Source organism: Bos grunniens, chromosome 5 (assembly GCF_055505025.1).
Source record: "Bos grunniens cultivar Pamir isolate PY7600 chromosome 5, Bosgru_T2T1.0, whole genome shotgun sequence".
Taxonomy (NCBI): Eukaryota; Metazoa; Chordata; class Mammalia; order Artiodactyla; family Bovidae; genus Bos; species Bos grunniens.
In genome coordinates, this window is record NC_141169.1 from 14344163 (window position 1) to 14416251 (window position 72089).

Genomic DNA, 72089 nt, shown 5'->3' on the forward strand with positions numbered 1-72089 from the left:
AACTCAGTGTAGAAGAGAATAAAGAGACTTGTGCCAAGTACCTTTTTCTGCACAAAGAGAATGATTTTTAACATTTAAGCCTTTTTCTCGGGTTTGAGGGTTTACAAAGCAAGATGACTGCACACATGGGGTGATCCCTGGTATCGTAAAGGGGACCTCTGTATCTTCTTGGTATGGTCCTTCTGGGGTGAGGAGAAGTTGAGGAGTCTCAGAGGTCAACAGCTGTACAGATAACTACTTTAAACGTGAATAGTATGAAAACACAAATGAAAGACAGAGACTAGCAGAGAAGATAAAACAACAAAATCCAAATATAAGTTGATGATAAGTAGCCCACTTTAAATGCATAAGGACACAGGCATGTTACCAATAAAGGAGAAAGTATATACCATGCTAACACTCATCAGGAGACAGCTAGTATCATTATATTAATTTCAGAGAAAGCCAACAAAGCCAACATCGAACAAAGAAATTTATCAAGCTAAATAGGCTAAACAGGGTCATTTTCTAAAGTTTTATCTCTGTCCTACATCAGTAACAACTGTCATAAATCATTTTGATAAATATGGACCCTTGATATGATGTTATGAACATCACACTACAACCTTGTTATCCTCCTCCCCAAAACATATAACCTCACGCTAATTGTGAGATAAATACTGGACACATTTCAATAGAGGGGCTCTATGATATACATGATTAGTACCCCCTCTCCTAAAGCTATCAAGGTCATCAAAAACAAGGAAAAATTGAGAATCTGTCACAGTTAAAAGGAGCCTAAGGACACAAGAATGTTAAATACAGTGTGGTATCTTTATCGTAGGGCTTCCCTGGTGGCTCAGCAGTAAAGAATCTGCTTGTAATGCAGAAATTGCCAGTCTGCAAGCTCAATCCCTGTGCCAGTAAGATGCCCTGGAAAAAGAAATGGCAACCCACTCCATTTTACTGCCTGGGAAATCCCATGAACAGAGGCGCCTGGCTAGTTGGTTGTAATCCTGGAACAGAAAAGGGAAATTTGGAAAAGCTAAAGCAATTTGAATAAAATATGGACCTTAGTTTAATAATAATGGTTCATTAGTGTAACATGTTCTGTACTAATGTAAGATGTTAGTAACAGAGGAAATTGGGTACAGGTGGTATATAGGTACCTCTCTGTAGTATCTGCTTAATTCTTTTGTAAATCTAAAATTATCCTAAAATATAAAGTCTGTTAATAAAAATATTAAATGTCAATAATAAAACAATATGTCCCTGAAATGTGTTCATTTAGTTACCATGTTAGTCAGGAATCACGTATGGATTGCTCATGGTTCAGTTCTCAGGAATAAACTCAAGACTTTTATAATAATTGGGGCCAAATCTTTTAAACACACATAGAGGAAGAGAAAGTGGGCTCCCTTTTGAACACGTGGCATCTGAAGAAAATCTAAGGAAAACAATTAAAGAATAAGATTAAATATTTAACTTGTTGTCAAGAGAAGCTGTGGAGTCTCTACATTTGCAGGTGTTTATAAATAGAATTATTTTAGATGTAATCTAATCAGAAGACAGATTGATGGATGAGATGACTTCTTAGATTTGCCTTTTCTAATAAATTTAATATTACAGTAGCAAGTTGCCATCCCAAAGAAAATAACTGAACACTGGAAAATGATGAATAGTAGGAAGGGATGATATAGATAAAATGGAGGCTTACACTGTCCTTGAAGTGATTAACACGATCAAAAGCCTGCATTGTGGTTCTGGACAGATACTTGTGTCCATTTCACAGTCAAAATCCCATTCATTCAATGATCCATTTTCTGCTCAACAAATATTAAGTGGCTATAAGTAATATACTTTGATGGGTGATGGATGTTAGTTAAATTTTACATAAAAAGATTTTCATGTGAGAGAATGGAATTAAACAAACAAAAAACCAATTAGGATTTCTTAATTTTCTTTTATAAAACCCAGTAACAGTTTATTCAAAAATTTTTGTCTTCATTAGGTAAAATATATGAACAAAGGAAGGAAAATTTTGTATTGTGAATACTTTACTTACGTATTACTACTCTCTCAGTTTTAACTGATTCTGCAACATGGCTAAACAACCCTGTGTCTTTCAGATCAGGTTTTTCTTATGCTTTATCATTTTTTGTTCTTAATCTCCTATCATTTCTTTTTTTGTGTAAGATGTAACCCGTTTCCTCAAGACTGCCATCCAAGATTAAGCTTCTTACTTTTAAGAGATGACTAAGATTTTCATTGAAATCCAAGAAATTGAGGCTTCTAGGTATGGACAGTCTTAACTCCCTGGCTACACCCCTCATCCTTACATATTTACTGGAACTTGATCTAAAATATTAATACTTCATATTCTGTAGTTTCAAGGGCTGACAGCTTGTTCCATTTAGTTAAGAAGGGATTAATAAGCACTGTCTCTGTGCCACACTTTGTGAGACACACAGTTTAAAGATTGATTGCTTTTCCCCCAGCCTTCATCAGAATTATTTCTCTCCTTTTTTGCTAGTTTATTCACATCCATCTGTAAGTAAGCCTATTTATTGTCTGTGATTTAAAATAATGAAGATGTGAACTTTGCCTACGATAGTCTCAAAATATTGGACTGTTTGTCTGTTAACATTTAATTTTCATAAAATCAAAATCATTTTCTCAAAGTAAAGCAATCCCCACTACACACACACACACACACACACACACACACACACGTATGTACAACTGAGAAACTGTATACCAGGAACACCAAAAAGTATCTTGTTGCCAGAATGAACAAGCATATTTTTTAAGCTTCCTACTGGGCTTCTAAGCTACTTTCATAACTATAACAGGTATTGCTATGTGGACTCTCTCTACACCCATAAGTAAGTGATGTTATTCACTCACAGTTCTCTGTCCTAGCCTATCTTCTCATTCTAAGATTCCTGGTTTGTGTTCCCTTTAAAATGTATGTTTCACTATAATCACTTTTTTAGGGCAACACTGATTTATAAATTTCATGTGTACAACACTGTGTTTCTACTTCTGTATACCCTACTATGTTTTATTTTTATAATTTTTTAAATTGAAGCCTTCAAAATCTTGTCCTCCCCTCTGAACGTCACATTTAACATCACACTTTCTTACAGCAAGGGATGGGGAATAATAAATAATCAATACAGATAATCTTACTTATGGAATATTTCTATTTTCTCTTAATTACTGATTCATACTTCCATTTCTATATTTAATACTATTATTATATATATTCAGAGATATTGGAATGATTTCCTACTTGTTCAGCTTATCTTTAATATCATCCCCTTTTTATTAATATATATTCCTTATCTAACTTGTAGGTAGTTCTGTCTAAAAAAGTTTGGCCTATCCTAAATTTTTATAAAACAATTCAATGATTCAACTATGCTTTCGGGAAAACATATATATGATCTTTATGACATAATTCAAAGACTTCCAAGACTTAATCTCCACCTATTTCTTCAGACTCATATTCTGAAAGAACTTTTTTACAGATTCTGCAAAATTATCTTTTTCTCATGTAAACAAACTTTTTACTGGATTGTTTGTTTTCTACTTTATTAATCTGGTGAATTTTGCTTATATTTTAAGTCTCATCTCAGGCATCATATCTTATAAGAAGTAAACCCTGAGCTTCTGGTTTTAGTGGAGTAGCTTTCCTTCTCCTGAGTTCTAGACAAGCGTATATATTTGTTTCTTCTCATTTGTATCATTTAAGAAAAACATACAGAACTTTGTACTTTCTATAGTAGAAAATAATTTCCTTGAGGTCTAAACTTTCCTTGTATAGCACAATATAGGGCACATTTGTTACTGTTGTTTAACTGCTAATTCGTGTCCAACTCTGTGATCCCATGGGCTGTAGCCCACCAGGCTCCTCTGTCCATAGGATTTCCCAGCCAAGAATACTGGAGTGGGTGGCCATTTCCTTCTCCAGGGGACCTTCTGGGCTCAGGGATCAAACCCACATCTTTTGCATTGCAAGCATATTCTTCACCACTGTACCCCCTGGGAAGCCCTGAACTACCCGGGCAGCCCACAGGGCACCTACGAGATGTCAAATTATATATAAGCTTGTGACACTGGCTTCCAAGAAGATGGGATAGACGTACTCTTCCATTTGTATCCTCTGTGTACACTGAAAGCTTGAATCGTTATATATAAGATAACCATAAGAAGAAGCTGAAATGCAAAGCAGAGAAGACCTATAGGATAATGATCCAAGCAATGACACAGTGGTTAAGACTCATAGGTTTTCTTTGTGCCTCATATATCTCAGATTTGGGTCTGAATAAGGTAGCAACTCTAAAATGCCAATGAGCACAGACAAAAATTAAAAATCATGGTAACAAATACTTGTATATCTGTTTTCTATAGCCATGAGACCAGGAAGGGAGCTTAGCAAGACAGAAAACTTTTAAACAATAACTGCTTTATTCTATCCAAACACCACAGAAATAAAACGTGTCTCCCCACAGATTTGTTACCTCTGCTAGGTTGTAATAACATGGCCCAAACCTGCACTGGTGTCAGGGGAGGACTACTGGGGAGCAGGAACTTCCTCCTGACTAGACAGTAAGACCCTTCCCTTCTATGAGGTAGGGAGAGAACTTGAGGAGCTTGTACTTTCATGCTAATCAATTTCTTTCAAAATCTCAGCAAGATTTTTTTTTTTTAGTTATAGTAAAATGTTTCTAAAATTTGTACGTAAAGGCAAAGGAACAATTTTGAAACAATTTCAAAAAGAAGTAAAATGTGAGATGACTCACTCTATCTGAATTCAGGACACATGATATAGCTGTAGTAATTGAGACTCTCTGTTCTTGGTAGAGAGATATATACAGAGATCATGGACCAGAATTAAGAACTCAGAAGTAGCCCCAGCAATAGGGCCAAGTGATTTTTATCAAAGATGCAAATATAAATAATTCAATGGATTAAAGATAGCCTTTTAAATAAATGGTGTTGGAGCAACTGGAAATCTATAAGCAAGTAAGTGAACCTCACCCTGAACCTTGCCCCTTTTATAGAAATAAACTCAAAATGGATCACAAACTTAAACATAAAATGTAAAACTTTTCAAAGAAAGGAGTAAAATTCTTCAGAGAGCAAAGGTTGGACAAAGAGTTCTTAGACTTGATACAAAGAGCATGATCCACAAAAGAAAAAAAGAAGTATATATATATGTAATTTGAACTTCATCAAAATTAACATTTCTGTTCTGTGAAAAACCTTAATGAGAAAAATGGAAAGACAAGGTAGAAATTTGGGGAAAATATTTGCAAATTGCATCTCTGATAAAGGAACCATATCTGGAATATATAAAGAACTCTGTAAATTCACCAGTTAAAACCAAAAAATCCAATTGGAAATAGGCAAAGACAAAGGGATGTTTCACTGCAGATGACATAAAAATGGCAATAAGCACATGCACAGGTATTGACATAACTAGCCTGCTGCTGCTGCTGCTAAGTCGCTTCAGTCGTGTCGGACTCTGTGCGACCCCATAGACGGCAGCCCACCAGGCCCCGCCGTCCCAGGGATTCTCCAGGCAAGAACACTGGAGTGGGTTGCCATTTCTTCCTCCAATGCTTGAAAGTGAAAAGTGAAAGTGAAGGCGCTCAGTCATGTCCGACTCATGTCTGACTCTGGACTGCAGCTTACCAGGCTCCTCTGTCCATGGATTTTCCTAGTGAAATGCAAATCACAACTATGATAGATTATCTGTTAGAACAACTAAATTTTTTTTTAAGTGACAATACCAACTACTAGTGAAGATACAGAAAAGTTGGATCACTCATATACTGCTGCTGTGAATGTAAAGTATCACAGGAACTATGGAAAATAACTTGGCAGTTTCTTAAAAAAAGAACAAAAAACTAAACATGTATTTTTCTATGACACAGATATTGTACTTCTGAACCTAGAGAAATGAAAACTATATCCACACAAAAACCTGTGTGTGAATGTTCATAGCAGCAAATAAGCAAAACCAGAAAACAGCTAAAATTTTCCTTCATTGGTAAATGATTAAACTATAGTATAGTTGACCCATGGATAACATATACACTGGAGTACTGACACCTCCTAAGGCAGTCAAAAACCTGTGTATAAGTTTATAATCTACCCTACAAAGCCACAGTTCTGAATGCTCTCATTTAACCAACCATGGATTTGTGTAGTGCTTACTGAAAAAAAAAATCCACATGTAAGTGTACCAGCCCAGTTCAAATCTGTTGTTCAAAAGTCAGCTATACTACCATACCATGAAATACTACTTGGTAATAAAAAGCACAAACACAACAATTGATTGCGTCTCCAGGACACTATGTCAAGTAAACAAACAAACAAAACAACAACGTCTAAACTACTGCATCCTGTCTGGTTCAATTTACATAATATTCTTTTTGTTTGTTTTAATTGGAGGATAATGACTTTACAACATTGTTAGTTTCTGCTGTGCTGAAAACCTGGATCAGCTGTATGTATACATATACTCTCTCCTTCTTGAGCCACCCTCCCATCTCCCATCCCACGCATCTAGGTCCTGGCAGCACTGCGCTGGGCTCCCCGCCTTATACAGCAGCTTCCCACTAACTAGTTTACATACAATAGTGTGTATACGTCAATATACCTAATGCTTAAAATTACAAAATTATACAAAGGGAAAGCATTTTAGTGACTGCCGTTGGTTCGGGTTATTAGGGGAGCGATGAGTGTGACTGTAAAGGGTTATGAAGGAGTTCTTTGTGGTGATTAAATAGTTCTGTATCCTGACTGAATTGGTGATGATACAAACGCACACATGGGGCAGATGGCACAGAGCTAGACACCCACTTCCCACCAATGCCAGATGCCTGGTTTTGACTTTGGACCGGATTTCCGTCAGAGGTTATCTTTTGGGCAAACTCAGGGAAGGGTAAGAGTCCTTTCTGTGTTACCTTTGGAACTTCCTGCCAATCTAGGTAGAATGTGAGCACCTGACAGGGGATTTTTAATTGTGAGTGACGGACATTCAGTTTCTCAGAGAAAACGATTCAAAAAAACCCTTACCAGCCACACGGTGGGGATAAACGACCAGGTCGCCTCAGCCCTGAAGTTTCCTTCGGTTTAGCGGTCTCAAACTTAGCTAACTGACCGTTCTGCAGCTTGTCTTCTGCTGCCTGGGCTTTATTTCTGGCTTTTAGGTTTGAAGTTCACCAATAAAGAGGGACCCCTGAACCCACACAGGTCCATCCCTCTCACCCCGAATCGGAGCAGCACCCCAGGCCCGCCTGCACGATCTCCGTCTACCTGTGACCTCGCCCAGCTGGCCTGTGGAGTGAAATCCTTCAGGCTTGTGAGTAATACAGCTTGTTGTTGTTGTTTTTCCAAGTTCCCAGACCATTGTTGCTGAGGTGCGTTCTGTAATCCCAAGGAGACCCACAAGGGCTGCTCCAGCCAGAGGGTTGGCTCTGAGGGGATATGTCTGTGGGGGCCTCGCTCCTGGCGTGGGAGCGGGCCCCCAGGCTTTCCCTGGATAACCGATAGCCCTACAGGATAGTTGTGCCAGCGATAGGCTGAGACCTGTGCGGAAACACTAGGGCTGTTTCAAAATGAAAAGCTGAAACGTGTGCATGGCTTAACCCGAAATATGTCAGAAAACAAAAAACAATATTATGTGAACTCACTTACATGTGGACTGTAAAAAACTTAAAGAAACAGAAGATTGATGCTTGCCAGTGGAGGGATGGAGGAAGAGAGGAAAATGGGGGGAGGTTGTCAAAGGGGTACAGACTTCCAGTTATGAGTAATGTGCAGTGTGGTGACTATTGTTAATACTGTACCCTATGTTAGTAAGTTGTCAAGAGAGTAAGTGACTTAGTCTAAAAGAGAGTAAGTCTTAAAAGGTCTCACCCCCCACACACAAGTTGGTAATACATTCACATAAATATATGAAATGTTAAAGTTGTACACTTTAAATTGACAGTGTTTTATGTCAGTGGTGAGAAGGCAATGGCACCCCACTCTAGTACTCTTGCCTGGAAAATCCCATGGACGGGGGAGCCTGGTAGGCTGCAGCCCACGGGGTCGCTGAGGGTCGGACACGACTGAGCAACTTCACATTCACTTTTCACTTTCATGCATTGGAGAAGGAAATGGCAACCCACTCCAGTGTTCTTGCCTGGAGAATCCCAGGGATGGGGGAGCCTGGTGGGCTGCCGTCTATGGGGTCACACAGAGTTGGACACGACTGAAGCAACTTAGCACTTAGCAGTGTGTCAGTGGTGTCTCCATAACACTGGAGAAAAACCTTGTTGCACTGACAGTCCATTGTGGGTAAATGCGGCTATTAACCAGACGATGTGAAAGACATCAAAAGGCCTCAAGACTGTTTACTTCCTTGTTTGAAAACTATGCAGATCTTTATGCAGAATTTGGTGAAAATGAGATTATATATGCATAGAAACTAAAGTATAAGATGGGGAAATGCAAGGCAAAGATGGCTGTTGAGTTGTCCTACAAATGCTGAATTACAGTAAGGGCATCTTGGAGAGGATTGTGAGTGTGTGTGTGTGTGTGTGTGTGTGTGTGTGTGTCTACACAACAGTGGGGCTGGCTGCTCACTGCTAACTGCTGTTGAGGGTAGTTCTTCATTAAGTCCTCGACCAACTGGGCAGATGCCTGGTATGAATCTACAAGATGATAAGCGATCACTGGAATACATTTAAAATATGAAGAAAGTTAATAGAGTTTCTCATAGGCACATATTAACATATCTGGCAGAAAGTAAATTCTTTCTGCTCCAATTAAAGTAGCAATTTAAAACTTGGTGAGGACTAGTATTTTGAGGATCAGTCTTTTCAAGTTGCATATTATAACTAAGGACCACATTACTAACTCAGAAATAAGCCTGATTGTAGTATTATCTTGGCAGTTACAGCTAGCTGAATATCTGAAATTGAATTTAAAATGCATGGCATAATATTTTTTATGGTGAATGGGTGACTTATTTTATAAAAATCTAAATTTTATACATATTAATATTCCTCTAAAAATATTGCCAAATGCAGCAAGCTACAACTGAAAAACAGAAGGAACTACCTGAGTATTTTTTGAGTATATTTTGTCAAATTGAAAATCTGAAAAATATATTTTAAACATATTTAATCCCAAATGTATACCAGAGCTCAAGTAGTTATGCCTCTGAATGTTTTTCTATCATATTCTGCAAATAAAATAAAAAGCAGTTGAATGTTAATTGAAAATGTTATATTTTTACTAGTTTCACAGGGCATCAAAAAGGAAAAAATGCAGTTCATAAATTACTACACTTACATGTTTTTCACAGGGTGCCCTTCATTGTTAATGCCTTAGGAAATGTGTCCATTCTTTCACACTTTTACCAAATTCTCCATGTTTCCACAGTATGTATGTGTATATGTACAAAGATACATTTGGATTTTAACTTTTTGTTTTTCCATCAATATAATCATACTAAATGAATAAATCTAAAGCTTACTTGACAAAATAACAACAGCAACTTAATGTATAATGGATATGCCTACAAGTTAATGGATACAAATCTGATTTTACCCTTTCTTCTACCTACTTTCTCATTCACAAGACATGACACAACGCATTATATTGTATATATACACGCAGAGAGAAACATATATAATTATCCTCCTTGCTCTTGAAAAGCTATATTGCATTTTTAGACAGGAAATCTTATCCCCCTATTTTTCTGCTAAAAGCATGTTCACCAATTATTTTGTCACAAGAATTTCACATCAGAGAATATTAGGTGGTACGTGTTTTCTTTCAAATGCCTTCAACAAGTGGTGGAGATAAAAAAGGTATAGCATCTTCACAAACACTTCAGCCCCTGTGTAGTAGGCTCTTTGACTCTGAAACCCCTTCATATTTAGTTTTATGTTCCCATAAAGCTGTTTTTCTGAGCTGTAACTATTTTTAAATGCAATTAAAGTTCAAAATGGGTTTCCCTGGTGTCTCAGTGGTAAAGAATCCATTGCCAATGCAAGAGGCATAGGTTCTGATCTGGAAAGATCCCTTGGAGAAAGAAATGGCAACCCACTCCAGTATTCTTGGCTGAAAAAATCCCATGCACAGAGGGAGCCTGGGGGGTTACAGTCCATGGGATTGCAAAGGTTTGGACATGACTTAATGGCTGAACAATGACAAAAGTGTAAGATGATAATGGATTCACAAAATGTTCAAAATTGGTGGAAAAATCTTATTATATTTATGCTTAATAAATACTCTTGAAATTGAATAAACAACCAAAAGAGAAAATACAGTCACAGGTTGAAACTAAACAGATAATTCCATCACAACAAAACTCAGGATCTAGTATAGAATAGATTATGAGGGAGGGGATAATATGTTGCAAATATCCCATCTATTGGTGAAAAAAAGAGTTAGGAAATAAAAATCCTGTGTTTCTTGGAGTTTTTTGTTGTTAGTATTTGTTTTTTTGATGATGAAGGAAGGTATAGATCAGTTTGTGGAGACAATAATATGTGTCTTGTTTTTCCACAAAGTAGAGACACAGATGTGTAAGCAAGAGGATGATACCATTAACACAATGGGAATGTGGAGTTGTAAGTTTTATTGCCAAAGCATTGGAAATGCATACCACTTTAGCATTACAAAACCACCTGGAATCTTAGGTACCAGGAGGCTTCTCAGAAGAAAGTCAGGATGATTACTCAATTTTAGTAAAGTAGGTCTACCTGTGAGAGTATTGGAATAGGAAATGGCAGCCCACTCCAGTATTCTTGCCTGGAAAATTCCATGGACAGAGGAGCCTGGCGAGCTGTAGTCTATGGGTCACAAAGAGTTGGACACCGCTGAGCAACTGAACACAGCACAACACTTGGAAGTACTGGAAAATAAAACAAACAGACAAGCAAAACAGCTGTCTTCATCCACTAAAATATGAGGCACGTGAAGGCAGAGATTGTATGTGTGTGTTTTCACTTAGGAATCCCAGTGCCTAGAATTTGCTGTGCCTCGTAGGCCTGCAGATGTACTTAAATAATCAATAAAGTATTTTTATTCTTTTAATATTATTTATTGTCTGCTTTTATTTTTGTGTTGTTCTGTCAAAGCTGAGCCCTCATAGATTTTATATTTTTATTCTTTGGAGTGTCTTAAGTACGTCTCACAGAAGTTTTTATTTTGGTACTCAGAATAAATACAACATTTTCTGGGTTACTGGACTTCCCTGATAACTCAGTTGGTAAAGAATTCACCTACAATGCAGGAGACCCCAGTTCGATTCCTGGGTTGGGAAGATCCACTGGAGAAGGGATAGGCTACCCACTCCAGTATTCTTGGGCTTCCCTTGTGGCTCAGCTGGTGAAGAATCCACCTGCAATGCAGGAGACTTGGGTTCAATCCCTGGATTGGGAAGATCCCCTGGAGAAGGGAAAAGCTACCCTTTCCAGTATTCTGGCCTGGAGAATTCCATGGACTGTATACTCCATGGGGTCACAAAGAGGCAGACACAACTAAGTGACTTTCACTTTTCACTTGCAACTATAAATGAGAATGTGACTCAAGTTCTACCAGTAAGATGTAACTGGGTATGTATCAACCTAAGAAATCCTTTTATAAGGAGTTGGGGTTATTGGCCCCAAACTAGTGACATCTGACTTCATTTATATGACAGAGAAACTGTGTCTTGTTTGAGACATGTGAGATTTGATTTTCTGAGAATTGAGATAAATCTGGTGAGTCTAATCCTAACAAATGTACCACCCCTTCTCCAGGTTTTGTGTCTTAGTAATCATGCATGATAAATGCTACCCATCTATGAGTAATGGACACATGAAATTTGAAAGATAATTCCAAAATATTTAAATATGATATAATATTCATTTTTGGTAATATAGTATGTCTTTCAAATATCAGGAAGTTTACCATTTCTATCAATACAGAAAATAGTTTGTTACCATTCCTACTCAATGTATGTAAATCAAAAGTACTTTTCAAATAGATTAGAAGTATACCAAGAGATTGTCTTATAATGTGCTTATATGTTTTTGTCTGATATGTACATTCTTATATTGAGGTGAAGAAGTAGGTGACAATAAACTATCCCCATGATATTACTGTAATATAACTGCATTTTGAAGTGAGGAGGGATATGAAACATATATATATATGTTTAGGGTCTGAGCTGCTTCTGCTCAGAACATATATATGTATGTGTGTGTGACAGATATATATATATGTGTGTGTGTGTGTGTGTGTATATATATATACACACACACACATATGTGTGTGTTGAGGGGTGTATATATGTAATACACACATGTGGAGGGGTGTATATATATAATACAAAGACACATAAAGATTCTATAGGGGAGTGCAAAACCTGAATCAGCCCCTAAGGATTTATTTCCCCTTGTCTCCACTAAAAAAAGATGAAATCTCCTAAACCAGAGGACAAATTAGCAACAGTTGCGGAATTTAGGTTTTGCAGATATCAGATACTGATATGGATGGAAACAGATCCTTGATGCAGAACAGAGGCCCAACCTTCTGGAACCAGGATTAAAGTTTTCCATCATCTTAATTGGTCCTTGATATAGTCTACATTTGACATCCAGCTGCTAAGAGTTAGGGACACGGGGGAAAAGATGTATATTTTCAGTTTTGCCTGTATTTAAGACAAGTCTCCTATGTTCCACGACTGCTAATTTACAAGAAGACATCAAGTTGACATGTGACCTGAAAACTCGTCCATATTAACCAGTATAAGATTTTCCTAAACCTAGATTTATGAAACTGTAGCAGGCCAACAGATTTTTGTTTCCATGTGCAAGATAGTACATTTTAGTTTGCAACTTACTGTTATGATTGGCAGCCACATAAAAAACAACTGCTTTGTATGAGAGATCCCCACAGGTTGACACTAAAGAACTTAGGGTGGGGTAGAGATGTGGTGCCCACTGGTATAGTTCATAGATCGATCAGATATCACAAAAAGATTGATGTATCTTTATGTCTTGATTATTGTATTCCATAGTTGTGAATCTGCTACAATTATAAAAGTGTGTTATGGACCAAGTAATGCAAAATATTTCAGCAATTTGTGCCAAAGTATCTTCAATCAACTTATCCTAAATCAAATACCAAGACAAATTTCATAGAGTTCTGCCTTTATATATGTCATGGCCTGTTTATAAATATGTTACTTTGTGATATTTCATTGTTGAATAATAACAAAATAAATCTGGTGATGAAAGTTGGAATAACATTTTAGACATTTATTGGGTCAGGAATGTTAATATTGGAATTAGTGAAATCTGCTTGAAGATATATAAGTAATAAATAATAAACATAAATTGATTTTTTGCTATAGGGGGAATAAACTCCCTACTTCTATTAGAGAATCTGAAAGGACTAGTTGTATACTTAAATAGATATTTTATGGATATTAATTAGAGTTATTGTAGTAGTCATTTTGTAATATTTTACAAATGTCAGATCACTATATTCTATACTTGAGACTCATATGTTATATGTCACTTATAACTCAATGAAATATGTTGATTGTATTATTAACACTATTAATTGATTATTAGATTATTGGATGTTAATTAGATTATCTAAGATTTTGAGTATTTATTTGTATTTATTGTTCTTAATACTTAGTAAATACTTACTTATAAGTATTTATTGTCTTAATAATAAGCATGGAAAATGGAATTTCTGAGAAATAAATTCGTTCATACAGATTCTAGAGCCTGATTAAATATCAAGGGAGTTTAGGACCCTCAGATATTTTAGAGCTTATCATGTTGTGTGTGTTATGTATGCCCAGTCCGTGTGTTTTCCTCACAGCACCACCTACCTGTTCTTTGACAAGTGTCCTATCCAGTCACCTGAATGCCTCAGAAGGAGAAAGTGAGATAAGCAAATATCAATATAAGCTTGCGTATCCTGCTTCAGCATTTTTTAAGGTTATATTTACCACTGTACATTTTGTTAAAGGCTTCCCAGGTGGCACTAGTGCTAAAGAACCCACCTGCCAATGCAGCAGATATAAGAGATGCAGTTTTGATTCCTGGGTCAGGAAGATCCCCTGGAGGAGAATATGGCAACCCACTCCAGTACTCTTGCCTGGAGAATCCTGTGCATGGAGGAGCCTGATGGGCTACAGCCTGTGGGGGCTTAAAGAGTTGGACATGGCTGAAATGACTTGGCACAGCGCAGCACAATTTGTTAAGGGCTTCCCTTGTGTATCAGTCGGTAAAGAATCCACCTGTAGTGCAGACCGCCTGCATAGCAGGAGATACAAGTTCAATCCCTGAATTGGGAATATCCCCTGGAGAAGGAAATGGCAATGCACTCCAGGATTCTTCTCTGGGAAATCCCATAGACAGAGGAGTCTGGTGGGCTACAGTCCATAGAATCACAAAAGAATTGGACATGGCTTAGAGAGTAAACCACCACCACTATTTTTTAAAGCCTATCATATAACATAAATACATGAATAGTAGTTTTAAAATTTGACCATATTTTAACATAGGTAATGTTAAATATACAAATCTAACAAAAGAAAATGCACAGGATACTCTAAAGTAACCTTCTGTTAATGTATCAGAAAATGATGTGTGCTGTGAGCTGTGTTTCTGTGCAGACCTTCTGGAAATGCATGTCTAATTAAACTCACATCCTTTGCTAAGCTTCCATCATCTGAATCAAAAATAAAATTCTAGATGTTTTGTGAAAAGTATGGAAAAGTATAGCAATGTTGCTCTCCATCCCCAAATTACTATTTTTCCCCTAAAATGTGTTGATAGGTTGAACTTGTATGACTTGGAACACATAAATAATGCTATTCATGGTGGTTTGGTTTCAGGCCAGTTTTCAAACACACTTAACCCAAAATGTAATTTAAAAATTGATTCTAATCTCCATATGTAACTACATCTTTATGGGAAAATAAATCAGGGTGTCTTTCTCACTGAACCACTAATACCAGCCTAGTTACTATTTTACTTCTTTAAACTTTCAACTTTGGAAAAGGGTTTACAAGTCCTCTCCTGGTGTGACAGATTATTTTTCAGCAAATACTCAACCACTTAGCTCCTAGATACCATTCCCTCCATAGGAAGAGTATACTTCCTCACCTCCTGACTTTGAACTTGGCCGTGTAGCTTCCTTTAGCCAGTGGATGCAATCCAAACAGAACTTGACCATGTGCTTGTGCTGTTTATTTCCCCTACTGTCCTGCGTGTTTGCCGTTGTCACAGGAAACCATGCCTTGGACAGCCTCTGTGCTTCCATCCTTGGACCTAGAACAAAACATGTGGAGCACTGGCTCTGCAGTCGACCCTTAGATGTGGGAGTGGGAAATACATGGTCATTTCCCACTTGTATTTTGTAGCAGTTTGTTATGGAGAATGACTGAGACAATAGTTAACATGTACAACCACCTACAAGTCCACAGAGAGTGTCTCAAGGGGACTCAAAGCTTGAAAAAAAAAACTGTAAATTCCCTTTGAAAGTTAAGCCAAGGGTTTAAAATTTTATACTCTAAATGTTGTCATTTAAATTGATTCTCACTCTTAATAAATAATTTATTAAAAATTGAGGCATGAATACATTTTTGGAAAATATTGCCTTCATCTACTCTCACTTGGTCACTTGTTCAGCTCAAATGATCCAGAGTAAGATGGATAATGATAGAAAATTATTTATGGACATTATAAAACATTGACCAATAATAATAAAATCAATGAAGGGCATAACATTGGCAACATAATATTTGAAAAACAAATAGAAAATCAGAGGCTCTGAAAACAACATCAATATATTAAAAATCTATTTGATACCCAAAGGATAATTTTTTTTGATGACTGGAAGTCTGAATAGGTATTAGGAATAAGGAGAATTAGGGAAGTATTCTAAAATATATTAACATGTTAGCAAGTATTTTAATAGTTCTGGGAAAGCAAGGAAAACATTACAACTCAATGCGTCATGCCAGCTGAGTCTAAGAAAGATCTACATCCTGATGAGTAAGCTTAAGAATGGTTCATCATCGTCAGAAGTGAACATTCTTAGTCCACAAGAGGATGTTTTTATAATATGGATAGAATGTAATATGGAGAAGATATATGGGAGTGGCCCTGATACCATGTAAGGGATGCACAGAGAAACAAAGTGTTTAGCTCTTGGACTACTGCTTTCTGTCCAGATTTTTTCCTCTCAGAGTGGTTCTGTTCCAAACCACACTCTGACTCCTGAGACAGAGTTGACACTTGCTTTCCCAGAGCAAGTCATCGGTTTCCATGATTACTAGGGAGACAACAAAAGTAATAAGCACCAGCATTTAGTACATTTAGAGGCACACTGATGAACTAAGCATGCTTATTTTAAAGCTTTATATGGATGTTTATTCAGATGTTACACCACTGAAAACCAAAGGACTATGAAATAGAATACCCCTAAGAGATCTGTGGGAAAAGGTGATAGTCTCTAGTTATATTAATTTTGACATGATGTATCACAAATATCCCCAGGTAACTTGTATAAATCTTTGTTTTTGCCAGGAGATGAAACATGGCTTATTATTTATCAGACAATATTTTCTCAAGAGGAATCATACTAAAAAACAAATTCCATTCTAATTTTGCTTTCTACCACAAACTAAAATCTGCTTCAAGATTCAGGCATTCTTTCAAATACAAATACACACCTGAGACATTCTTTAGTTCCTCCCAAAATGTGTATTTCTAGACTTGGATTGAGGAAACCAGAAAATAAATCTTAACATGTACAGCTATATACATGGAAAGTTGCAAAGTATGATAAGTTTTCTACATGGAATAAATTGTTGGCAAATAGCTATAAGTAAATACTCATAACTTTCCAAAAGGTATGTTAAGCATCTTGTTTTTAATCAAGCTGGATATAGGAATTAAATATTTATTTAGTAAATATTTATTATGATTATGATGACATAAAGGACAGATGTAAAGGCTGAAGATTTGTAGTTATGTTTCTTAATTTCTCAGATGTCTTTGTAGTTTCCTAAATTATTTTCCTACCCATATGTTAAAGCCTAGATATCTTAGTATTTGTAATCCATTAATTGAGGATTTTCTATTGTTGTTTTGTCATGTCAGTTGCATGGATGTTTTAAAAGTGTCAGTGAAGCATAACTGACACAAAATACCCTGCTGCTGCTGCTGCTAAGTCGCGTCAGTCGTGTCCAACTCTGTGCGACCCCATAGACGGCAGCCCACCAGGCTCCCCCGTCCCTGGGATTCTCCAGGCAAGAACACTGGAGTGGATTGCCATTTCCTTCTCCAGTGCATGAAAGTGAAAAGTGAAAGTGAAGTCACGCAGTTGTGTCCAACTCTTCACGACCCCATGGACTGCAGCCTAGCATATTTAAAATGTGCGTGTTGATAAGTATTCACATATGTATACATTCATGTGCTCATCACCAAATGTAGATAATAAATGTATGCAAAACCTCCAAAATCTATTTTATCACTTTTTAACCCAATTTCTCTCCCCAACACTACCCTTTCCTCAGACAAAATATTGCTTTGTTTCCAGTCACTATAGATTGATTTGCATTTTCTATAATATTATATTAATAAAATACTAATTTATGAGTTCCTTTTATCTGGCTTCTTTTCACTTAGTATGATTACTTTGAGGAACATTTGTTGTATGTCAATAAATTATTTTTATTGGTAACTATTATTCCACATATGGATAAATAATGATTTGTATATTGATTCACATTTAATGGACATATGAATATGTGCTTTCATTTCTCTTAGGTAACTAAGAGTCTCATTTCTGGATCTTATGACAGGAGTGTGTTTTACTGTTCACCTCTTTTCCAAAGTGGTTGTACCTTTTGACATCACCACTAGAAGTGTTTGAAGGAAAATATTTGTGACCTTGCATGAGGTGAAGATTTGTTAGTATAATACCAAAGGCATTAGCCCTTTTAAAGAAAATGATAAATTAAACACAATTTTGAAACTCTCAACTTTGATAAGTGAAGTTAACAGAATGGACATAGACTAGAGAAAGTATTTGAAAATAATAGATAAAGGATTTGTATCTAGGCTACATAATGAATTCTAAAAACTCAATAATGACAAAAACAGATCAAATTTTTTAAAAATAGAGAAAAATGCTAAGAAAATACTTAACCAAAATATATAGAGATAAAAAGATGTTTATTTTTAATTATTTTTGGATTCAAAATTAAATACATAAACGAGATACCATTTTATACCTATTAAAATGGCTGTGTTAAAGAACAAAGAAGCAACCTGAGAATGTCTGGAGCTAACATAGATATGAGGCAATTAGAAGTCACACATTGTTCAAATGTGAAATGGTACAACCACTCTGAAGAAGTGTTGTGGTTTCTTATAAAGTGAAGCATCACTTATTGTATGACCTAGTTATCTCACACAAAGATATTTACTAAAGAGAAATGAGGCGTCCCTAATAGCTCATTGGTAAACAATTTGCCTGCAACGCAGGAGACCCCAATTCAATTCCTGGGTCTGGAAGATCCGCTGGAGAAGGGATAGGCTACCCACTCCAGTATACTTGTGCTTCCCTGGTGGCTTAGCTGGTAAAGAATCTACCTGCAATGCAGGAGACCCAAAGAGAAATGAAAACTGATATTTACATGTAAACCTGTATGTGAGCGTTTGTAATAGCCCCAAACCTGGAAACAACCCAGATGCTCTTTCAGTGGTGTTTGGATAAAGAAATTGTACTAAATCCCTACAATGGGATTTATTTATTAAGCAACAGAAAGCAACAAACTGTTGATTCATGAACAATGTGTCTGAATTGCAAATGTGTTAAGTGTAAGAAGCAAAAGTCTAAAGTCTTCACATTGGATGATTCTATTTCTATGACATTCTAGAAAAGGTTATATGAACAAATATTATTGATAGTCAGGGGGTAGAGGAGAGGAAAGGGTCTGGCTACCAGGGACCATAAGGGGGAATATCTTAGAGCTGATCTAACTTCTCTATCTCAGTTGGGGTGTTTTGTTTATAAGTCTTTATCACTTGTAAATACGCCTGGAACTATGTCTCAAAAAGAGTAAATTTTACCATATATAAATTAAAAATACATTTGAGAAATCTCTGTGACTCGTGGAATTTTTAAACATTAATATGGTGATATTTATTTTCCTTTATTTTTGCATTTTGTTTCTATGCAAATGCATTTTTATTCCAAGGTCATAAACAAAGTTAGCATTTCAACAATCTTTTTAACTTTAATTTAAAAAAATTATTTTTGATATGAAAAAGGGCAATCTGTTCAGAGACTGATACATGCTTAGAATATGTAGTAGAATGTTTTCTTCTGGGCTTCCCTGGTGGCTCAGATGGTAAACAATCTGCTTGCAATGCAGGAGACCCAGGTTCAGTTCCTGGGTGGGGAAGATGCTCTGGAGAAGGGAATGGCTACCCACTCCAGTAGTCTTACCTGGAGAATTCCATGGACAGAGGAGCCTGGTGGGCTACAGTCCAAGGGATCACAAAGGGTTGAACATGACTGAGTGACTAACACTAGCGTTAGCACTGTTTTCTTCTACTGTTTAAATTCTTTGATAAATTCACAGTGTATGCTTGAATTTTCTTATTAAGTGATAGCTTTCCTTCTTAGGTTCTTTATATGTTTTTTCTACTGTATTTTTAATTTGTAGTTGCTACTATATAGGAAAATAAAGGTACATGCACACATTTGTTCACATATATTTGCAGTGTTGAGACCCTATGGAGGATGTTAGTAGCTAAATTGAAGATGGTTGTTCTCTAATAAAATCTTTACTTGAAATATCATTTTTTTAGCTAAGATTGGCATATAACATTATATTAGTTTCAGGCTTGTAATATAATGATTTGATATTTGTATATACTGCAAAATAATCATGACACTTTAAGTCTAGTTAGCATCTGTCACCATGCTTACGTAGCTAGGGACATTTTTTTCTTGTGATGAGAACTTTTAAGGTCTGCTTTCTTTTAGCAACTTTCAAATATGTAATACAGTATTGTTAACAACAGTCACCATGATGTATATTACATCCCTCTGGTTTATTCATATTCTAATTGGAAGTTTGTACATTTTTAATTCCTTCACGTGTTTGGTCCCTCCTCACTGCTCACCTCTGTCAACCACCTGTCTGTTCTCTGTAAGCTTGCGTTTTTCCTTTTGTTGTCTTAGATTCCCCATGTAAGTGAGATCATACAGTATTTGCCTTTTCTGTCTAATGTATTTTACTTACCGTAATGCCCTGAAAGTCTGTCCATGTTATTTTAAATGGCAAGATTTTATTCTTTTTCATGGCATCGTTCCATTCTGGGCAACAGATACACACATACACAGATGCACACACACTTCACATCTTTATTCATTCATCCCTCGATGAACACTTAGATTGTTTCTGTATTCTGGATATTGCTAATTATGCTTCAGTGAACATGGGGGTTCATGATCTCCTTGAGTTAGTGGTTTTGTATTCTTCAGGTAAATACCCCAAATTGAAATTGCTATATCATATGGTAGTTCAGTTCGTAAGTGTTGAGGGTCTTCCATTTAGTTTTCCATTGTGGCTATACCAATTTACATTCCCATCAACACTTCACAAGGGTTCTCTTTTCTCTACATCCCCGCCAGCACTCGTTTTTCATAATAGCTGTTTTAACACGTGTGAGATGATTATCTGTGTGGTTTTGATTTGTATTTCCTTGTTGATTAGTGATGCTGAGCATTATTCCATACACCAGTTGGCCATGTGTATCTCATCTTTGAAGAAATATGTATTAAGATGCTCTGCCTTTTTTAAAATCAAATTGACTGTTCTCACTATTGAGTTGTATGTTATTTATATAATTTGGATATTAACTCCTTATAAGATATATTATTTGCAGATATTTTCTTAAATTCAGTAGGTTGCCTTTTTACTTTGTTGATGGTTTTCTTTGCTCTACAGAGGTTTTTTACTTTGATGTAGTCACATTTGTTTACTTTTGCTTTTGTTGCCTTTGCTTTTGATGTCAAGTCCAAAAAAATCCAAAAAATTGCCAAGACTGATGTCAAAGAGCTTACCACTCATGTTTTCTTCTTATGGTTTCAGTTCTTACATTCAAGTCATTGACACATTTTAAGTTAAATTTTGTATATGATGTAGTATGTTGTTGTTGTTGCTTAGTTGCTAAGTTGTGTATGATTCTTTGCAACTCCATGGACTATAGCCTTCTAGGCTCCTCTGACCATGGGATTTCTCAGGCAAGAATACCGGAGCAGGTTGCCATCTCCTCCTCCAGGGAATCTTCCTTACCCAGGGATTAAACCTGTGTCTCCTGCATTGGCAGGCAAACTCTTTACCACCTGAACCACCAGGGGAGCCTCTGAAATAAGATAGTGGTTGAATTTTCTTCTTTTGCATATGGCTGTCTAGTTTTCCTAACACTTGAAGAGATTGCCTCTTCCCCATTGTGTATTTTTAGCTCCTTTTTTGTGAATTGAAATATTTGTGTGGATTTATTTCTGGGTTCTCCTCTGTTCTGTTGATCTATGCGTCTGTTTTTATGCCAATACTGTACTGTTTTAGTTAGTGCACCTTTGTAATATCATTTGAAATTAGGGAGCACAATGCCTCCAGCTTTGCTCTTTCTCAAGCTTTCTTTGGCTATTCCCAGTCTTTTGTGATTCCATACAAATTTTAAGACTGTTTGTTCTATTTCTGTGAAAAATGCCACTGGAATTTTGATAAGGTCTGCATTGAAACTGTAGATTGCTTTGGGTAATATAGACATTTCAGCAATATTAATTCTTTTAGTCTATGAACATGGAATTTCTTTCTAGTTATTTGTTTCTTTTTCAATTCCTTTCATGAATGTCTTAAAGTTTTCACTGTACAGCCCCTTCACCTCCTTAGTTAATTTATTCCCAGGTGTTTGCTGCTTTTTGATCAATTGTAAATAGGATTATTTTCTTTATTTTTATTAGTTATTGATTTATAGAAATGAAATACATTTCTGCATATTGCTATTGTGTCCTGAAACTTTACTAAATTCATTTATTGTTCTTATATTTTTTATATAGTCTTTGGGTTTTCTATATACAATATGTCATTCATAAATAGTGACAGTTTTACTCTTTCCTTTCCAATTCAGATGCCTTTTATTTATTTTCCTAGCCTAATTGCTCAAACTAGGACTTCCAGTATTATTGGAATAAAAGTGAATAGTTAGCATCCTTGTGTTATTCCTGAGTTTAGAATAAATGCTTTTAGGTTTTCACCACTGAGTATGATGTTAGCTCTGGGCCTTACTATTATATTAATCTTAAGTGAGGACTTGCAAAAATATATTATTTCCTCCTGTTCTACAGGTCAGAACACTGGTGCCCACTGAAACTAAGTAACTTTAAGAAATACTTATTATATAAATGATGCTACTCGATCAGAACCTAGGACTATCTGCTTTACAGTACCCTATCCTAATAGTAGTGTTGCTATTTCTACTTCCTATTACTGATTGTAGATGCTTTTCTTTGAGTTTTTAAATATTTTCCAAGTTTTAAGAATATGAAATGAATTTGTACTTATTATCTTTATTGAGATATAATTGACATGAAATATTGTATGTTTAACGTGTATAATATATTGCTTTGACATACTTATATATATTAATTTAAAGGGTACAAACTTTCAATTAGAAGATAAATATGGTCTGGGGATCTAATGAACAGCATTGTGGTTATAATGAACAGAATTATGCTGTGAACTTGAAAACTGCTGACAGTAGAACTGAAATGTTCTCATCTCAAAAAAAGAAAAAAGAAATGGTAATTATGTGTTGTGATGGAGGTGTTAGCTATTTTTCTATTTTATACTTTATTAAACACACTTATTTTTCCTTTCATGCCATGTTGCATTACTAGACCTTTCAAAAATATACTCGTAATAGTACAAGCAAACATCTTTATCTGTTACAGACACCAGTAGATTATGTCTCTCCAGTGCTCTTTGCCCACAAAGGCTTTTCTCATCTTTTTTTACAATAAAATCTAACCTTTTTACTTTGAATGTTTAAAGAAACTGTACCACATTGATTGATATCCTAGACTCAAGTAATAGGAAGGACAAACTATCAATTCACATAATACATCTGAATTTCACATGTTTTTCTAAATGAAAGAAGCCAGATCTGGCTCCTACATACCTATTTTCTGTCATTTCTCTCATCCTTTTCATGTGTCCACTTTAAGGTGAATGATTATTGTCCACTTCAAGTTACTTACATATAACATACTTTTAATGTCACAGACTTTTGCAGTTTGTCCATCCTCAAAAAGCCTATCTGTTGTTCTGGGCATATCTCATTTCTTTTGTCTTTGTCAGCCTTAATTTAATGTTACATCCTTAGAGTAGTCCTCAGAAATAAGGAAAATAGCTACAGATAGAATGCCATATACACTATTTATCTTGAGCAAAATGAGCCTAAGCCTGTAGCCTAAGACTTTCATGGGCATGGTTACTACAATATATAAAATAGTGACTCTCACACAACAGCAGCATCATCACAGCCCAAAACACTGATTGTTGGACTCTTGTCCCAGAGATTCTGATGCACTAGGTCTGATGCAGGGCTTGATGTTTTGCTCTTATACCCTGTGCCCCAGTTAATGCCATTGGTCTATGGATCACATGTGGAGAATCACTGTAATATAGAGGAAATTTGGGGCATGGAGGAAGGGGAGGGTGGAGAAAGAAATGAAGGGTTCTGACTTGAGGTAGAAAGAAGAGAAAGTCAATAACTGGCAACTAAGGAGGCAATTGGAGAAAAGTAATCCAAGTTCCAAGATTTATTTTTGACTCAAAGTTTTTATTTAGGAACATTTTAAAGCAATGAGTGAATGAACTAATAAAATAGCCATTTGTGAAAATATATCATCTGAGACATAGTCAAGGAACTGTAATATACCATGTAACAAAGTGCTTCCTAACCAATATTAGATTTAATCAATTTATAACACATTTCAAAAATTATGTAATCATTAACATCTGTCTTCATGTGTGAAATACTCTAAAGAACCCTATCAAAATTTAATTTGAATCCAACATTTAAGCAAATCTGGTTTAAATAATTTTTCTGTGAATAAGGGACAACTTCCTTTTCACTTTTGTGTGTGTCATTATTTAAAAGCTTAATCTCTGTCCCTGGGAAGGTCGAACAGAAAGTGCATGAAACTGAAGCTGAAATAAATGAACTCTACTTTCTCACAGGGATTTTTTTTGAAGGTTAACGAGATTTTCACTTGTTGCATGTCTGATGTCTTTTGATGAGAGAAACTATATAAACATCAAATATTATTCTAGGCAAAAAGGTTCATTAGTGCTTTATTTTCCATTAATATTTGCCAAAACCAAATTGGCACTAAGTGTAATTCTACAGAATGTTTGGCAAACACTTGTTTTCTGTCAAAGCCATGTCAATATACAGATGGATTCCATTTTCACAGTGACCCAAATAAAGTGATATTCAAGATTAAAATTTGGGATGAAATAACTATTAACGTGTGAAATGCCTTAAGGAATTTATGCAGTAATGCAGAACTGTGATGAAATGCAATAAAAACTAACTAAATTATAAAATTACTCAGGAAAATTGATGAAGTTGGATATGTTATTATGATGACCGTTGGCAATTGTATGTAATCACACTGTAGCAACAGCAAAGGGAATATTTTTAACTTGCACATTGTGTAATTCTTAGAATGAGTGAATCTGGCTAGAAATTACTCCTAATGTTTACATAAAGAAATTACATCTCCCTTGGGAAAAGTGGTGTTTGTTACTATTAAGGCACATTGTAAAACTCCAATGATACATTGTAAACAATTTTATCTGCATGTGATAGTCTGCATAGGGGTGAAACTCTTCCAAGTCATGAAGGAGATCCTCTGAAACTGAGCTAACATGACAACATGACGTACGGGAACACTGATCTTTCACAGGGTTAACTTAATTAACCTTATGAGCTTTAACCTTATGCGATTAATGGATTTAATCACATTTAATGAAATAAACTTAATGGGGAGTCTGTGCAAAGTTATGCAAACTGTCCTTACTTTATTGTTTCAGTGACCCTTTATTGATGGTAAACCATGTAGGTGGTAGTTTAGGCATTGAAGTTATAGCAATAAATGAAACCATGTTTGTGTTCCTACAGAATTTAGTGGCACTTAATTTATAGTTCATTAGGAGAGGCATCTAATTAAAAATACATATATATTATATGCTGCTAAGTGACTTCAGTCGTGTCCGACTCTGCGCGACCCCATAGATGGCAGCCCACCAGGCTCCCCTGTCCCTGGGATTCTCCAGGCAAGAACACTGGAGTGGGTTGCCATTTCCTTCTCCAATGCATGAAAGTGAAAAGTGAAAGTGAAGTCGCTCAGTCGTGTCCGACTCTTAGCGACCCCATGGACTGCAGCCTACCAGGCCCCTCCGTCCATGGGATTTTCCAGGCAAGAGTACTGGATTGGGGTGCCATTGCCTTCTCCGATATATTATATAGCTATATAATATAATAGAACTATATGATATTCATATAAATATATAATGTTCATATAAGCATATTTACAATACATATAAAATGTTGTAAGGATCATAGTTTTATTGGAAATAAAATTGAAGTCTCTCAGTCGTGTCTGACTCTTTGCGACCCCATGGACTATAGCCTATCAGGCTCCTCCATCCATGGGATTTTCCAGGCAAGAGCACGGGAGTGGGTTGCCATTTCCTTCTCCAATGGGAAAAAAAAAGGAGCAGTTTAGATAATAGAAACTGGGAAGGTGCCATTTTAAGAGCATGATCAGGCAGGAGTCTCTGAGGGAGTGAAATCTGAGCAGACATCTGAAAGTAGATTAATAATCTAAGGACAGAGATTTCCAGTTCAAAAAAATAGGAGTATATGAGTGGAAATATTTTTCAAAGACCAGCAATAAAACTGGAATGAGCAGAGACATGCATGGAAGGAAACAGCTGCTCTGGAGCAGATCATGGAGGTGTGCAATGGATCATGTTGGGCATGGTAAAATATAGATTTTACACTGAAATGAATATAAACCAATTAGAGAGTTTTAAGCAGGCAAAGGCCATGAGCTGACTTATTTGTAGGTGAGAAAATCTATCTGAATGTGGAAAGTTATAGATTTAAGTAACTTTGCTTGAATATAGGTACATGCTTTGAGTCTACTAAGGTGATACTATTATCCTGATGAAATATTCATTTAAAATAGTATTTAATGGGATTTTACCCAGAGGGAATGATAATTTACCCTATGCTAGGAAGGTTCTATAAACACTTTATTCTTCCTGTGAAATATATGTATCACATCTATGTATGGTTTTTTAAGTAGTGATAAAGTGAACATGTATAGTGTCTACCCAGATTATATTAAAGCCCCACATGCCCCTTTCTAGAGGTCTTTCAAGAAGTTTTATAAGAATTTTTTAAATCTCTGATTATTAAAATATAATTTCCAGTATTGTGATGCCAGCATATAAACATGGATTATTATGTTTAGCTGCTATGTGTCCTATGATCTTGCTAAATTTATTTATTAATTTGATAGTTTCCTTAAGATTGTCTATACAAAGACTCTTGTTATCTGCAAATAGAGAAAGTTTTATTTTTTGCCTTATAATCTTCATTTTATTCTTATTTTCTTCTTATAGTTATTACCTCCAGAAAAGTGGTGAGAAGCAGATTTCTTTCCAGGTTTCCTGATTTTAGGGGGAACTTGTCCATTTTTACCATTAAATATGTCATCAGTGAGGTTTGGTAGATGCCCTTTATCAATATCCTTCTGTTTTATTTTTCAGACTTTTTATCATGAATACACCATCTAATCATGATTTTCTTCATCACATGAAGGCCATCTTAATGTTGGTCATCTCTTATTGTCTTTTCCCTTAAAGGTAGATCAAAGTTTCTTGGTTTGTGTATTCCAAGTAATTTTGGATTGTATTCTGTATACTCTGAATGTTAGGAATACTCTAAATTCTGTTTTGTTTTACATATTTTTTCTTCTGAAGAGTGTTGATCTTGGTTTGTTTGTCTTAGCAGGCAATAATTTGGCCCTAACCAAACTGAAAGCTCTCTTAGGTGGAAACCTAAAGCTTAATTCATTCTCAGCAAGAGTTTGTTTGGTACATTTGTAGTTTAGAGGTCCCCCAGATGTTTGGGAAGACTTTGTACATAACATTTGAGGTGCCCAATCAAGGTTTCTCTCTTTTTAAAAATTAAAACCTCATTTTTCTAGCAACTATGAATGCCTTACATTCTTTCTCTGATTCTTTAGGGCAGAAAGACTGTTTTCTTTGCTTTTGTTTTAGGATTTTATCCTTTATACAATGCACTGACTTTAGGCAGCCCTCCGGCTAACACTGGAAAAATGTGGAATGGCTTCCAAGTATTGACTTGCCTTCAGAATCTTGCTGCCTTTTGGATAGTTTTTATAAGCTTTCTGTGTGCATGTTACTTTATATTTGCTATCTGTGGCATAGCTGGATTTGGTAGGAACTGCCTAACCAGAGGATAAGCAAAAGTCTTTATTCTTTTATTTGTAATTTTAATTTTAAAAATTTTAATTAAAAAATTTTTTTTATTTTTAAAATTTATCTGAGATTTAAAATTTTAAGTAAATTTTTGTGTGGGCAGCTCTTAAAGGTCTGTAACTGTGTTTTCTTCAAGCTCTTACTTGACAGTTTAGCAGGATATTATATCTCTTTAGATAGTTACTTCTCCAACTGAAATTTGAAAATATCACCAGACTATCAACTGGCCTATCTTGATTTGCAGATGATATTATCCTATGTATAGAAAAATCCCAAAGAATCTACCAAAAACTTGTAGGGATTAATAAATGAAGTCAACAAAGTTACAGGGTACATACAAATACACAAAAATAGTGTTTCTGTATAGCAGAAATGATCAATAAAAAAAGGAAGTTAAGGAAGAAATCCTATTTACAAGAGCATAGAAAAGAATAAAATATCTAGAAATACATTTAATCAAATATATGAAAAACATATATTGAAAACTATAAAACAATGCTGAAGGAAACTAAAGACAGAAATAAAGTGGGGGAAAAAAAAAAGATCTGTGTTCATGGATTTGATGACAAAATATTGTTGAGTTGCCAAAATTCCCTGAAGTTATCTACAGATTAGTGAAATCCCTACCAAAATTCACAATGGCCTATTTTGCAGATATGGAAAAAGTAGATCCTGAAATTCATATGGAATTACAAGGTACCTAAATTTATCAAAATAATACTGAAAAAGAACAACAAAGATGGAAGGTTCACAATTCCAGATTTCAAAACTTGCTACAAAGCAAGCAATATAGAACAATATGATATTAGCACAATGATGCAATTTTAACCCAAGGGGTAGAATTGAGAATCCTGAAATAAACTCATAAATTTGTGGCCCTATATTGTTGAATAAGTTGCTGAGAACATTCAATGAGCTAAAAGTTAATCTCTTCAATAAATTATAATCAATTGACTGGATATAAATAGACAGTAGAATGAGGTTGAACTCCTATTTCATGTAAAAGTCAACTCAAAATATATCAGTGACCCAAACAGAAGAGCTAAAAGTATGAAAATCTTAGGGAAAAAATGGTATAAATTTTCATGATTTTTGGCTATGAATCCATGGTAGTGGATTCCTAGAAATGACACTGAAAGAATGAGCAGCAAAAGAATATATATTCTTTTGCTGCTCATTACATATATATATATATATATATATATATATATATATATATATATATAGGCTTCATCAAAATTAAATACTCTGAGTATCAAAGCACATTATCAACTCAAAGGAGAGTCAGTCTTGACAAAAGCAGAAACTATTTTCAAGTCATATATCTGATAAGGGTTTACCATCTAAAGTATATAAAGAATGCTTACAACTCCACAACAAACAGACAAATGAAACAAATACAAAAGAGGGTGTGTCAGGAGTTTTGTCTCTGGAGGAGAATGATCCTCTTAAGGGTAAGAGAATAAACATCCAAGAACCTTAAAAAGAAGATGGACAACTGACTTGAACAGTTATTTTGCAAAGAAGATATACCAATGTTCAATAAACAAACACATGAGAAGATGCTCAACATCATTGATCATTATGGAAATATAAATCAGAACCAAAATAACATACTACTTCACACCCAGTAGGTTGACTTTGATGAGGAGGATACAAATGAGAATTAAAAAAAGAAAAAGAAATTAGAAGGAGAAGGAAAATGAAAAGGAGGAGAAAAATAACAAGTGTTGGTGAGGATGTGAAACAGGTGGAGTCCTTACGCATTTCTGGTGGGGATATGAAAGTGTAAAGCACTGGCAAGCAGTTAACAGTTCCTCAAAAAGTTAAACAGGATTTCTGCATGACCTTATGACTCCACTCCTGGGTACAGATCCAAAATAATTAAACAAATACTGAAACAAACACCTGTACCAGAATTTTCTAGTAGCACTATCCACCACAGTCAAAAGATGGAAACAACCCAACTATTCATCAGTAGATGAATGGAGAAAAAATAATGTGGTATATATGTTCTATTTAGTCGTTAAAAAAGAATGAGGTACTGACACATACTACAATTCTGAATAAATCTTGAAATCTATGTGAAAAAAGCCAAACACAAAATGTCACATATTACATAATTCCATATATGTGAAATTCCATATATGTGAAAATGTCGCATATTATATAATTCCATATAGGCAAATCCCTAGAGACAGAAAGCAGATTGGTGGTTGTCAGGGGAGTGAGTGAGGTTTAGGGATAAAAGAGTGAATAAAGAGTGACTGCTGGATAAGTACAGAGTTTTCCTTTTAGGGTGATAAAAATATCTTGAAACTAGATAGAGGTGATGGTAGCACAATAGTATAAATGTACTAAATACCACAGGACTGTGCACTTTCAATGGTTAATTTTTGTTCTGTGAATTTCCCCTAAGAAAAATTACACTGAGTTAATTTTTTTTTTGAAAAAAACCTGATGCTGGGAAAGATTGAAGGCAGGAGGAGCAGGGGACAACAGAGGATGAGATGGTTGGATGGCATCTGCGACTCAATGGACATGAGTTTGGGTAAACTCAGGGAGTTGGTGATGGACAGGGAGTCCTGGCATGCTGCAGTGCATGGGGTCACAAATAGACACGGCTGAGCAACTGAACTGGACTGAACTGAACTGAACCTTTTTTTACATATCAGATTGGCAGAAAATCAAGTTTTACAGTGTATTCTGTTGGGAAGGCTGTGGGGAAACATGTGCTTTCATGCATTGCTGATGGGAATGTAAAATATCAATAGTATAGATGCCATCAAGGGTAATTTGGCAATAGATAGCATTTACTGTTTGACTCAGCAATTCACTTCTAAGAATAGTTCCCATAGTTGCAGTAGTAAAAAGACCAAATGATGTATGCACAAGGCTATTCAGTGGAACTCTAATATAACAGCATAAGAGGAGAGACGAGATACATCTGTATCAGCACCGGTGTCTGTAGAAACATTGTAGAAAGATTGTTTGTAGAAAGATTGACACACTCTGTGGAGAAATCACTCAAATGGGTTGTTCCATGAAAAACACAAGGTAAATGTCAAGAACAGGTAAATTTCTAGAGACACAAAGTAGATTGGTCTGTGGCTAGGAAGGGGCTTTCCTGGTGGTTCAGTGGTAAAGACTGCCTGCCAATCTAGGTTTGATCCCTGGATCAGGAAAATCCCTGGGAGAAAAAAATGACAACCCACTCCAGTATTCTTGCCTGGGAAATCCCATGGACCTGGGAGCCTGGTGTACTCCATGTGGTCACAAAAGAATCAGTTATAACTCAGTGACTGAACAACAAACAACAAAGTCTGGGAGGAGGGCGACTGGGAGGTGTGGAGATTAGGGGTCTGGGTATTTGAAAGTAATCTAAAATTTAATGGTAATGAATGAACAGGTCTAAATTTTTTTTAATTGACATGTATACTTAAATGGGTGAGTTTTATAGTATGTGAATTATATCTTAGTAAAGTTGTTATAGAAAAAGAGAATAAGGGATCAATTTGGTATATGAACTCTTTTCTCTGTCAGATTGTATAGAATCAGTCATTGATTTACAGTAAGTAGTCTAGAGGAAATGGTTCAGATTAAGAGAGATTTTCATAAAATATTGCTATCTGGGGAGACCTCCACAGTGGGGGCAGGGGTGAGAAGAAGCGATTTCAAGTCTACAGTAAATTAAAAAGTCAGGGAAATAATTTTTTAAATAAAGCAGGAAGTGCTCCCTCATCTGGAAGGCCAGGAACCAAACTATCGGAAGCAAAGTGAAATAGATTCAGAATTACTTGGTACCTCTTTCTTACCTGACAAAGAAATGTTTCAGGTTGGCTCATGAAGGGAAAGAAAAGCCAATGAAAACATAGCAACTAAAAGTATCAGTAAGTTGATCTGGTACCTAATCTTGCCAGGATTGGCTGTAGATGATTTATAAGAAAAAGTCTAGAAGGTTCCACAGGAGGATATTACAAATAGAACTAGAAATGGTGCCTCAGAAAGAGCTAGGTTGTTGGTCTTCATTTCAATAACAAAAGTTATTTGTGTATTTTCACAATCAATAAATTGGAGGAAAATTATAAAACTGAAGTGAAAACGAGGGGCCCAGAAAGTGATGGTAAAAGAAGAGTAAGCCAAATTCTTGGAGGCTGCAAGATGTCAGATGATAATATAAGTAGACAAAAAGTAGTCGATTATAAATTAACCAACAGGAATAATTTTGCAGTATTTAAAGCAATTAAAAAGTCACATCATCACATTAAAATCACTTTAATATTCAAATTATGTCACCTGTCAAAACAAGGTTTTAAAAAGAATAGTTTTCATGTGAAACATTCCATAGTAAATTTAAGGACATTCAATCCCTGATTATATTTTTATGAGTGAAGGGCACATGAAATTAGCCCTATAGATAATTTGACTGCTCTATATATAGTAGGTACTGATGATTGAATATTTGAGGGGTTAATTTTATGATTAAAATTTACTTAATGCACTTTAATGTTTTATAAAATGGATAATATATGCACAGAGAAAGGACTCACCTTTAATCTGACAAATTAGCTTTCCTGATTTTAAGAAATCTATATCAGAGGCTATAAAGTAGTTTTCTTAGCACCCAATACTGATAGGGGACCTGATATGGAAAGAATGAACTTCCCCCTCCTTTTCTTAGAACTCTGAACAATATCCAATTCAGTCCATTTAAAAACAAAGGGGAAATCTTGTTTGAATGATAAACATTTTATAGGAAAGTTTTTTATTGCAAATTATAGGAAATATGAGTTTTCTCATTTCCTCACCTTACTTCCTCCTCAAAATATTTTGGATGCTTCCCAAGTGTTATTTCATATACTGAAATCCAAGATGTAATAGGTTATTATGTTTCCTTGTAGATTTTAACTCTAAAATATGGATTCAGGATTAAACTCTACTGCTAGTTTAGTTTCTTTTGGCATGTTATCTTCTTTTCAAATGTTATCCAAATGGAACAGAAATGTTCTCTCACAATTCACCCGAGTAAAAAATATTTTTGATGGTTTGGTTAATCTTTTAAAATTTATCCCGATTTTTACTACTGTATAGAAACAATCTAAAAGCTGTATTTTAAATCTGAGGAGAGAAATCCTACATGGCAGAGACCAAGAGATTTGCTTATTTAATTTGTGATGTTTGAAAATTATGATATGGAGGTCATTATCTGGCAATTACTTTTATAAACAGTATATTATTCTATTATTGTTATTGTTTTTACATTATTGTGGTTTATGAAAATTATCGCAGCCATTTCCTTTTTTTCAGATAAAATATTGTCTTCTTGGTAGGTTTCTCTGTACCAAGCCATAAGCTTCTTAAAGTTTATATTTCACTTTATACACAGTCATTTTGTTAGTATTCTTTTTGAAGAGCTTTTACACATAGTCAACTTTAACATTAATCACCAGTATGCAATTTATATCTGAAATCTGCAATCTAAATATCTCACAATTAACATTGTGCCCTATTGTTTTATTTTTTTCTCTTAATGAGAAATGTATCTCTCATTAACTGTATTATTCTTCAGCATAGTTTTTCAAAACTAAATTGTGTTAAAATATAATATATTTATACTAGGGCTTTAAGTGCTGGCATTTTTTATATTTTTATTTTCTAAATGTTTATTGTGCATTTACTGTGTATTTACTAAGCACTGAAAATGATGCTTAGCCAAAGGAAAGCTGTGTTAGCACCTATGGTGACTATAAATTCTGTTGTATAATGATTTATAGAAATGTAACTTCAAGTTAGAAAAACAGATGTTGCTTTAAAATTTGAAAAGGGGAGCTGATCTATCATGGATGTAATGATATCAGTAAATGTTCTGAATATGTACAGTTTTAGTTGACCTCTAAAAGAAGATTGAAAAGAGTAGGAGTTAAGTAAATATATAAAGGGATCACAAATTTCTAGAAATGTGGAAAATTCCAAGGGAAAGTGAGAAAATACTGGCTGAAAATCACTAAAAGAAAGTTGCTATCAGACCCATTTTGACTTTCTCTGATAGTATCTTATAGTGACTTTATCAATATCTAACTACTGACCAGATGGAAGTATTATTGATGGGAATGTAAACTGGTACAGCCACTATGGGAAGCAGTATGGAAGTTCCTCAAAAAACTGAAAATAGAGCTACCCAGCAATTCCACTCCTGAGTATACAACTGGAAAAAATGAAAACACTAATTTGAAAAAGATGCATGTAACCTGGTGTTTGTAGCTGCAGCATTTACAATAGCCAAGATATGGAAGCAAACCAAATGTCTATTAATAGATGAATGATTAAAGTGGCAAATATATATATAATGGAACATTAATCATAAATAAGAATGAGATACTGCTGTTTGCAACAGCATGGATGGACCTGGAAAGTGGATAGACCTGGAAAATGTGCTTAGTCGAAATTAGTCAGACAGTGAAAGACAAGTACTGTACTGATATCAATTAGGTGTGAAACCTAAAATATAACACACATATATATATATATAGCAAAACAGCAACAGATAGATTATAGAAAATAAAATTAGTGGCCACCAGTGGGGAGAGGGAAGTTGAGGGCATGTTAGGGTTATGAGATCTAAAGATACAAGCTACTATATAAAAACAAGAGTATAAACTAAAAATACTGAATTGCTATGCTGTACACCTAAAGTTAATATAATATTGTAAATCAACTATCGTTCAATAAACAGCAGCAGACTTGGTCTGTCAAGTGCTAAATCTCCTGATAGTGTGAAAAGTGAAAGTGAAAGTTGCTCAGTCGTGTCTGACTCTTTGCGACCCCATGGACTATACAGTCCATGGAATTCTCCAGGCCAGAATACTGGAGTGGGTAGTCTTTCCCTTCTCCAGGGGATCTTCCCAACCCAGGGATTGAACCCAGGTCTTCCACATACCAGCTGAGCCACCAGGGAAGCCTTCCTGATTGTATAGATAAATCCAAAGCCTTAATCACAATATGGATGAAGTGTCATGATCTGGCCCCAGCCTACCTTTCAATTTGATTTTCTGTTCCATCGCATTATATAATCTACATTCCTGACAAACAATATGGTAAAATCTCAGAGGTCATAAACCAAATCTTATTTATCTTTCTGTCTCTCTCAGGGCCTGGCAAAATGTCTTGCTTTAGTAGTAACTCAATAAATATTTATTAAATTTTCATTATAATGTAGTTTCAAATGTAAAAAACAAAATAGATACCATTTATCAGATAGAAAAGCAGAAAAACTCTTGTGTTGTTTTAATTATTAATTTGTTTTAAGAATAAAAATCCACTTAGCCAAATATAATAAATATTCTTTGATAATTGTTGCCTAACCCAGAGTGTTTAGTTTTCAGTAAAGTTTTAATTAATCCCTTAGCAAAATAAGTATGGTGTCAAATATGTAAACCTTTTTGAAATATTTTGTTTTTGTTTTCATGAACACATAATTTATTTCATTTGCTTTGTTTTACATGGTTTATAAGAAGGCTTGAATGTTAAATCTATTTGAAACTTGGTCTATTAATAAACATAACAATGATTAAGGTTTCTTTATCTGAGAAACTCATTACTGCTATCTGAAATTCTGTCATTTTTTAATGTAGTCAATTATAATGGGGACTTGTCACATAAATTAGTAAACTGATAAGTTCACTTTTCACTTATACTAACAAATTATATTGCTAACTAAAAAACAGATTTCCTCATTATGAAATGTAGTTGAGATATTATTTGAGATACATTCTTTAGTAAAGTTTCTAATGAAATTCTAAAGCCAGACGGTTGGTATTTTTGTCATTACGAGATGACTTGCATTCTTGGTATTCTGTGGTTTTGTTTTATAATTCTGTGTTGCGCTCGTCGGTGAATTTATGCCTTCTAACCAGTTATCTAACTCTAAGCTCAGGTCACTTAGGGAGAAATCTGTGGCAAAGCTTCAGACAACATGTTTGACTTTATGCCTCACCGTGATGAGGAAAGAGTTTTATTACTCCTCTGCTGTCCTAGGGTATAGGGTGGGGGAACTTCAGTGATGTTGTGCTAAGTACATTAAGTGAATTCCTTACTTAAATCCCACAACAATCTTTCCAGGAATGAATTCTTTCTGTTCCAATTTAATATGAAGAAAGTGGCTTTCCCCTGGTCACACAGCAGTAAAACGTACCCGATTTTTTTTCTCCTGTAATTGTCAGGTCCATGTGGTTGGAATCTTCTGAGGTAGCCATTAAGCTCTGCTGCTTCTAAGGGAGGTAGATCCAGTAGTTGTGTTTTTAGGTTAAGCAAGCTGAAAGGAGTGCTCACACTTCCATCTTCTATTTATGTGGCCTTGAGAGATTGATGTAACCTCTCAGCTTCAGTCTCTAAAAAATGAGGATAGTAATAGCACTTTTCTTTTGAGGTTATTGAGATAAATAGCATAAAGTTGTGTAAACCATATTGCCCAGTGCCTGGCACTGAATCACTTTTACTGTTATTATTCTTAACTAGCAACCTAATCAGGACTTGAGGCTTTTCCCCAACAGCCTGGTTTAGGTGAGTTGTCTCTAACTAGCTTTTTATGTAATTAGAATAAATTTACTACCTCTAAGGATTTTTATGAAGATTTTAAACTGATAGTGTATATAATGCTCCTAGGATAGTGTCTGACATATTGTTAGCCTTAACATGTTTGATTTCTTACTCTGTGTGAATTACCTTGGCTACAATCTTAATGTATGGGGAATGGAACTGTGGAAAATGGAGGGACCACCGACTGAGTTTAAAACTCTTTATGAGTTTTAAGTTTATATAGAACACTGTTTGGGTACCAGTATTTGGATTGGGAAAGATATTCGAAGGTGCCAAGTTGCAAGTGTATGATTTATGTGGCTTTTCAAATTAATGTGTTATAAAGGAACTTGGCCACTGACATGCCAATTCTGCTCTTAAAAGTTTAACAGCATTACATAATGAAATAAGAACTTGTGTTTTTAATGTCTAATAATGCAAATTTCACCACCTTTTGAAATACAGCTTTTTAAATTAATTTTAGCCTGAGAAAATACCTTAAAATATGTAGACAAGTAATTCTTTAACTGTGTTAAACAACTATCTATTAAATTGGCCTCAATGAAAATATAGTTATACTAAACAAATTTAATACTGAATACGATTTTTTTTTTTGTCTCTGTGAAAAGACCCTAGTAATTACTGAGTGAGATATGTGAAAATACCACATACAAGTAATATTTGATGTGATCTGCCTCAGTAAAATCAATTTTGGTGGTCAATTGTAAAAATTTGATGATAAGGATTAAACATTATATAATTTTGTAGAAAGTTTTAAATCATTGTATAAAATGGATTACTAAACCCTTTATGTCATTTAAAGATATTATCATTTAGCAGAAATTTATATTATTTTAACTTTATTAAGTTTTACATTAATCCTGTGAATCATATTCAGAGATCTGAGTTGTTTCTACAGTTTCTAGGACATAATCCAAGTGTCTTATATTATGAATATCACATGTCTGAGCTGTGGGTTACATGATTTTTAACTAAAGTCAACTGTATATGATCACTAACATAAATCTATATTTTTAAACTCTTAGAATTTGCATATATATTATGCTAAATATGTCAATTTATATATTATTCACTTACATAGCATATCACTTTACAGGCTTGGTTTTATAATTTGTCTCATCAATGAAATTATAAAGAGAAAATTTTACTGTATGTGCCATACATATTTGTTTTAGAACCTAACTTTTAAGTAAAATAAGACTAACTCTGAATTGGAATTCAAGATTTTTGTAAAACAACATAATTTTGTTCAACATTTTGCTACTGTCCTACATTACAGAACAATTTAAAAATTTCCAGTAATATAAGAAAATGCATCAATCATGCTTTAGGTATTTTAACTTTTTTTTTGTTATTTTATAGTTTTGCTTTTAAGAATACCAAACCTGAAGCCTTTTAGACATTTTTAAAATAATAGCAAGTTGATTTAATATTATAACTTCCTCATTGATAGAATTAAATTTCTTTGTAAATTCAAACACTGTGGAAGCAGCAAAAATAAATATTCATAAACTCTAAAGTCAAATATAAAATTTTCAATAAGACATAAAGAACTTGTATTCCCACCACAGTTCAGAATATTTCTGTTGACTATAAATAATCAATTCGATTAGTCAACACAAATAAGCAATGTATACGAACACTTTTCTAGGCAAAGGCACTACAGCAATAAACAAAACAAAGAATTATTGCCCATAGTAGCCTTTATTTAGTGGGGAAATTAGGCCAAAAGTGAGGAATAGTTAACATAATTGTATGGAAAATTGTGATGTATACTAAAAAGAAAAATAAAATGTGCTTTAGAAGGTGGTTAAGGAGCTGCATAAAAGAAAATGTTGGTTTTGCAAAATTAAGTGAATAGTCAGAGAAGATTTCATTGAAAATTGACATTTTATAAAGATTTGAGGCCTGGCATGCTGCAGTCCATGGGGTCGCAAAGAGTTGGACATGACTGAGAGACTGAACTGAACTGAAAGATTTCAATGTAGGAAGGGAGTTTGGTCATGCAAATATGTGAAGGAAGAACATGTTAGGTAGAGAAAACAAAAGTGCAAATATCCTGAGGCATACAACAGTTAAGAGGTCAGAGTCAGCAGAGAGGATGGTAGTAGATGTTGAAAATAAGACAACAGGGCCAAAAATGGAGTCGCTCATGGTAAGCCCTGTGTCACTGTCTTTGAGTGATCTACATAAAAAGCAAGGATTTTGTAACTTACCAATAATTTAATGTGCTTCATATTATCTCTGTGTGACAACAAAAATTAAATTGTCTTTTGCTGAGATGGTGAAAAAAATAGATTTGCATTGGGAAATAGGGGAGTAGATTAATTGGGAGTTCAGTTTTCAGTATATTGGTTTAATAATTCTATTAGATATTCAGGTGAAAATGTCAAGTAGGTTGGTTACATACATAAGCTAGATGTGGAGAGAAAGCTATGAGAATTTGATAATAATCTAGGTGTTTTCAGCATAGTTAAAGCAATTCATGAGTTCACCAAATATTTCATAGAAACTAGAATGTATGACCTGGAGAAGGCAATGGCAACCCACTCCAGTACTCTTCCCTGGCAAATCCCATGGATGGAGGAGCCTGGTAGGCTGCAGTCCATGGGGTCACTAGGAGTCAGACATGACTGAACGACTTCACTTTGACTTTTCACTTTCATGCATTGGAGAAGGAAAAGGCTACCCACTCCAGTGTTCTTGCCTGGAGAATCCCAGGGATGGGGGAGCCTGGTGGGCTGCCATCTCTGGGGTCTCACAGAATCGGACACAACTGAAGCGACTTAGCAGCAGCAGCAGCAGCAGCAGCAGCAGAATGCATGACCAACCTAGACAGCATATGAAAAAGCAGAGACGTTACTTTACCAACAAAGGTCCATCTAGTCAAAGCTATGGTTTTTCCAGTACTCAGGTATGGATGTGAAAGTTGGACTATAAAGAAAGCTGAGTGCCAAAGAATGGATGTTTTTGAACTGTAGTGTTGAAGAAGACTCCTGAGAGTCCCTTGGACTGTAAGGAGATCCAATCAGTTCATCCTAAAGAAAATCAGTCCTGAATATTCATTGGAAGGACTGATGTTGAATCTGAAACTCCAATATTTTGGCCACCTTATGTGAAGAACTGACTCATTGGAAAAGACCTGATTCTGGGAAAGATTGAAGGCGGGAGGAGAAGGGAATGACAGAGGATAAGATGGTTGGATGGGATCATCAATGCAATGGACAAGAGTTTGAGTAGTCTCTGGGAGTTGGTGATGGACAGGGAAGCCTGGTGTGCTGCAATCCATGGGGTCGCAATGAGTCAGACATGACTGAGCAACTGAACTGAACTGAGAATGTAGATAAAAAATAAATCTGAAGTGATAAATTCTGGGCCCAACAACGGAATAAACTAAAGATTGAGAAGTAGACCTTAAAGTCATAGAAGGAAGGCCATGAGAACACAGGCTACAGGAAACTGCATGTAAACAGGAGGTGGGAACTGGTGATCACCTCTCACTTAATGGGGCAGAAAGAATGGGAATGGAGAACTGGTTTTATTCTAAACTTTTAGTTCAGAATTGTCAAATTCAAGAGAATATTGTTTTCAACAAAATAAACTTAGTTTACAAATTAGAAAGGAAGGATAATATTTAATCATATTTTCCTATACAGGCCAAATAACCAGTTCTTGGTCTGTGCATGGTCAGTCACTTCACCTGTGTCTGAATCTTTGTGACCATATGGAGGAGCTACCCCTCATCCAAGGAGCGGCAGCTGTGTGGGTGCAGGAGGGCCGAGAGGAGCTACACCACGTTCAAGGTCAGGAGGGGCGACCTCCTCCAAGGTAAGTTGCAGTGGCTGAGCTTTGCTGGAGCAGCTGTGAAGAGATACCGCATGTCCAAGGTAAGAGAAACCCAAGTAAGATGGTAGGTGTTGTGAGAGGGCATTAGAGGGCAGACACACTGAAACCATAATCACAGAAAACTAGCCAATCTGATCACACGGAACACAGCCTTGTCTGACTCAATGAAACTAAGCTATGCCATGTGGGGCCACCCATGACAGACAGGCCATGGGTGGAGAGGTCTGACGGAATGTGGTCCACTAGAGAAGGGAATGGCAAACCACTTCAGTATTCTTGCCTTGAGAACCCCATTAGCAGCATGAAAAGGCAAAATGATAGGATACTGAAAGGGGAACTCCCCAGGTAAGTAGGTGCCCAATATGATACTGGAGATCAGTGGAGAAATAACTCCAGAAAGAATGAAGGGATGGAGTCAAAGCTAAAACAATACCCAGTTGTGGATGTGACTGATGATAGAAGCAAAGTCCAATGCTATGAAGAGCAATATTGCATAGGAACCTGGAATGTTAGGTCCATGAATCAAGGCAAGTCGGAAGTGGTCAAACAGGAGATGGCAAGAGTGAACATCGATATTCTAGGAATCAGCGAACTAAAATGGACTGGAATGGGTGAATTTAACTCAGATGACCATTATATCTACTACTGTGGGCAGAAATCCCTTAGAAGAAATGAAGTAGCCATCATGGTCAACAAAAGAGTCCAAAATGCAGTACTTGGATGCAATCTCAAAAACGACAGGATGTTCGTTTTCAAGGCAAACCATTCAATATCACGGTGATCCAAGCCTATGCCCCAACCAGTAACACTGAAGAAGCTGAAGATGAACAGTTCTGTGAAGACTTAAAAGACATTTTAGAACTAACACCCAAAGAAGATGTCCTTTTCATTATAGGGGACTGGAATGCAAATGTAGGGAATCAAGAAACACCTGGAGTAACAGGCCAATTTGGCCTTGGAATACAGAATGAAGCAGGATAAAGGCTAATAGAGTTTTGCCAAGAGAACGCGCTGGTCATAGCAAACTCCCTCTTCCAACAACACAAGAGAAGACTCTATGCATGGACATCACAAGATGGTCAACACCAAAATCAGATTGACTATATTATTTGTAGCCAAAGATGGAGAAGCTCTATACAGTCAACAAAAACAAGACCAGGAGCTGACTGTGGCTCAGATCATGAACTCCTTATTGCCAAATTCAGACTTAAATTGAACAAAGTGGGGGGAAATCACTAGACCATTCAGGTATGACCTAAATCAAACTCCTTATGATTCTACAGTGGAAGTGAGAAATAGATTTAAGGGACTATATCTGATAGACAGAGTACTTGATGAACTATGGACGGAGGTTCATGACATTGTACAGGAGAAAGGGATAAAGACCATCCCCATGGAAAAGAAAGGCAAAAAAGCAAATCGGCTGTCTGGGGAGGCCTTACAAATAGCTGTGAAAAGAAGAGAATCAAAAAGCAAAGGAGAAAAGGAAAGATATACCCATTTGGATGCAGATTTCCAAAGAATAGCAAAGAGAGATAAGAAAGCCTTCCTCGGTGATCAATGCAAAGAAATAGAGGAAAACAACAGAAAGAAAGACTAGAGATCGCTGCGACCGGTGCACTAAGCACCACTGAGAGGAGCTACCCTGCGTCCGAGATCAGGGGCAGAAGCTGGGAGGACCCCATGCCCGAAGGGTGGCTGCCAGAGGAGTTACCCCATGTCCGAGGTCTGGGGCAGTGGCCGAGAGTGCCAGACTGCGAAGGCACGGGAATGGCAGAGAAGAGCTATCCTGCGTCCGAGGTCAGGGGCAGCGGCCAGGAGGAGTTAACCCACGCCTCCAAGCCCGAGGCCAGGGGCGGCGGGCAGGAGGAGCTACCCCACGCCCCCAAGCCCGAGGCCAGGGGCGGCGGGCAGGAGGAGATACCCCATGCCCCCAAGCCTGAGGCCAGGGGCGCCGGCCGGGAGGACCAACCCCACGTCCAAGGAGCCATGGCTGCGTGGGCGCAGGAGGGCCTAGAGGAGCTATCCCACATCAAAGAGATATCCCACGCCCAAGGTAAGAGAAACCCAAGTAAGACGGTAGATGTTGCAAGAGGGCATCAGAGGGCAGACACATTGAAACCATACTCACAGAAAACTAGTCAATCTAATCACAAAAGGACCACAGCCTTGTCTAACTCAATGAAAGTAAGCCATGCCCATGTGGCAACCAAGGATGGGCGGGTCATGGTGGAGAGATCTGACAGAATGTGGTCCACTGGAGAAGGGAATGGCAAACCACTTCAGTATTCTTGCCTTGAGAACCCCATTAGCAGCATGAAAAGGCAAAATGATAGGATACTGAAAGAGGAACTCCCAAGGTCAGTAGGTGCCCAATATGCTCTTGGAGATCAGTGGAGAAATAACTCCAGAAAGAATGAAGGGATGGAGCCAAAGCAAAAAGAATACTCAGCTGTGGATGTGACTGGTGATAGAAGCAAGGTCCAATGCTGTAAAGAGCAATATTGCATAGGAACCTGGAATGTCAGGTCCATGAATCAAGGCAAATTGGAAGTGGTCAAATAAGAGATGGCAAGAGTGAATGTTGCCATTCTAGGAATCAGTGAACTAAAATGGACTGGAATGGGTGAATTAACTCAGATGACCATTATATCTACTACTGCGGGCAGGAATCCCTCAGAAGAAATGGAATAGCCATCATGGTCAACAAAAGAGTCCAAAATGCAGTACTTGGATGCAATCTCAAAAACGACAGAATGATCTCTGTTCGTTTCCAAGGCAAACCATTCAATATCACAGTAATCCAAGTCTATGCCCCAACCAGTAACCCTGAAGAAGCTGAAGTTGAACGGTTCTATGAAGACCTACTAGACCTTTTAGAACTAACACCCAAAAAAGATGTCCTTTTCATCATAGGGGACTGGAATGCAAAAGTATGAAGTCAAGAAACACCTGGAGTAACAGGCAAATTTGGCCTTGGAATACGGAATGAAGCAGGGCAAAGACTGATAGAGTTTTGCCAAGAAAATGCACTGGTCACAACAAACACCCTCTTCCAATAACACAAGAGAAGACTCTACACATGAACATTACCAGATGGTCAACACCAAAATTATATTGATTATATTCTTTGCAGCCAAAGATGGAGAAGCTCTATACAGTCAGCAAAAACAAGACCAGGAGCTGACTGTGGCTCATAAAATGAACTCGTTATTGCCAAATTCAGACTTAAATAGAAAAAAGTAGGGAAAACCACTAGACCATTCAGGTATGACCTAAATCAAATCCCTTATGATTATACAGTGGAAGTGAGAAATAGATTTAAGGGCCTATCTGATAGAGTGCCTGATGAACTATGGAATGAGGTTCGTGACATTGTACAGGAGACAGGGATCAAGACCATCCCCTTGGAAAAGAAATTCAAAAAAGCAAAATGGCTGTCCGGGGAGGCCTTACAAATAGCTGTGAAAAGAAGAGGCTCGAAAAGCAAAGGAGAAAAGGAAAGATAAAAGCATCTGAATGAAGAATTCCAAAGAATAGCAAGAAGAGATAAGAAAGACTTCTTCAATGCAAAGAAATAGAGGAAAACAACAGAATGGGAAAGACTAGAGATATCTTCAAGGAAATTAGAGATACCAAGGGAACATTTCATGCAAAGATGGGCTCAATAAAGGACAGAAATGGTATGGACCTAATAGAAGGAGAAGATATTAAGAAGAGATGGTAAGAATACACAGAACTGTACAACAAAGATCTTCACGACCCAGATAATCACGATGGTGTGATCACTCACCTAGAGCTAGACATCCTGGAATATGAAGTCAAGTGGGCCTTACAAAGAATCCCTACGAACAAAATTAGTGGAGGTGATGGAATTCCAGTTGAGCTCTTTCAAATCCTGAAAGATGATGCTGTGTAAGTGCTACTTTTAATATGCCAGCAAATTTGGAAAACTCAGCAGTGGCCACAGGACTGGAAAAGGCCAGTTTTCATTCCAATCCCAAAGAAGGGCAATGCTAAAGAATGCTCAAACTACTGCACAATTGCACTCATCTCAATGCTGGTAAACTAATGCTCAAAATTCTCCAAGCCAGGCTTTAAAAGTACATGAACCATGAAATTCCAGATGTTCAAGCTGGTTTTAGTAAACGCAGAGGAACTAGAGATCAAAATGACAACATCCTTGGAATATCGGAAAGGGTGGAGGGAATTCCAGAAAAACATCTACTTCTGCTTTATTCACTATGCTAAAGCATTTGACTGTGTGGATCACAATAAGCTGTGGAAAATTCTGAAAGAGATGGGAATAACAGACCACCTGACCTGCCTCTTTAGAAACCAACATGCAGGTCAGGAAGCAACAGTTAGAACTGGACATGGAACAACAGACTGGTTCCAAATAGGAAAAGGGGTTCGTCAAGGCTGTATACTGTCACCCTGCTTATTTAACTTCTGTGCAGAGTACATCATGAGAAACACTGGGCTGGAAGAAGCACAAGCTGGAATCCAGATTGCTGGGAGAAATATCAATAACCTCAGATATGCAGATGACACCACCCTTATGGCAGAAAGTGAAGAGGAACTAAAAAGCCTCTTGATAAAAGTGCAAGAGGAGAGTGAAAAAGTTGGTTTAACTCAACATTCAGAAAACTAAGATCATGGCATATGGCCCCATCACTTCATTGGAAATAAATGGGGAACCGTGGAAACAGTGTCAGACTTTATTTTTTTGGGCTCCAAAATCACTGCAGATGGTGACTGCAGCCATGAAATTAAAAGACGCTTGCTGCTTGGAAGAAAAGTTATGACCAACCTAGATAGCATATTCAAAAGCAGATACATTGCTTTGGCAACAAAGGTCCGTCTAGTCAAGGCTATGGTTTTTCCAGTGGTCGTGTATGCATGTGAGAGTTGGACTGTGAAGAAAGCTGAGCTCAGAAGAATTGATGCTTTTGAACTGTGGTGTTGGAGAAGAATCTTCAGAGTCCCTTAGACTGCAAAGGCATCCAACAAGTCCATTCTAAAGGAGATCAGTCCTGGGTGTTCTTTGGAAGGACTGATGGTGAGGCTGAAACTACAATACTTTGGCCACCTCATGCGAACTGTTGACTCATTAAAAAGACCCTGATGCTGGGAGGGACTGGGGGCAGGAGGAGAAGGGGATGACAGGGGATGAGATGGTTGGATGGCATCACTGACTCGATGCATATGAGTTTGGGTGAACTCTGGGAGTTGGTGATGAACAGGGAGGCCTGGCGTTCTGCGATTATTGGGGTCGCAAAGAGTCCGACATGACTGAGCAGCTGAACTGAATTGAACTGGATTGTAGCCCACCAGGGTCCTCTGTCCATAGGATTATCCAGGCAAGAACCATGGAGTGGGTTGCCATGCTCTCTGCTAGGGGATCTTCTGGTCCCAGGGATCGAACGCACATTCTTCCCACAGGGCAGTCAGTCTACTAATATGGAAATTAAATTTTCTGGCACTTTGAGAAAGAGAACATTGTTCCTGGCCCTTGAAAAATAGCCTGGAGACAGAAGTAGTCACTTTTGAGAGGAGATCTGTATTACTGTTCCTCCATCCTGTGTTCATTATTTCATCTGTTCTTTTTGTTATTTTGAGTGGAGGACTGTTTTCTTTGCTTGATTTTAGACATTTGCATTAGACTCTTAAATTTAGAACTTGGTGTAATGAAAGCTTTTCCTTTGACCTCTTAATTAAATATGAAGTTCAGCAGCCTCTTTTTAGTCGTTTGACCCCCTTTTTTCCTCCTTGTCTCAGTTTTATTGAGCCTCTCATTTTGACCAGGAGTACAGATATTCTTATGACATGATAGAATCCTTAGCCAATTGACATTCAGATCTAGACTGTTAGGTGCTTTCCTTTACTTCCTAATCTTTGACATGCTTTTTTGAAAGAAGAGAAAATTTGTCCACATTGAGGCTTCTTCACTATTTGGTGTCATCATTTGACTAGTTCTGATCAATGAGCTGTTAGAAGAAATGTGAAATTTTCATTGCCAATACAAGGTTGTCTAGAACTTTTCTTATTCTTGCACATCAATGGAAGTTTGATAAGGTGGTTACTCCATCAGTCTGGGTTCCTGAGTAACTGTGATAAGCAAAGCATTCACTTCCCACCCCACTGAACTATGATGCTGCTGCTGCTGCTGCTAAGTCACTTTAGTCGTGTCCTACTCTGTGCGACCCCATGGACGGCAGCCCACCAGGCTCCCCTGTCCCTGGGATTCTCCAGGCAAGAACACTGGAGTGGGTTGCCATTTCCTTCTCCAGTGCAGGAAAGTGAAAAGTGAAAGTGAAGTCGTTCAGTCGTGTCCGACTCCCAGCGACCCCATGGACTGCAGCCCACCAGGCTCCTCCATCTATGGGATTTTCCAGGCAAGAATACTGGAGTGGGGTGCCATAATGAACTATGATAGATGTACAGTAAATTATAGGTGTACAGTAAATTATAAATACTCCTTTGTTGTTTTAAGCACTTAGTTTGAGATAGCATTTCAGTTTTTGTTTTATTTTTGTCTTTTAAAATATTGCATAACCCAGCTAATCCTGACTGAAATAGTCTTGTAGGAAGTCTGTCTCACAGTTTTTCAAAGGATCTAGAAGTCAGTAATCAGTAATGGATTTTATTATTTATATAAATTATTGAGTGTATTTTCACACTTCTAATTTTTGTTGTAAAATATAGGTTTGCTGCTGCTGTTGCTGCTAAGCTTCAGTCGTGTCCGACTCTGTATGACCCCATAGACGGCAGCCCACCAGGCTCCCCCGTACCTGGGATTCTCCAGGCAAGAACACTGGAGTGGGTTGCCATTTCCTTCTCAAGTGCATGAAAGTGAAAAGTGAAAGTGTTTATTTGTAAATATATTTGAATTTTTTTTAAAAATGAAGTTAATAAATTTTAAATAAAGCTTTCCTTTGTAATATCAGTGTATAGTTAACATCTTAGTAATATTTTCAATCTTTTTATTTGTTTATTACTAAGTTATTAAGATATTACTTTAGAGTTAAAAATTGCTTATCTTTTTTAAGCATTAATTACCTTCCAAGTACTATTCAAAGAGCTTAATGAGCATTGATTTATTAAATTAATTAGCCTAGATTAGGTCCTCTCCAAATGTTTATTGAGACATTTGGTCTGCCAAAAAGTTTTTTAAATTTGGTCTTGTCCAAGGCGTCCATTAAGATATTTGCTCCATTAAGATACTGTGTGCTCAGTAGTGTCTGACTCTTTATGACCCCGTGGACTGTAGCCTACCAGGCTCCTCTGTCCATGGAATTTTCCAGGCAAGAATACTGGAACGGGTTGCTTTCACCTCCAGGGGATCTTCCCAATCCAGCGATCAAATCTGCATCTCTTGCGTCTCCTGCATTGGCAGGTGGATTCTTTCCTGTTGCACCACTGATATTTGGTCTATGCCAAAAGTCCTTGAGATTTGGTCCTATCCAAACCATACATGAACATATTTGGCCCACAACAAATGGGTCCTTAATATTTGGGTCTGTTAAAAATGTTCATGCTCAGAAAACATCCCTGGATTCAAATAGCCCTCAGTATTTACTTATACTTTGTGTTGACAGGATTAATACATAAATAAAGACCCTGATGCTGGGAAAGATTGAGGGCAAGAGGAGAGGGTGGCAACAGAGAATGAGATGGTTGGATGGTATCACTAGATGTAAGTTTGAGCAAACTCAGGGAGATAGCAAAGGACAGGGAACCCTGCTGCAGTTCATGGGGTCACAAAGAGTCGCACACAACTTAGCCACTGAACAACAATGACAATTATGTTTTATTGGCCCAATAATTGTGTTGTGGTTGTATTGCCAATAATAATCTTTCTTGCCTTGGTAGACAGGTAATGACACATAGGGTTAAGTAGATGGGTCAGGGTTTGAATGTTGCAGAAGAATGGAACTTATACATATATAACTAGTTGTATATATACTAGTTATAACTACACATATATATTTAGTTTGAAAATTGCATAGGACAAGATCTCATAATACATGATTTATTAGTATGCTACTGGGCATTTGTTTGGATGTGGATTGATCATTCAGTAAGTGTAGAGTTTAAAAGGAGGAAATTGGTTAAGTTGCTGTGTAAAATGGCCTAAGAACACACTGACAGAATCACCTAAGAGTTTCACTCATTTTGGAGGAGTTGAGTGTAATAGATACCTTGAGGGTGATATGAGCATATAATTAACCTTCTACAGTCATTCCATTATGAGGTTAATGGACAATATTTCCCTTGAATCGATGTCTTATAAAGGTATGATAGTAGTAGGCCACAATAAGTGCTGCTTTTCAGAGGTTTCAGAGGGTGTAACTCCCACACAAAGCTGCAATTCATGTAGACTACCATCAGATTGATACCTACTTATTAGCCGATTCAATGTGAATGACCTTGGAGTTGAATACATAAGACATTAGTAAGGTTTTCTGTACCTAAGGAATCCATCCATTCATTCATCCATCCATCCATACATAGATAACCATTTTCTGTTACCTGTCAATATGACATCTTTATTTTAAAATTCTTAGTGAAATATGGCGGAAATAGCATACTTACAAAAAGCAAAGCTAGTGCTACCTTATAATGGCTTTTGCTACCATTTCCCTTCCTTTAATAGAGACAGGAATAAAAGGTACAAGTGTTGTGAAGAGAGGGTAACTTTCAGTGTCCAGTGTTCAACTAGTCAGTATTTGGATAATATTATACTCATTCTATCAATAGATAAGAAAGGAAAACATAGGTACGAATTTGATGATGAAGAGGAAGTAAGGAACACGGTGAATAGGTTAAAATGACATGTGGAAGAACCAAATGCAGTACTTTCACTAGAGGTACTTGAACTCTCCATGATATTCATGATGAAGAGTAGAAAGAAACTCATTAAAGAAGCAAGTAAATTGAATTTAAAACAGATATCGACCTCCAAATCCAACTTCATTGCAAAAAATTGGAATTCCAGAGAAGTATAAAGTGACCAGAAGCAGAGCAGGTTTTTATGCATAATTCCAGTGCTTAAGATGATGAAAGAAGTATTTATACAGCTTATGATAATATTTGATATTTAAGTGTCACTACCACATTATCATACCTCATGCAAAGAGTTGACTCATTGGAAAAGACTCTGATGCTGGGAGAGTTTGGGGGCAGGAGGAGAAGGGGATGACAGGATGAGATGGCTGGATGGCATCACTGACTCGATGGACATGAGTCTGAGTGAACTCCGGGAGTTCATGGACAGGGAGGCCTGGCCTGCTGTGATTCATGGGGTTGCAAAGAGTTGGACATGATTGAGCGACTGAACTGAACTGAACTGAACCACATTATTCAGTGATGACACCTTCACAATGGCACTGACACGGTTCACTGAGTTATGTATGTGCACTGTGTAGTATCGGGTTATAGTATGCCATTGATTTATGCACTAACAATAATAACACCAAAAGACACTGATATATATATATTTTTTTGAGAAAGTACTTGTGTTTGCATAAGAAATAAATCTCAGAATTAACCCTTCATTGTGCATGATGGAGTTTGAGATTGCAAATATGAATGCATTTGACTACTCCTACCAAATGTACTCATAAAAAGTTCATCGTTTCACTCTTCACAATCACCGTGGTGAAGATATCTTACATAGGTCTAACATGGGAGTATATGAAAAATGGAAAATACTGCATGTAAGTATACCTCCATGTTGTTGGGACTTCTTCCATATGTGGATTTAGAAGATGTAAATGAAATCTTGAATACATTGCAGAGAAAGCAAAAGAAAGTTTAGATGACCTGTTGTATTATGTTGAGAGAGTGAAAGTCCATATAAGATGTGGTAGAGATAGAGTAAAACCAGAAGATCCAAGATTTCCACCAGAAACTTGGAATGACTATGCACCCATCAGTTCAGTTCAGTTCAGTTCAGTTCAGTTGTGTCCGACTCTTTGAGACCCCATGAATTGCAGCACTCCAGGCCTCCCTGTTCATCACCAAATCCCGGAGTTCACTGAGACTCACATCCATTGAGTCAGTGATGCCATCCAGCCATCTCATCCTCTGCCATCCCCTCCTCCTCCTGCGCCCAATCCCTCCCAGCATCAGAGTCTTTTCCAATGAGTCAACTCTTCCAATGAGTCAACTCTTCCAATGAGTCAACGCTTCCAATGAGTCAACTCTTTCCCATGGCCAAAGTACTGGAGTTTCAGCTTTAGCATCATTCCTTCCAAAGAAATCCCAGGGCTGATCTCCTTCAGAATGGACTGGTTGGATCGCCTTGCAGTCCAAGGGACTCTCAAGAGTCTTCTCCAACACCACAGTTCAAAAGCATCAATTCTTCGCTGCTCAGCTTTCTTCACAGTCCAACTCTCCATCCATACATGACCACTGGAAAAACCATAGCCTTGACTTGACGGACCTTTGTTGGCAAAGTAATGTCTCTGCTTTTCAATATGCTATCTAGTTTGGTCATAACTTTTCTTCCAAGGAGTAAGCATCTTTTAATTTCATGGCTGCAATCACCATCTGCAGTGATTTTGGAGCCCAGAAAAATAAGTCTGACACTGTTTCCACTGTTTCCCCATCTATTTCCCATGAAGTGATGGGACCAGATGCCATGATCTTCATTTTCTGAATGTTGAGCTTTAAGCCAACTTTTTCACTCTCCACTTTCACTTTCATCAAGAGGCTTTTGAGTTCCTCTTCACTTTCTGCCATAAGGGTGGTGTCATCTGCATATGTGAGGTTATTGATATTTCTCCTGGCAATCTTGATTCCAGCTTGTGCTTCTTCCAGCCCAGCATTTCTCATGATGTACTCTGCATATAGGATAAATAAGCAGGGTGGCAATATACAGCCTTGATGTATTGCTAAAGCCTGGCTTGGGGAATTTTGAGCATTACTTTACTAGCGTGTGAGATGAGTGCAATTGTGCAGTACTTTGAGCATTCTTTGGCATTGCCTTTCTTTGGAATTGGAATGAAAACTGACCTTTTCCCATCCTGTGGCCACTGCTGAGTTTTCCACATTTGTTGCATATTGAGTGCAGCACTTTCACAGCATCATCTTTAAGGATTTGAAAGAGCTCAACTGGAATTCCATAACCTCCACTAGCTTTGTTCATAGTGATGCTTTCTAAGGCCCACTTGACTTCATATTCCAGGATGTCTGGCTCTAGGTGAGTGATCACACCATCTTGATTATCTTGGTCGTGAAAATCTTTTTTGTACAGTTCTTCTGTGTATTCTTGCCACCTTTTCTTAATATCTTCTGCTTCTGTTAGGTCCATACCATTTCTGTCCTTTATTGAGCCCATCTTTGCATGAAATGTTCCCATGGTATCTCTCATTTTCTTGAAGAGATCTCTAGTCTTTCCCATTCTGTTGTTTTCCTCTATTTCTTTGCATTGATTGCTGAGGAAGGCTTTCTTATGTCTTCTTGCTAGTCTTTGGAACTCTGCATTCAGATGCTTATATCTATCCTTTTCTCCTTTGCTTTTTGCTTCTCTTCTTTTCACAGCTATTTGTAAGGCCTCAGACAGCCATTTTGCTTTTTTGCATTTCTTTTCCATGGGGATGGTCTTGATCCCTGTCTCCTGTACAATGTCATGAACCTCCGTCCATAGTTCATCAGGCACTCTATCAGATACACCCATAGTGAACAGCAATCATAGAATGAACAATGCAATGGAAGACTGGCATAGCAAATTTCAAAAGCTTATGGCAGTGCATTACCTTCAATTTGGATATTTATTTAAGTGTTACAAGACAAACATAAAAGCAGTGACAGGACAAAATCTCAAGGATATTTTGGCAAAGTTAAATGTTTCTATTGTTTAACAAATCATGGGCCAAATGTCGCAATGGATGTGTTGGACAGGATGAAATGTCCTCAAGCATTAAGTGTTCACAAAAACCTGTGAGGTAGTTATTATCTCTGTTTAATGGCTGAGAAAAAGAGGCAAAGAAAGAATAACTTTTCCCAAGCATACTCAGTTAGAGTTTCTGGAAGATATTTTGTGGGAGCAGGTTGTAGAAGAACCCAGAAAGTCTAATGAGACCTGTACTCTTATCCACGAGAGTAGACTCCTCTGTGATTAGATATTCCTTACACACATTATTTTAGATGTTTTATAATGTACCTGACATTTAGCTAATGTTGGACATTAATATTCTTTCCAATATTTTACATGAATCATTTTGAAATAAATGTTGGATAAGATTTCCTCCTTGTAATTCAGAATATTTCTGTGACTTAGGTGCCTACAAGTGTCTATTCTGATTAAAGGAACATAACATTTTTAGCATATTGAATAAAAAGTTCCATATTGATATTTTTCTAAATTATTTTATTAGTTTAAACAACTGCCCGCAATTTGAAAGAATTCCCATTGAATGGATGTGGATCTAAATTCAGCCTGGAATCATGGGTAAATATAGTATAGGTTGGACTATGGCTATTTCATCATTGAGACCAGAAGTATGTGAAGGACAGTATTAAATTATACAATTTCTTTATTCTGCATTGGCTTCCCTTGTGGCTCAGATGGTAGAGTCTGCCTGCAGTGCGGGAGACTGGAGTTCAATCCCTGGGTTGGGAAGTTTCCCTGGAGAAGTAAATAGCAACCCAATCCAGTATCCTTGCTTGGAAAATCCCATGGACAAGGGGCCTGGTAGACTACAGTCCATGGGGTCACAAAGAGTCAGACACAACTGAGCAACTTCATTTTCACTTTTATTCTGCATACTTTATGACTTTTTCAAAGGATACTTTCTGTATACCTACTTATAAAGTATTCATGTTCTGGATTCACAATGACTTGATCATATGTAAAAGAGCAGTGTCCAATACTAGGAAGTAAGCAAAATAACTGAAAAAAGCCCAGGGCAACACTGTATCATACCTAAAGAGAATGTCACACTGTTCAATTTTAAATTAAGAGGACAAAATAAACTCATTATACAGTAGATAAGAGCAGGAGCATGAAGAAAATGTTTACCAGATTGAAATGACAACGGAGAACAGAGCTGAATAACAGCATTACTATGCTTCTTTTGTTAAGCATTAATTTTTCATAAGCTTTAAAAGGATTTGACTTATTTCTTGTGGTTAAGAATATACACAATTCATTCCCCATGACACTCATTATGCATACAGAACCTGGTGTGTTAGCAATGAAGTGAACCAGAGAACAGTGCTGGGAGAATCGTCGGCACTCTTCATTTGTATTCAGAGGTTTGCTAGAAAAAGGAGTATTCCACATTATTCTCTGCTTTTTCCAACTCTACTAGAATAGAGTCCCGTCTTCAAAGTTACATCATTGTTTAGCCAATCCCTCTTTGACTCTGCTGTTACCCACTCTGTGCTGTTAGTCATTCAGTCCTATCCGACTCTTTGCAATCCCATGGACGGTAGCTGCCAAGCTCCTCTCTCTGTCCATGGGGATTCTCCAGGCAAGAATACTGGAATGGGTTGCCATCCCCTCCTCCAGGGGATCTTCCAAACCCAGAGGTTGAACGCAGGTCTCTTGCATTGCAGGTGGATTCTTTACCCTCTGAGCCACCAGGGTAGCCCATTATTCTAAAACGGTGAAAAAAGAGAAAGAAAAATAGTTGTGTGATCTTAAGAGTGTTTTGTCGCTTTTACTTCTGAGAGGAGAATGTGTTCCACTAGGTGTCTATAATAAATTATATAATGAACTATATAATTCTTGATTGTTTAATTGTGACAGATTATTTAAATTTTCTGATCTGAAGTTATTTATTTTAAAAATTTAGTAGTATTAGTAGCTGTTCCATTGAAAATATTGTTGTGAAGTTGTGAGCTTTAAATAAGCAAGTGTACCTGGAGATTTGTAAACCATAACAATTATATAAGATCCCCTCAAAAATTTAGTGCCATGGGAAATGCAATATCTAATAGTTGTTTTTTAAGTCTCCTCCACAGTACTATATCTGCTATATAATTAGAGCTTTGAAATTCCATTTATAGCATGATCTAAATGGTTTTTCAGTCCTTTAGGCCTCATTGCTTTTGTTCATCTCTGAAAGGGACCACTGATATTTTTGAAAATGAGAGAAAAAAATAGATATCCTCTTGTGAGGATCAAAGGTGCCATTATAAAAATAGGTTCTTAGAAGAAGCAACAATAGATATATACCTCTTTTTTTCTAAATGTTGATCACCTAGTATTTTCATGTATATAGAATGTATTTTACTTATAAAATATAAAATCTAATGTATAGTTAAATAGTTTTACTAGAAATTATTTGGGTCCAGATTTAAGCCTCCATATCTAGCTCAAATATAACTAAGAATACATGAATTGGTTATCCCAAATTCCAAAAGTGATCTTGAGGCAGGAGGGAAGATGGGCCCCAGGCTGAACAACTGGAATATGTTCCCTGTAGCCAGATTCTCTAGAATGCAAGAGCGAGAGAAGAGCTGAGCCCTGCCCAGATGAAGATAGAGACCACATACCTCTCACTGTCAAGGTCAAGGAGAACTTCTCAGAAAGGCTGCTGGAGGTTAGATGGGAGGGGGTGTCACTCCCATCACTCCCGTGGGTAAATAACACCAACCTATGCACTGGCCTCTTCTCTAGAATCCATCTTGGCTAAGAGATGCCCGCACACATGAGAGGATCCAGAGATATAGCAAATATGGACTCGGAACCAGGCGAAGCAAGAGGATTGGCTAAAGGAGACCCTGAAGAAGTGCCCCATTTAAGTGATTCAAACTACCATGAGGGCATGATTCTCTTTAGGCTCACCTGTGTGTCTAACCACATGTACTCTTACTCTTTTTACTTCTAAGAAATACTTCATTTGTTTCACTACTTTCCTTCTCTCTAGGAAGATTTGTTTCTACACAGCTGATGGGCCAGGGACTTGTCACTGACTGCTGGTCTAGTGCCTGGGATTCAGTGCTCTCCCTGCTACAGCTTGACCTCAATTTCTGGCTGGAAACTGCAGTTCTTCTTCAAGCTCCTGCAGACCAGGGATACCTGAGATCAATCTGAGAATGGAGGCAGTTAGGAGTCATAGCTCCAGTTCATGTCAGAAAAGTCAGTGTGAGCATTGACTAGTTAATATATCTGCCATATGCTGGAAGGCATTGTCCTGTTACATACTGACATTTCCTTTGATGGTTCTGTAATATATGTTTCAAAGATCAAATAAAGTGCTGTTTTACAAAAAGTAAAATTTGGATTTTGATACCTATGCAGGAGTGGATACAAAATGTTAAAAATTGTTTTACTGTACTGAATCTGATATTTATTCAAACTCTGTGGGAAAGCCAAAAAGATTTGCAAATTGCTATTCATGTTTTCAAGGCTCTGAATAGGAAGTTAATGGGAACTTTCCTTCATCAGTCATTTTGTGGTGTGATTTCTAGTTTGAAACATTGAGCCTTACACTTTAATAGTTGATTTAATGAAATAGGAATTTTGGTTTCTGGTTAGATTCCATTATATTCATGTAGGAGCATGGTTAGAATTGAACTCAGTTGTTGCTGTTTTCCAATTTCACAGATGTCTCTGCTTAAAATTTTAATGTAATATTCCTAATACTCATTCTCCTTATAATATACAAGCTGAGAAAAAAAAAAGTAAATTTAAAATTTTTGCTGAGTATTATTACTTTAGGTAAATATACCAGTCTAGATAGTAAGTATAAAAAAAAACAAGTTGCAGGTGTCTAATATATTGATGGTCAAACAAATAATGAGTTCATGAATTTTGCCAAAAGATAATTCAAAATAACAAGGCCCCATTTAAAACACACATACATCTGGGCCCCTAAAGTTTGTCTGTTTCTCCAAAAATCAAATTGAGAAGTTGTTCACAGGAACTCTTAAATTGAACCATGTTCTTATAAAAATGCAGTATAAAATTTAGGCATCTGGATATCTGGAACTCAAACTGCCTTTAAAAATTAAAATCAGTGTTTAAATTGCATCTAAAAGTGAATAGGAAATGAGTCCTGGCTGTGATTTTTATGTGGCCAGGAACCTTTTGCAGGTGGGCTGTCAAATTATCCAGCCACTTGGTGTGAAAATGAACATAGTCAAGATAAGTCGCAAATAGGTGTTGTTAAAATAATATGACCGGGTGTTCAATTTGATGCATTTATCTGACTATTTTCTAAAAAGGAGATGTGCAATTCTCCTGTATTATTTGTAAGTCAGTTACTGTCAGTATGTTTATATTCATCTCTTATCCTCCATGTCTAACCACGGCAAACTCAAATTGGAATGAATGACATTGACTTAAATTGATAAAAGATATGTATTTATTTATTTATTTTCTAATAGCCACTATATGAGGTTTCCCTGTGGCTCAGCTGGTAAAGAATCTGCTGTAATGCAGGAGACCTCGATTCGATCCCCAGGTTGGGAAGATCCTGTGAAGAATTCCAGGGAATGTATAGTCCTCGGGGTCGCAAAGAGATGGACGCTACTGAGCAACTTTCACTAAATTCACTATATGAGATTTCAGACTTAACTGAATCTTAAAGGCATTTTATTCAGATCAATGAATATTAAGTCATAAGAGATAATTCAAAAGTATATTTATTTTACTTTTGATTAGTCCCCAGTGTCTGTTTATATATAGGGAGTCTATGAGTACAAGCATTTTTGTTACTATAGTTATTTTTAATTTTTTGCTACTATTTTGAAAATACATTAAAATTTAAAGGCACAGAGCACCAACCTAATGGAAAAACAAGTAGAAAGAGTGAATTGTTTCCCTGACTACTTACTATATTCATAACATGTCAAAATAAAGACACCTCTTTATTTATAAGACTGAGGCCATCACATTGTCCTCAAAATTTGAGAGAACATAATTCGTTCGTAAGCCTCCCTGCAAATTCTACTGTGGTGTCAGCTCCCTCTTCTCACTCAGGAGAGCAGGGATTCTGGGTGACAATACATCACATCAATGTTCGAGGCCTGAAGTCAAGATTTAGAACTATCTCCAGAAGCCAAGGAGAAAGTTTAAGTTAGGGAAGTAAATATTAATTAGCAAAGTAATGCCAAAAATCAAAATAAATAGAAGGTCAAGAAGACCAAATATTAAGAGGTTCCCCTGAAAGCCATGGATAAATTGAAAATAAAATAGATATAAGCTTACCTGCCTACTGCGAAAATTGTATGCAGATCAAGAAACAACAGATGGAACCGGATGTGAAACAAGAGACTGGTTCAAAATTGGGAAAGGAGTACATCAAGGCTGTATACTGTCACCCTGCTCATTTAACTAATATACAGAGTACATCATGAGAAACACTGGGCTGGATGAAGCACAAGCTGGAATTAAGATTGCCGGGAGAAATATCAGTAACCTCAGATATGCAGATGACACCACCCTTATGGCAGAAAGTGAAGAGGAACTAAAGAACCTCTTGATGAAAGTGAAAGAGGAGAGTGAAAAATCTGGCTTAAAGCTTGACATTCAATAATTTAGGATCATGGCATCTAGTCCCATTACTTTGTAACAAATAAATGGGAAAATAATGGAAACAGTGACAAACTTTATTTTCTTGGTTTCCAAAATCACTGCAGATGGTGACTGCAGTCAAGAAATTAAAAGACGCTTCCTCCTTGGAAGAAAAGCTATGACAAACCTAGACAGCGTATTTAAAAGCAGAGACATTACTTTTCTAAAAGAAGTCTGTGTAGTCAAAGTTGTGATTTTTCCAGTAGAAAAATGGATGTGACAGTTAGACCATAAAGAAAGCTGAGTGCCAAAGAATTGATGCTTTTGAATTGTGATGTTGGAGAAGACTCTGAGAGTGCCTTGGACTGCAAGGAGATCAAACCAGTCAATCTTAATGGAAATCAATTCTGAATATTCATTGGAAGGACTGATGCTGAAGCTGAAGATCCACTACTTAGGCCTCCTGATGCAAGAGCAGACTCATTGAAAAAGACCCCGATGCTGGGAAAGATTGAAGGCAGGAAGAGAGGGGATGACAGAGGATGGGATGGTTCGATGGCATCACAGACTCAATTGACATGAGTTTGAGCAAGCTCCAAGAGATGGTGAAGGACAGGGAAGCCTTGAGTGCTGCAGTCCATGGGGTTGCAGAGTTGGACATGACTGAGACTGAACAGCAAAGCACAGAAAGCCCACCTATGCTACTTTTTGCAATGACAAACACCAAGTTAGAGACAGACTGGCCAGGGCTTCTTGCCTTCCTGATTTTAAAGAGTCTAGATTGACCAGGTACAGCATAGCAAGTCTGTGATGGAAAAGAATGTAAGTGAAGCTTTGGATATTTTTGATCACAATAATAATACCAATAATAATGATTAACCGCAGGTTTTCTTATAACGGAAAGGCAGTCTTCCTGTGTGTTGGTCCTTAGTCTCAACTATTGTCAGTGGAAGGATGTCACGTATATGTATTATAAAAGTCACTAAATGTGTTTGATAGATAATTTACCTTTATAATTATTTTGGGGTATGTTAATACTAAAAACATATTCCATCTTGATACACTCAAACTATATTTGGGTAACTGTCATTGGCAGCACGTGGCCCCAAGCTTTGGTTGTATGGAAAAGGTTACAGTTATTGACTGGAAATATCAACAACTTCAGATATGCAGATTATACCACTCTAATGGCAGAAAGCAAGAAGGAACTAAAGAGCCTCCTGATGAGAGTGAAAGAGAGTGAAAAAGCTGTCTTAAAACTCAATATTCAAAAACTAAGATCATGGCATCTGGTCCCATCCCTTCATGGCAAATAGAGGGGAAACAATGGAAACAGTGACAGATTTTATTTTCTTGGGCTCCAAAATCACTGCATAGAGTGACTGAAACCATGAAATTAAAAGATACTTGCTCCTTGGACAGAAAAAAGTGAAAAGTGTTCATCGCTCAGTCATGTCAAACTCTTTGCAACCTCATGGACGATAGCTTGCCAGTCTCCTCTGTCCATGGAATTCTCCAGGCAAGAGTACTGGAGTTGGTAGCATTTCCTTTCTCCAGGGGATCTTACCTACTCAGGGATTGAACCCAGGTCTCCAGCATTGCAAGGAGATTCTTTATTGTCTAAGCCATGGAAATTTAAAACAGACCTCACTTTACCAACAAACATCCATATAGCCAAAGCTATGGTTTTCCAGTAGTAATGTATGGATGTGAGAGTTGTACCATAAAGAAGACTGAGCACTGAAGAATTTATGGTTTTGAACTGTGGTGCTAGAGAAGACTCTTGAGAATCCCTTGGACTGTCAGGAGATCAAACCAGTAAATCTTAAAGGAAATCAACCTTGAATATTCATTGGAAGGACTGATTCTGAAGCTGAAGTTCCAGTATTTTGGCCACCTGATGTGAAGAGCAGACTCATTGGAAAAGACCCTGATGATGGGAAAGATTGAAGGCAGGAGGAGAAGGGGATGACAGAGGATGAAATGATTAAATAGAATTACTGACTCACTAGGATGCATTTTAGCAAACTCCAGGAGATAGTTAAGGACAGAGGAGCCTGATGTGATGCAGTCCATAGGGTCGAAAATAATCAGATGCTACTTAGTAACTGAACAACAACAGCATAGACTGGAAAAAAAAAAATAATTCCTGGACAAGAAACTGAAATTAAAAACCTATACTGAAAATAGTGGATATCTAGAGATTGAAAATTCTTACATAAATTGAATTTAAAAAATGTGGATGCAGTTAAAAATTAGGAAACATTCAAATATGAAAGATGAAAGGAAAATAATCAGAGCACAGAATGGCATGATTGAATGAGTGGAGGCATTTCTTGTGGCTCAGATAGTAAAGAATCTTCCTGCAATATGGGAGACCTAGGTTTAATCCATGGGTTGAGAAGATCCCCTGGAGAAGGGAATGGCTACCTACTCCAGTATTCTGGTCTGGAGTCACAAGAAGTCAGACACAGCTGAGTGACTTTCACTCTTTCACTTCATAAGCTGTAGATAGGGGATCCAAACTTAACATCTTACTAAGTATCCTGAAAGATGATGCTGTGAAAGTGATGTACTCAATATGCCAGCAAATTTGGAAGACTCAGCAGTGGCCACAGGACTGGAAAAGGTCAGTTTTCATTCCAATCCCAAAGAAAGGCAATGCCAAAGGATCCTCAAACTATGGTACAACTGCACTCATCTCACACACTAGTAAAGTAATGCTCAAAATTCTCCAAGCCAGGCTTCACCAATATGTGAACCGTGAACTTCCAGATGTTCAAGCTGGTTTTAAAAAAGGCAGAGAAACCAGAGATCAAATTGCCAACGTCCGCTGGATCATGGAAAAAGCAAGAGAGTTCCAGAAAAACATCTATTTCTGCTTTATTGGCTATACAAAAGCCTTTGACTGTGTGGATCACAAGAAACTGGAAAATTCTTCAAGAGATGGGAATACCAGACCACCTGACCTGCCTCCTGAGAAATTTGTATGCAGGTCAGGAAGCAACAGTTCGAACTGGACATGGAACAACAGACTGGTTCCAAATAGGCAAAGGAGTACATCAAGGCTGTATATTGTCACCCCGCTTATTTAACTTATATGCAGAGTACATCATGAGAAACACTGGGCTGGATGAAGCACAAGTTGGAATCAAGATTGCAGGGAGAAATATCAATAATCTCAGATATGCAGATGACACCATGGCAGAAGGTGAAGAGGAACTAAAAAGCCTCTTGATGAAAGTGAAAAAGGAGAGTGAAAAATTTGGCTTAAAGCTCAATATTCAGAAAACAAAGATCGTGGAATCTGGTCCCATCAGTTCATGGGAAATAGATGGGGAAACAGTGGAAACAGTGTCAGACTTTACTTTGGGGGGCTCCAAAATCACTGCAGATGGTGATTGCAGCCATGAAATTAAAAGATCCTTACTCCTTGGAAGGAAAGTTATGACCAACCTAGATAGCATATTCAAAAGCAGAGATATTAATTTGCCAACAAAGGTCCATTTAGTCAAGTCAATAGTTTTTCCAGTGGTCATGTATGGATGTGAGAATTAGACTGTGAAGAAAGCTGAGTGCTGAAAAATTGATGCTTTTGAACTATGTGTTGGAGAAGACTCTTGAGAGTCCCTTGGACTGCAAGGAGATCCAAGCAGTTCATCCTAAAGGAGATCAGTCCTGGGTGTTAATTGGAAGGACTGATGCTAAAGCTGAAACTCCAATACTTTGGCCACCTTATCCAAAGAGTTGACTCATTGGAAAAGACTCTGATACTGGGAGGGATTGGGGGCAGGAGGAGAAGGGGATGACAGAATGAGATGGCTGGATGGCATCACTGACTCGATGGACGTGAGTTTGAGTGAACTCCGGAAGTTGGTGATATACAGGGAGGCTTGGGGTGCTGCAATTCATGGGGTCACAAAGAGTCCGGCATGACTGAGTGACTGAACTGAACTGAACTGACTGAAATATAGTATATAAAAAGTAATCAGAAAAAAAGACATTTTTCCAAACAAGTGAAATGCAGAGTTCAGGGAGTCAGCCTCAAGCATAGCAGTTGACCAGCAACAAGCAAACTTAGAAATGTGTTTTTTTTTTTCTTTTTCCTTTAACTATCAATCGCTTTAGACAACAGTTTTAGTTTCAATATTTCTTTTTTTTTTTTTTTTGCTTTAAAATATATTTTATTGTGAAAATTTCAAACAACAAAAGTGCAGCAAGTACAGGAAACTCTCATATACACATCCCCTACCTTTTCTTTTTTTTTCGGTTTTTGTTTGTTTTATTTATTTATTTTTTTTAAATTTTATTTTATTTTTAAACTTCACATAATTGTATTAGTTTTGCCAAATATCAAAATGAATCCACCACAGGTATACATGTGTTCCCCATCCTGAACCCTCCTCCCTCCTCCCTCCCCATACCCTCCCTCTGGGTCGTCCCAGTGCACTAGCCCCAAGCATCCAGTATCGTGCATTGAACCTGGACTGGCATCTCGTTTCATACATGATATTTTACATGTTTCAATGCCATTCTCCCAAATCTTCCCACCCTCTCCCTCTCCCTCAGAGTCCATAAGACTGTTCTATACATCACTGTCTCTTTTGCTGTCTCGTACACAGGGTTATTGTTACCATCTTTCTAAATTCCATATATATGCGTTAGTATACTGTATTGGTGTTTTTCCTTCTGGCTTACTTCACTCTGTATAATAGGCTCCAGTTTCATCCACCTCATTAGAACTGGTTCGAATGTATTCTTTTTAATGGCTGAGTAATACTCCATTGTGTATATGTACCACAGCCTTCTTATCCATTCATCTGCTGATGGACATCTAGGTTGCTTCCATGTCCTGGCTATTATAAACAGTGCTGCAATGAACATTGGGGTACACGTGTCTCTTTCCCTTCTGGTTTCCTCATAGTATCCTCTAGTATTAAGTACTTTGCCGTAGAAGATGATCATGAAATGCCTTTAATAAAGAGATACATGCATAGAGCAGATAATCCAGTGTAATGAAACATTGGGCTTTAATCAAGGCTCTTATGTCCAGTTTCAGATTAGTCATTGGATAGCTCTGAGAACTTGAGCAGGCGCTTTAATTCTCGGGAGTAGTGTAGTCAACTGATAAAATAGTATTTAAAATGTTGCAGATTTAATTTTTCCAAGTCATTAACAAAATTTATTTTTTATCATATATTTCTTTCCCTCTAACTCTGAACATAATCCTCAAATGGTTATGGCTTAGGTTCCAAGTGCCAGTATAGGAAGTGACTCTTCATGACATTATTAGATGTGCTGTTCAGTTAAAATCAAGTTACTGCTAACATGTAAAATGTAACTTAAGAAATAACCAAAGTACAAACAAAAGATGTGGAACTTTAAAAGCAAATATACATGTGCTCTGTCAGTAAGTCCTGTCCAACTGTTTGCAATGCCATGGACTGTAGCAAGACAGTCTCCTTTGTCCATGGAATTTCCCAGGCAAGAATACTGGAGTGGGTTGCAGTTTCCTTCTGCAAGGGATTTTCCCGACCCAGGGATCGAACCTGCATCTCCTTCATTGGCAAGTGGGATTCTTTACCACTGCACTACCTCGGAAGCACTAGAAGAATTCATACAGGGAGTCAAAAGAGGTGGGGAAAGGCTTTTGAGTACACAGTAGCTGGACCATTAACAGAACAGGTTGAGGTTTTGACAAGATAACTTGCCTGCTCTTCCCACTTCTTACTTAATCCAGATCATCACAGCAGTATTCTCTGTTAATTCCAGTATGCTCCATGTTAATTGCAAGCTGCTCAGCCTTAAGTGCTGTAATTCTTGTCATGGTGATAGGATAAGCCTACACCATGTATTGCTCCTCCCAAAAAAGGAAATTTAGAATTGATAAGGCAGTCACTGGAAGAGATTCCTTTCTTGTTAAAAAAAAATCAACATTACTTATCACATGTTTAATTATCATTAATATCTGTATAATCAACCACTGTAGGGCTAAAAGCACTGATAGTCTATCTGACAGTATTTTGAACCCTGAACTTTTCATGTTGTTATTGGTAAACTCGGCAGTGTTAAGAAAGAGTCAACACAGTAATAGAACAGTTAGAAAATACGAATTTAAAAACATCAAGGCATGAATGTACTATTGTGTAATTTTGCTTTTTTTTAGCTTTTTTTGTTCATTTATTCAACAAATATTTATTGAGCAACTATCATGTTCTTGGTCATATTTTAGAAGCTAGTGAGAATGAGATAGACATGACCATTGAATTTTTCATTTGATTAGGTACAGGCAGGTGAACTTTAAACACAGACATAAATACCAACAAATAACAAATTATGATGAATACAATCCAAAAAAACAAAATAATGAGATACTTGAGAATAACTGAATGATCACATTAGATGGCCAAGCAGATTTCTCTGGGTGCTATGTCAGTAATAGGTGACAGAGTAGTAGCAGCTATAGCTAGTTAATGCCTTTTTCAGTGTTCAGTTGCAGGAAAGTGGTGAACTGAACTAGATTTAGATTAGTGAAAATGAGAAAATAAAACTATTATTGCCATGTTTTGGTATAGTATGAGGGCATATATTTAATGAGGGAACTAAAGAAAGTGGGAAACCAGGATAAAATCCTAGATATTTGGCCTGAGCTTCTGAGTCTACAGTTTTTAATACAGTGCTGGGAAAGATTGTGAAAGAAAGATTTGAAGGAGATAAATAAAAGTTTTCTTGAGGAAGGTGCATTAAAGCTTAAGAATCCTCTTATATATCTAGTGGAGAGATCAAAGAGACAACTGGAATTCAAAAGAAAGTTAAGAACTTGAGATGTAGATTTTAGAGTAGCTGGTATATCTTAATAGCTCTGCTTTCATTGACCCTCAAAGCACTGTGCTACTCCTGCTCTCAGTTTTGGTTTTTACAGCCTGAAACTTCCTTGATTTGTACATTTTTTTAAACTTTGAATTCCAAAGACTTTCCCACCACTTACATTGGCTCTGTATCATTAACCTCAGGAAATTTACAGAACCTTTCCAATACTTAGACTATAGTATAAAAAACGGTTTCATGCATGAATTATACAAAAGAACATTTGTGCCTGAGTCATGGGGCTCTTTCCATTCTCTGGAAATTTGGTTATCTGTGAATAATAAAATTTGGTAGTGTTTTCAATTAAAAAAAAAAATCTTTGAAACTCTGGTTGAAAAAAAATTTCTCAAGTGGAACCTCAGGAAATAGAAGTAAAACAGATATGTTCTGTTTAAAGGAGGCTAGTAAAAGTCAGACTTTTAAGTGAACACTGTGCCACTCATTTGGTCCTCAGACCTGCCCACTTAGTGCTCTGCTTATGTGCCATGGGATCAGATAGTTATCTAAGGCTCTCTGTGGGACTAACATGATTTTATTAAGTCATCGCCTTAGGATGGAAATATCTCCTATGGATTCAGCTGGGTCTGGATTAGTTTTCGACTGTTGCCAATTCCAGAATCTGCAGGTGGTAGCCTCCACATGTGGGAGCACCTGGATAGGCGGAGGTTAAAGATGGAGACAGAGTCTGACAGAAATGCTCTGGTGCAGAGCAGTCTTTCTGTGATTTGAAACACATGGTGTGTAATCCGCAGTCCACAGACTGGAAAAACGGCACACTGATAATTGAGATTTCACAGCGTGACATTGTGCATTTCTTCTTTTACTTAGAACTACTGGCCAGGGTGCTAATCTGCAGCAAGATTTTCTAAATAACTGAGAAATTAACCATTTATACTTCTTTTTTTTAAACAGTCAAAGTTTTTTGAATTATACAAAATGGATAATAATGAATAAATGCATTATCTTCTCCAAACTTATAAAGAGTACACATGGAATGTGTTTTAGCAGCATTTTCTTTATGAATCTCAAGTCATCACTGTGAACAATAATATTTATGTTGTGCTGTGGGAAGAGAAGATAGAGAAGAAGCTCTGTATATGTTAACAAGGTTTCAGAAGACTGATTAATTTAGCTTATCATTGTTTTACCAACTGTATCAATTTCTCCTCACAGGTTTGAATTGTTGATTATCTCCACTCTTGTTAACAGATGGCCTTAGGAATTATTCAGCTGTATATATGATTTTTCATCCCTGCCTTCAATACTTTTCTGAAGTAAAAAGACTTTTATTTCAAAGGCTATTGTAATCAAAGTGGTGATTGTTCTCTCCCAATTCATTCCATAAAATGTATTGAGCAAAGACTCTATGCCAGTAATTGTTCTAGGCACTTGTCAGAGAACAAAATAAAAATCATTGCCTTATATTCCATCAGTGAAGAGAGACAAAAACAAACAAACAAAAAATAAAAAAGAACCCAAACCAAAAACTCCCAAACAGGTAAAATTACCTGCTTTTTTTTTTTTTTCTTTTTTAAATAGCACAAGTTCTTAAATACTAAAGATTTCAGAACTTGTGTTATTTTTAAAAATGAAAAATAATTAAGGATAATAGAGATGTGGAATACTGGATGTGAGGAATGCTGGAGCAAGAGTGCAGACTGCAATACAAGATGGACTTTATTAACAAGGTGACTTCGAGCAATTATTTAAAGGAAGTGAGGGAATTAGTCATGCAGACATCTGGGAGAACAGCCTTCTAGGCAGCAGGGAAATTAGCCAGCACCCTGTTTGGGGAGCATTCCTGGAACAGAACAGAGGCCACTGTGACTGGAATGAAGAGTGTTCAGGGAATAACAGAAGATGAGGTCAGAGAGAGGACAGAGAACAGATAATACAAAACTACATAAGCCATTCTAAGAATTTAGGTTTGTGATTGATTTTCCTATGGAGCATGCCATAAACTCCAAATAGTATCTTTTTCCATCAGATATACCACTACTACCATAATTCCTGCCAAGTCATAGGACCCAAGTGGCAGGATTTCTTATACCATGGTCTAGACCTGCAGCAGAATTCATTCTTACTGTGGAACTGCTGGCCTGAAGCAAATAGACTGCAGATATTTTCCCATCGAAGTTGAGTTTATTTGGAATTATCAGAGACTTGCAATTCAGAGTCTGTGACCCTGTGAGCCATGTTCAAGTCCCTGCATGGCGAAAGAAAGAGAAGGCCTTTTTAGAGAGGAAAAGGAAGTTAGAAGGGTCATAATAAACAGAGTCCATGACTTCTCATTGATTGAGTCCTTGAGTCCTAGGAAAGAAGAGGAATCTTTCTTCATCTGTTGGGCTCTTCTATTGTCACATGGTGTGAGATTTTCCCCTTTTAGTCTCCCAGAACTATTTAATTGAGGTTTCTCTTTGTTCATTTTTATGTAACAGCTTTTCTTGTCACTCAGCAAATGGCTGGGGAATTATCATCAAGCATGAATAGGTTGCTTTCAGACACCAGAGAAGCCTTTTAGGTATTGTGCTTCCTCCTTAAGTACTAGCCTGTGTGAGAGGCAGTGATATAACCTTTAAATTGGAGGTGATGTTGCAGCATCCAGACGATCACTGCATTTCCTGATACTCCACTGATGCAGCAGTCTCTAAACTTCATTGTGTTTATGTCTCTTCCTCAGGAGTACATTTGTTTTACCAAGGCTTCCTATTTATTTGCCATTTCCTTGTTTATTAGATCCAGTCAACATTCTACTATTGATAAAATGGATATTGGAGCAATGTGATATTCTATGGAAAGTCCAGATGGTTTAGCTCTCTTTGGACTATATTATGATAATTGGCAAAAGGGTTAAACTTAGCCTGGAGAAATTTGTAGACATGTACTATATGTCATCCCATTTGATTGTGAATGCTTATGGTTCTCCTTTAGAGGTAAATATAAAAAGTATTTGCCAGATCAGTGACCCCCATACTGTGTACCTGAGTCTTTGTTCATATTTTCTAGAAGATTCCAATATTCCATTTCATTCCATGTTGCCATAGCAGCTCCAGTTGAGGTTGTTGTGTTGTTTAGTCACTTAAGTCGTGTCTAGCTCTTTTGTGACACCATGGACTGTAGCCTGCCAGGCTCCTCAGTCCATGAGATTTCACAAGCAAGAATACTGGAGTGGGTTGCCATTTCCTTCTCCAGGGGATCATCCTGACCCAGGGATCAAACCTGCATCTCCTGCACTGGTAGGTGGATTCTTTACCACTGAGGCACCTGGGAAACCTTCAGTTGAGGTTACTGTATGGTAAAGCTTGTTCATTCGTATCTGCCACTATTTGTTTTCTTTTTGTAGTTGGAGGAATGAAATGGGGTACAATAGTTCGACTGACTTTTTATTACGTCAGATTCCTTTAAAATCCCAGTTGTTTGCCCCTGACTTCTTTTTGTTATATTACTGTTTAATATATTGTTGGCTACCCATCTGTCTTGATCTATCCTGTCTTAATTGTCTCCACAGTTCTCTGAAGTTAAGACTTCTGGCTGCCTTCAAACGTTTCCACTCTTTTTTGTCCTTGTGCCTGTTTTTCTTTGAAAGCTGTTACCACTTGGTCTCTATCACTGCAAGATTATATCATGGCATTGCTATCAGTGAGCCCAGTTCAATAGCATCTTCTTTAGAGATGCTACATCACTTAAGGTGTGACATCCCTTTCAGCAAGCTTCCAGTTTCCAAGCTCAAGCTTAGTGGCAGTGTTGTAGCCACACGTTCTGGGAAACAAACTCACTCAGAAGGACAATGCAGATAGTGGAGTGCAGTTTATTACACCCGCGGGCCCAAGGCAGAGTCTCCTCTTAGCCGAGGACCCCAACCAGTTTTTGTGAAAACCTTATATACCCTAAGTGTACGTGCCCAAAGCCACCTCCCCAAATTCCCTGAAACTAGTCTGAATAAAGGAAAATAAAGATACAGTCAAAGAAAACCCGTGATTCATATGCCTTAGGCCTAGGTAGTTAACAGTGGACAATTATCAATAGGCCTGTTGTCATACCCCAATAAGCATAATAGAATTTATGATTCTATTCAGTTACACAGATAATTAGGGTATTTTTTTAGGTGACAGAGAGTCTAGGTATGAGCCCTGGGGCTCTTCCGTGGGGGGGTCTGCTTTTCCAGTTGGTATGTCGTTTCCATAGATACTGGGCATATAGATCAAAGTCCATAGTCCAGCCCAAGATGGAGTCCTGCTTTCAAGATGGAGCCTGTTCTGTCTGTTTCCTCCTTCAGCAATGTATTAACTTCCATTTTTAGGAGGCCCCTGACACAGAGTCAAAAACTGCATTGTGATCAAGTGCTCTTATATTGATCAATTCTCCTTTGTTTAACTTTCTGTCCCTTTCCCCTAGATTCATCATTTTCAGAATTCATTTCTTAAAATATTCATCAAGCTGCTGCTTTATGAAAATGTTGGCTGGATCCTCCACTCCTGTGCTCCTGGATATAACCCTTTCCCTACAGGAATCTCAGAACTCCTGGGGAAGTGCTGTGACCCAACCATGTACTTATTACTCAGTCATGTCCAACTCTTTGAAACCCATGGACTGTAGCACACCAGGCTCCTCTGTCCACGGGGATTCTCCAGGTAGAATACTGAAGTGGGTTGCCATGCCTTCCTCCTGAGAATCTTCCCAAGCCAAGGATCAAACCTAGGTCTCCCACATTGCAGGAAGATTCTTTACCCTCTGAGCCACCAGGGAAGCCCAAGTATACTGGAGTGGGTAGCCTATCCCTTCTTCAGGAGGTTTTCCCAACCCAGGAATCAAATCAGGGTCTCTTGCATTGCAGGCAGATTCTTTACCAGCTGAGCTACCAGGGAAGGTCAACCATAGTTCCTGGTCTAATGGCCAAGAAGGAAGGGAGGGGCATATGCTCAGGAGTGCGTGTATTGTCTTGCAAAGAAGAGACCTCTGGATTGTTGTTAAACAAGAGTTGGAAATTGGTTCACATCTGTAGATTTTTAAGTGCATTGAGCCAGATGTATACATCCCAAGTCTCAGTTTACCTTCGTTCCCAGTTAGTGCCTGAATCGAGAATTAAAGCTTCCCTGAAACTCTGCCTCACTTACAATGACATTCTGTGCTTTGGCCTCAACTTCATCTGTCCCTCAGCTCCAAGAAAAGAGAATCTTTTATATACTGACAAGAAAGTCCTCTAGGTTTTACACTTCACTTTAAATTGCTGATTATCCTAAGCTCTTCACTGTTTTCCTCCAGTGTGTTCATTGTCCTATATAATTAGTATTTTCTCTCATCTGTCAAATACCGATGTATTGTATACACAACTCTGTTCTCTTTCACTAAGGTTATTCTGTGTCTGTGAAATATGCTGATAAAACAATGGCACCTCTAGGATTTTCCAGGAGCGGTCAGTCCTCCACCCCCAGGGATAGCTTATTCATGCCAGTCAGTCAGTTGGTGATTCAGCTCCAAAATCATATTTTACAGCCTACCTCTAAGACCACACTTAGGACCCACTCTCTTCAGTCAAAAATCTCTCATTTTTAAACAGAATCAGAAATGGAGATCTCACCAGGTGGTTTATTGTGGAAGATGGACTGTACGGAGTAAGGGAAGCAGGACAGAGCAGAGGTAGAAGTTGAGATGTTCAGTTACAAAGAGGCGTTAGTTGATGCTACTAGTAATTCTGGAGCTAAGGTGGACACTCTTGAGTTGTCCAAGTTTTGGCAAGATTGTTGGGCCCTGGTGTCCCTGTGTTCAATATTCACTGATGTAAACTACTGTTGGAAATGGGGCATAAACATGCCACCTGAGCTTCCACCCGTTTGCAGTAGGAAATGCCAGGAGAAGAAGTCAGCTGTGATCTCTAAGCAGCCAACATTCCTGGCACCTGAGGGAGTGAGTGCCTCGGTGCTGATGAGGGATCTTGGCAGTGAATATAGCATCCAGCATATCAGCAGAGAGAAAACAAAATGATGAGTAAAGCAGATTTTTGGAGAATACAGATTAGTTTTAGATATATCCAGTAAGAAAGATCTATTTGATATGCAAACAGATTTGATTAGGCAGTTTGGTATGAGTGTAGACTTTGGTAGAGAAGTTGAACTTAAAAAGAATGATATTTTTATGCATGTGCTTCTCAGAGTTGCAGAGCTGATGTTAATGCATATTTAAATTCTCAAACTATTGTTCCCCAGTAGTTGTTTCATGTCAGTCTCTCACATTAGAATATAAACTCTCCATGTTTTTGGTTCACTATCCTATTCCTAGTATCTAGGACATAGAAGAAGCATAATATAATTTTGCTGATTTCCTGCCAGGACAGGGCATAGCTTTGCTCAGAAATTTAATTAAATATATATATATATATACATATATATATATATATATATATATATATAAAAGAATGCAGTCTTTTGGTTGCTTTAAAACAGATTCATTGCACTTAGAGGGGCACTTTCTGAAACAAATTTAGAAAATATGAATACTTTAGAAAATACTTTAAAAAATACTTTAGAGAAAAAAAATGGTGGTTTTAGCTTAGTATTAATGAGGAATTTTATATCATAATGTTTATTAAATCATTCTTGATATTTTCTACACTTTGATATTTTAAAATTATAGCACATGCATGTAGTCACAGTAAACAGGTTGAAAAAAAGTTGCAATAATCCCTCTATTATTGTGTCTATTGATGTGTTTTAAATGATTCTGGAAAAAATATGAAACATTCATTATTTTTAACAATCATTTATTCACAAAAAATCAGGCATTTTTCATCTATAATTTACCTGTTTTTAGAAGAAGAGTTTCTCTCAAATTTCATGATTTGACACATTAATTCTACTATAAACAGAACTGGGCTTCCCAGCTCACACTAGTGATAAAGCACCTGCCTTTAAATGCTGGGGACGTAGGAGATTCAGGTCCTATTCTTGGGTAGGAAGATCGCCTAGAAAAGAGAATGGCACCCCACTCCAGTATTTTTGCCTGGAAAATTCCATGGGCAGTGGAGCCTGGTGGGTTATAGTCCGTGGGTCCACAAAGAGTTGGACATGACTGAGCAACTGAGCACACATAGCAGTATTAAGATATCTTATTGTTCTTACTAAAAATTGAATGTCTTAATTTTGATTGTTTAATGTGAAGAAATTGCCTTATTCTCCAAGAGACTTACTAAAAGGGAGTGAGGCATACTTTTCATTGGTTTCATTATGTTATTGGTTTTCCATTTATGAAGAGCCCTTGTGAATTGTTACTCAGATAATAAACATACCATCCTCTGAGATCAATGACTTGACAAGAGAAGAAACTATTAAAAAAAGAGAGAGAAAAATTGTATTTTCAAAGCACGAATTACTAGGTAAAAAAATTAAATTAAGGAGTTATAAAATTAGTGGAGTGTGATTAGAGGATCAGATGGTTGCATGGCATCACCGACTCAATGGATATGAGTTTTAGCAAGCTCCAGGAGTTGGTGATGGGCAGGAAAGCCTGAAGTGCTGCAATCCGTGGGGTCAAAGAGAGTCAGACACAACTGACTACTAAACTGGACTGAACTGATGATGATTTACTAGGCTGAAATAATATTGCAGATATGATGGTAGTTAAACCCAAAAACTATTT

General features: G+C 37.1%; 1 long non-coding RNA gene across 1 annotated transcript; it reads left to right on the forward strand.

The window, feature by feature from the left end:
• The first annotated feature begins 6984 nt into the window (after positions 1–6984).
• On the forward strand, positions 6985–47048 carry LOC147371338 (uncharacterized). The gene is made up of 3 exons (XR_015164767.1): positions 6985–7357; positions 39925–40096; positions 46823–47048. It is a non-coding gene; the product is annotated as an uncharacterized LOC147371338 (long non-coding RNA).
• The last annotated feature ends 25041 nt before the right edge of the window (positions 47049–72089 follow it).